The sequence below is a fragment of the Lactuca saligna genome, chromosome 2 (assembly GCF_052625555.1).
Source record: "Lactuca saligna cultivar CGN05327 chromosome 2, ASM5262555v1, whole genome shotgun sequence".
Classification (NCBI taxonomy): domain Eukaryota; kingdom Viridiplantae; phylum Streptophyta; class Magnoliopsida; order Asterales; family Asteraceae; genus Lactuca; species Lactuca saligna.
In genome coordinates, this window is record NC_136418.1 from 30,684,798 (window position 1) to 30,756,886 (window position 72,089).

At 38.2% G+C, this 72,089-nt stretch overlaps 1 protein-coding gene across 2 annotated transcripts; it reads right to left on the minus strand.

Annotated features, from left to right (window-relative positions):
• Positions 1–13,418: 13,418 nt before the first annotated feature.
• On the minus strand, positions 13,419–32,264 carry LOC145030837 (putative cyclic nucleotide-gated ion channel 20, chloroplastic). Of its 2 annotated transcripts, XM_078979263.1 has the most exons (14): positions 31,973–32,264; positions 31,811–31,888; positions 30,731–31,143; positions 29,668–29,859; positions 29,071–29,169; positions 22,678–22,815; positions 22,352–22,594; positions 21,346–21,612; positions 20,724–20,869; positions 20,536–20,613; positions 20,102–20,231; positions 19,433–19,679; positions 19,023–19,185; positions 13,419–13,921 (listed from the first exon to the last, which is right to left on the minus strand). In XM_078979263.1, the coding sequence occupies exons 3-14, from the start codon at positions 31,118–31,120 to the stop codon at positions 13,765–13,767; spliced, it is 2,250 nt and encodes a 749-aa protein (XP_078835389.1). In that variant the 5' UTR covers positions 31,121–31,143; positions 31,811–31,888; positions 31,973–32,264; the 3' UTR covers positions 13,419–13,764. The 2 variants fall into 2 exon arrangements, with proteins under 2 accessions (XP_078835389.1, XP_078835388.1); XM_078979262.1 differs by lacking the exon at positions 31,811–31,888.
• Positions 32,265–72,089: the final 39,825 nt, after the last annotated feature.

Genomic DNA, 72,089 nt, shown 5'->3' on the forward strand with positions numbered 1-72,089 from the left:
CATTTTCTTTTGGTAGAAATATTTGGTATGTTTTAGGCCTGCTGCAACACCACAGTCACTCCCAAGCATATGTTTGTCATGTCTCGAATGAATATAGTTGATCAGGCTATTTTGACCCTAGACATGATTACATAACTACCGAGGTTTAACTACAGTGTTCAACATGCATTTACTTTTGTTTGGTTCTTTTTACGATGCGATTTCTGGTATGTACGTAAACTTGTATACTTGGAGTAAAAATACTTATATTTTAAAGTATACTTTTAGTTCAGAGCACTTCAGCCCCTTAGTGTTTATAGCTCTGATACCAATCTGTCACACCCCCGAACCGTCAGAAAAAACAACGGCAGAAACATCCGGGGGTGGCGACGTCATACGTAGTATCACAACACTCGTATCATAGCAATCAAAGTAAACACAACCATTACATTACAATATGAATATTTACATATGTTGAAAAGATAGTTTGTACATATCATTATATAGCAAAAGATAAAGACGAGACTCCAAAAATGCTTCGTCTTCTCCAAGAGCTAGTACGGTACCTGTCTATCGTTGCGCTAAGAATACAAGCGATTTTGAAAACGTATCAGCATAAAGCTGGTGAGTTCACAAGCATGATTTTGTATTGAAAACTAGTCACTAAATTTGTATAAATAGTTTCTTTCCATTGCAAGTAAGTATCGTTTGTATCGAAAACCATTGTTACCAAGTTCTGAAATATGTACGCATGTTTACCAAGAAAATCCAATATTTTCTAACATGTTTGTTGGTTTTTGAATGAAAGGTACGTTCTGTCTGAAAACCCTGGCTACCACCAGTATGTAACGTATGATCGTTCGGAAAACCCTAGTTACCACCAGTATGTATAGTAGTTTTATTATTTAAAATAAAACTATAGATTTTGTCCCTGGAATACCCTCCAGTAAGTAGATAAGTAGTTTTATTAGTTTAAATAAAACTATAGAAGAAAGAAATCCCATAAACAGCAATTAGTTTATAGTTATTGTGAGTCGTATCTAATTTGACCTGTGACCTCCTTGACGTTCTTCAGGCGTTGTACGATTACAAAGTTTGTCACCCCAGGCGTACCCGCCTAACTGTAGCTAACAGTTTAGGTGTGGGATTGTCGGTCCCGAATAGATCTATTCACAAATTTCACGCTCTCCCTCCAGGAGACTCTGGTTATACTACCGGTGAGGATTTATTGGTACCCCGAGGGGTAAAACGAAGATAGTCTCACAATCCTGTATTAACTAGTTTACGTGTTTGTACGGTTGTTCTCGAGTTCGAAATTGTTTGTAACGGTGTAGAGTATAAATAATTATACATAAAATAATTATTTAGCATGATACTCTAGTTTTGTATTCGTAGCAATGGATAAACTAAATCTGACATAGTTTATATGTTTGACTTTGCATGAAGTTTGAACCTGTATGACTGGAATCCCAAACTATACCTATTATATTTTGAATGGTTGTTATGTACGGGTATGAATTTAAGAACTATGCAATTATGAATTGAACACATCCCTTATGCTGAGCATAATACAAGAGGGATAATTGTATCTAAATGTTTGATAGAAAATCAATGTAATCGCATCAGTTTTTATGTTATGAAAACCTTTATGTTTAGCTTGTATTCCCCCCCCCCTGAAAACATGAAAAACTCATAAAAGTGTAGGGGTATGAACTTACAGTTTAACGTAGGATTCAAGTATACGATCGATATGAGTACCGAGTGTCAACAGATGTTCTGAATGCAAGTGGACCCTATTAATCATATGGTAACACATATATGCATTAGATTAGCGTATTTCATGACTAATCATGACGGGAAACCATCCTAACATCTTGTAAATGTTTGAACTAAGTGTTCTAGGTTCCATACGCAGTGATCCTTGCAAGTTTAAGGCCATATGTGAGCATTAGAGTGGGTGTATGGCCATAAAAGTGAGTGTGCGACCAGGGAGTGTGGTTAGACTTGTGTGTGCGGCTGCACACAGGAGTGTGCAGCCGTACAGAGGGTGTGTGCGTCCATACACTCCTTGTTTGATCCCGAAATGTCAATTCTGAGGTATTTCAAGTTCCCAAACTAAGTCTTAATTCGATTATGGAGGCCATACTCTCACTTTGGAGGGTATTTAAGTGTCTGGTGTGCGGCTGCACTCCTTCAAAGGATGAAGAACATGAAGAACACTATCAGTTTTAGGCTTAGATTCAAGTGTCTTACCACTATAACAAGTTGAATGATGAATTAGTTCACGTTTTTGAATCCTTAATGATGTTCTTAAATGAAGTTCTTAGAGAGAGAAAGTAGAGAGCGAAAGTAGATTGCAGCGAAAAGGGGAAAATAGTGAATGAATGGGGGTCTCCTCCAATATATAGAGTCAGTGAGAGGCTGGAGGGTGTGTGCGGTTGGGTGTGCGGCTGGTTGGCCGCACTCGCGGGTGTGCGGCCGCACACACCTTCCTTGGCGTGATTGGCTCGATTTTGTGATGCTACACACTTTCTAACCCTTCTTTAGACTCATATCTATGATATTCTAAGCCTAAATCACTCATATGGGCCCAAAATTTCGCTAAGAGACGGTAAGTTCGAGATAAATATTGATACATGAATCAATTGCACATGATAAGAGTTTAGGGTTGTCACAACATGTTTAATCATTATTGCTTTAAATGGTAAATAATTATGTAGGTTGGAAACAAATGTTGATGGATAAATCACGGATTTCCTCTAGCATTTAAAGAGACGAAGAAAACTTTGTAACAAAACAAAAATAATTGTAGATAATTAACAATCAAGAAACAAGTAAAATCCACAATATACCGGACCAAACAACTATCTTACAAATCACGAAAATGCCATTAAGTTCCACACACACACACACACACACGCACTAGAGGCTAGAGCTCTTAAAAACTTTACTTATTATGTTTAGACTTTCTATTACCCTTGCGTTTTTCAAGCTTTTCCATTGCAGCTTCAAATTCCTCTTCACTCGGCTCTCCACTTGGTTGCCCTCCACCATATTTACTAACTAGATATGAATACATCGAATCGAAACGCCCTTTTCTCTCACTTTGTTTTTGTGAAATTATAGGATATAGATCATTCGACACTTTCTTCAATCTGTTAATATTTTAATAATAATTAACAGAATGAGAAACACAGTGCAACAAACTTTTAGAATGTAAAAGAATTGTATGACTCACTTCTCCTATGGTGATAACTTTATGTTTGTGAGAATTTTACCTTTGGGTGGTCTTTCTATTTTTGTTTTGTACTTTTAAGTTTCTTTGTTTGTACTTTGTTTCCAGCTTCCCGCTGGTGGTCTTTTCTAACAAAGTCTTTGATGTCCAAAAAAATATCTAGCTACTAGAAGCAGCTATTGGAGTGTATTTTCCATTTCTGTCTTTATTTGTGTTGTAACTGTCAATTGAAAGTTAATACCTAATTATGACAGTTACTTTCTATCTAACCAACACAACATTCACTAATACCCATTCTAAACTAACACGTTGGTTCATACTAATGGATTAAAGTCAATACCATAATTCCTAATAAAGACTCCTAATTAACATGTACTTGACCAAATTACCCTTATCTAGTTTATACCTTTCAATAATTTGAATCATTGACATCTGGTAGTTATAACTCAAAAGTTTTCTAAAATAACTATCCTTATAGGAGTGTGCTTCTAGTACATTTGAATCAAGGGCAAATCAATAATTAACCATATAGACACCTTGCTTGATTTTTATTTTTCATAACAGAGATACAATAAATAAGATGATCATTTAACATATTATGGATTTTAGTCCAGAAAAGAAAAAAAGAATTGCGTCTTGTAGATGAATGTTACATTTGTTGATAAGAGGCATTATCTAAATGTTTAATGCTGCATCACCCAAACTGTTTAAAAATATGTCAAACCAAAATAAAGCTAATTTTAAACAAATTGACCACCCAAGGGTAAAAGGTCACACACATAAATTATGATGTAACGGGTTTGCAGGTGGCTTTATGTTGGACACCTATTTAGCCCATTTTTGATATGCTTTGGTTGACGTCACCTTTATTAGGCTTTTTACAAGAAAGCTAAAGCCAAGTAAAATGGTTAAAAGTATCTCTTACTTTAAATATTATGGACATGAATCCTCAAACATATAATGTTCTTTAAAGATGACAAACAAGTAGCATAATTATGTTCTTGAAACATTTATAGTACTTATACAGCAAGAGCATATAGTATAAAGATATTCAAACAAGCTCATATTCAAAATTTCTAACTTTCAGATATTCAAACATTTATACTACTTTTCAGGGTTTGGTTGCAAGAACAATGGTTCCCATAACCTACGCGTCTTGGCTAGAAGTTAAGGAAGAAGTGAGGGAAGGGTTATGGCAATATGTTTTGGTAAGTCTGTTTCTTCTTGTTATTACTTGTTTTTGTCCCTGTTTCTGTTTTTGTCCCTGTTTAGATCTGTTTTTTAACCAACCCTTTTTTTATGTTTCAGGAAAAGTTTGTAGTTGACCCAAAAATTCGGAAGCAAACTCTCCAATCGATCGAGAAGAAGTGGAGAAACTTCAAGCATTATCTATATGCCAAGTTCATTAAGAACCAAAGTAAAGATCCCAAGGAAAATCTATTCAAACCTCCGAAAGATTATCCATTTATAAAGAAAAAAGACTGGATAGTTTTTGTATCCTATAGAGTTACAAAAAAGCGGGAGGTTGGTTAAACTTCTCTTATATGCATTTATATACCATAGAATTACAAAAAAAATGGAAAGTTAAAAGTTTGTACTTACAATTTTAATGTTTCTAATGCAGGAGAAAACTACAAAAGATAAAAATACTCGTGCACATCATAAATACAAACATTGTTTGAGCAGAAAAGGATATGCCAGACTCATTAATGACATCGTATGATTCCCACTAAGTATTTATTATTTTATTTGTATATATTTATGTTAATTGACTTTGTTATTCTTGATAAGTTAGATGCAAGAAACCGGAAAGACGGAAGAGGAGATTGATAGGCTACTGTTGTGGAAAAAAGCAAGAGAGTTGAAGATAGGAGGATACGAATCAGATGTCAAGATGATAGCTGATAAAATTGTAAGTTTCATTGAATGCCAAATATATATATATATATATATATATATATATATATATATATATATATATATATATATATATATATATATATAACATTTTTCCCATTTTATTTTCTAACATTTGTCCCAATTTTTTTACAGGATGAGCTGCATAAATCTGGAAGCTTTAGAGAGGTTACATATGCAACACATGATGTGCTTACAGAGGCCTTGGGTACTCAGGAACAACGTGGGCGTGTATGAGGGATGGGTAAATTTATAACGCCACAGCAATACTTTTATTTACCCAAGAATGTTAAGTATTACTTGGACATTGAGAACGAGAGGGTGGATAAACGAATCAACAAACTTGAAGATGACTTGGAAAAACTAAAAAGAGGTGTACTTAATGTTTCTGAAGCCCCAAGTTGCCAAGTAGGGGGCATCATTGAAGATGTTGAAAAAGAACCACGAGATGAATCACTTGTAAGTCCTTGAAGACAATTATGAAAAATATATTTAAAGAATTTTTTTTTTTTTTAAAACTAACATACTATATTTTGGTAGGATAATTCATGTCTTCTTGCGGTTAAATTTGCTGCAAATGTAGTCGCTAAAAGAACCATAATAAAGTATAGTGCATTGGGTATTTTGAAAAATATTTTCATTATTACTATTTATATATTTTCATTTTTTAGAAGATTGGATGTTAATTATTTTTTTCGTTTATGTAACTGATCAAAACATCGAAGTTATGATGGAAACAATTTTTCAATGAGAAGCTTTAATACCCATTCCATTTGAAGAGGAGTTCATTGTAAAGGTCAAAGATGCATTGGGACACATACTAAGTTGGCCAAGACACTTAGTTATTCGATGCTCTGACCTGGTAATTTTTACAGATTTAAAACATACAAAGTTTTCACAGATTTGCCCTTGGTTTTCTTATTTTTTCTGATATTTGAGCGAGTTCTTTTTCAGCTTCGGTAAATGATTCCTGTTTCATTCTATATTTTTTATAATTCCTGTGAAGAAACATGCAACACTAGTGAAGAAACACACAACACCGGTGAAGGAAGGTGCAACACCTTTAAAAGAAGAAATAGGAAGTAATAAGAAAGAAAAGGGGACAGGAAAAATGGTTGATCATGAATAAAAAGAACCATGTGATGTGGAAGAGGTGGATGATATGGAAGAAGAGAATGAAATAGAAAAGAAGATTAAAAAGAAGGAGAAAAAAAATGTAACCTTGCAAAGAAGGTGGACTAGAGCATAGATGAAGACAAGGATAAGGATTGAGAAGAGTAGTATTTTGAAAATGACTGCAATGATGGCTGATGGACAAGTTACAAAGGTTGATTCTATAAAAGTGCAGAGTGAGAACGATCTTTTTGGGTACGATAGTTGCACGTACTGAACTTGGGATGATTTTGAAGCAGTTCTTACAATGGCTGAACTGAATGGTGCGGTTATTGTGTCTTATATGATGTAAGTGCAAGAAATTTAAACACACAACACCAGTGAAGAAACACACAACGGTGAAGGAAGGTGCAACACCTTTAAAAGAAGAAATAGGAAGTAATAAGAAAGAAAAGGGGACAGGAAAAACGGTTGAGCATGAACAAAAAGAACAATGTGATGTGGAAGAAGTGGATGATATGGAAGAAGGGAATGAAATAGAAAAGAAGATTAAAAAGAAGGAGAAACAAAATGTGACCTTGCAAAGAAGGTGGACTAGTGCATAGATGAAGACAAGGATAAGGATTGAGAAGAGTAGTATTTTGAAAATGACTGCAATGATGGCTGATGGACAAGTTACAAAGGTTGATTCTATAAAAGTGCAGAGTGAGAACGATCTTTTTTGGGTACGATAGTTACACGTACTTAACTTGGAATGATTTTGAAGCAGTTCGTACAATGGATGAGTTGATTGGTGTTGTTATTGTGTCTTATATGATGTAAGTGCAAGAAATTTAATTTAAATATCATTGTGTCTTAAAACAAAATTTGTTTAATGAATTTAGTGTTTGTATGATAATACGGTATTGTTTAATACGGTATTGTTTAACAAAATGAAGTACGCGTAAAGGGAAATCTAAGAATATTGATGATGCAAGCAAAGGTTTAGCAGATCGGTTGTCTAAAAGAAAAGGCAATGACATCATCTTTACGCCCTACAATCCCGAGTTTGATTTTGACATTTTATTTTGAAAATGACTGCAATTATGTTAATTATTTGACTTAATTTTGTTTGTGGTTTGTTGTAGAAGACATTGGGTATTGGGTGTAGTAGACATGAAATCGGATAATTGCTATTATCTTGATTCCTTGAGTTCTAGCAATTTCAACATGCAGTTGAAGCAAATTGTTGATTTGTAAGTAATATAAATTATCAAAACAGTTGATGTGAATACAAGAAACACCTATTTGTTGATGTTTTTTTATAGGGCAATGGTTCTGTACGCTACACAAAGTGGATCCAACAAAAGGGTTAAATTAAATTGGGTTAATGTTATGGTCAACACTTAATTCCTTATTAAAATTGTAGTTTTAACTTTATTTTTTGGATCAATTGCAACAATCATTTTATATGTAATTGTGTAGTGTCCAGTTCAGCCTGGAGCTACCGAATGTGGCTACTACATGCTAAGGTTCATGAAGGAGATAGTGGAAGAAGGAATTGAAGTGCTGGTCAAAGACAATGTAAGGAAATAACATTCTACTTTCATTACTATAATTTAATAGGAAAGGAATTGAAAAAAGGATCATTTTATGGCATCCTACTCTCACAATTATAATTGAAATATTAGGTTACATGCAAAACTAAAATGTGCTTTCATTCATTTGAAAGTACAATGCCCTATTAAGAAAGAATAATTTACATTTTATGCTTATTTGTTAAATATAGCAACTTACTGTTACAGAATATGTTAATATGCTAATTTTTATTAATAAAAACAACATGCGAATTTTTTCACAGATCGGGGATGGCAAAGTTTAATACACAACTGATGATATCAATGAGATACGTGACGAATGGGCATAGTTTGTTACTGGCTTCATTTATCGATGATTATGGTCTTTTGACAATGTATCCGCAAAACAATGTTATGGTTAACAGTGAAATGGTAGGTACGGTCTTTTGACATGTGTTGTAATGCTAGGTAGTCTTTTAATACACATGTACATGTTTTTGCTAGCTTTTAGAATTACTTAAGGTAACTTGACATGTATGTATGTATGTAAAATTTAGATGAAAATGAATGTTTGCATATAATAAAAGATAAATATATGTATGTAACTTCCCGAAATATCAAGAGTAGAGTTGAAGGGGCTAAAAGAGTGACTCGGCGAGTCCATGGATGGACTCGGCGAGTAGAGTCGCGACTTGGTTGCGTGTTAAGTAGCCGACTCGGCGAGTCAGTGAGATAGACTCGGTGAGTAGGCGCTGAGTGGAGAAAACCCTAATTCTTGGGGTTGAGCCTTATATAAAGATCATTATGTTTTCCTCCCAGCCTCTTTATCACCCCTTGAGCCCCAGAAAAACCCTAAATCGCGGAGACGCACCATTATTGAGTGGATTGGAGCTTGGAGAAGTAATTGTGGAAGGAATTTTGGGAGATTGAAGGCTTGGAGCAAGGGGCTTTACTTGGATTCGAATTACATTGCAGTTGGGACATCTCTTAGAGGTAATATCTCGTTATTGGGCTATTGTTATGTTGTTTCTTCATTTTGGGGTTTGTGGGAATTTGTCTATGGATGTAATGGGAAGTCTAGAGGTTAGATCTGAGGTTGCTACCTCAGATCTGGAAGGGAGAAGAATCAGAGAGCATGAAAGTCCCTGTGTTGGAGTGTTTAGTGAAGCTTATATGTCCCAAACCCTAGCCCAATGTGCAAACGGCCTAGATCTCTTTGGATTCACGTAAAGTTTGCCACTTTACGTGATGGATGAGTAGTAGGAGGCTAGATCTATGTTTTGGAGCAGTTGCATGACCTGGAATGCTTCTGAGTGGATTCAGATCGGTGGTACTCGGCGAGTCACATGAGTGTACTCGACGAGTTTCTTGAAGATAAGCTGGGACTCGGCGGGTTGGAAGAACAACTCGGCGAGTCTGTTCTTGGACTCGGCGAGTCTTGTCGAAGGGTCCCGATATTCTCTGGTTGAGTCGAGAATCGGTGAGTTGAGGGATGACTCGGTGAGTTGTGTGCGAGTGGACTCTGAGTTGTTGGACTCGGCGAGTTAGGTCGCGGATTGAGTGAAGTTCTGATTATGGGAACTCGACGAGTCACAGGGTTGACTCGGTGAGTAGGGTCAGTCAAGGGTTGACTTTGACTGAGGACTTTGATTTTGACCAAGGGTTGGCCGTTGACTTTTAGGGTTTGGTCAGCGATGTGGCCTTTGGGCCAAGAGAGGGGTAAAATAGTCTTTTACCCTTAAGAGGGTGCCATGAGAGGATTGATTTTAGTCTCGAGAGTTATATTCATGAGAGTATTTGCCTTACGTGTTAGGCGGTGGCGAGTTCGAGATTTAATTGTGGGGATATCTGCTTTCTGCTTGCCAGGTGAGTCTTTTCACTATACTTTACCTTGAGTAGGTAACCAGAGTTATGTGATCAGAATATTTGTATGCTATATGTACGTGATGTGTTGTACTGCATTATTTCTATGTGATTTATGTTGTGCATGTTTATAGAGTTGGAACCAGAAGGTTCCCAGAGTTAGAACCTGAGGGTTCACAGAGTTTGGGTGCACGGACCCATAGATTTATAGCCTCGAGTGGCTAATATGTGTTATATGTGGTATTTTGGGGAACTCACTAAGCTTCGTGCTTACAGTGTTTTGTGTGATGTTTTTCAGGTTTCTTTCAGTATCACGGGACGGTACCGGCTTGATTGTACACACCAGAGAAAGAGACATATTTTGGAGGATCCTGGTTTTCTATGCAAGTGAAAATGGAGTTATGTTTTGTAATTCGACTATGAATGAGATTTGAAACAAGTGTTTCTAAGAATAAAATGATTATTTTAAATGAAAAATTTGTCTTGAAATTTACGGTGTTAGAATATATATATATATATATATATATATATATATATATATATATATATATATATATATATATATATATGTATATATATATATATATATATATATATATATATTTGTCTTTTATTATGTGTATTCACATTGTAATGTGTGTCGTAAATGGACGTCGTATAGGGGTATATAACTGGCAGCTGGAATTTATGACATGCAAATGATAGTAGATTTAATGATACGCATTGCGAGTCGTAAAGGCGTGTTGTAACGTTACAAAACACAATTGTGTATTGACTGCCTTTATGACATGGCCTTTCTTTATGCGCATTATGTGTCATAAACACGCACAACGTAAGGTTACGACACGCAAATGCGTGTCGTCTTTATTTATGATAGGGCCTTTCTTGATACGCATTACGCGTCATAACTGTGCGTCGTAAATGCGCATCGTAAATAGACGACGTGCAAATGCGCGTCGTCTTCCATTATGGCAGGGCCTTTCTTGACACGCATTTGCGCGTCGTCTGAGCGTTTTAAGACACACATTGCACATCGTAAAAGGCTCTTTTTCTAGTAGTATTTGATTACTAATAAATATATCAACACTTGTATTTAATTGGAAAATTATTAATTCATGGATATAATAATTTACTAATTCTGAATTTATTATTTGAGGAAATAATATTTATTGGAGAAATAACTACTTATGAAATATATCATGATGTATGATTATTTATAAGTTATATTTATATCTTAACAAACTAGTTCAATTTATATAGAAGGTAGTTTGATATAAAATAAGCTAGTTAAAAATTATATTAAAGATAGTTTTATATAAAATAAGATATTTATATATGACTAGTTATATATATATATATATATATATATATATATATATATATATGTTGGGAATTCTTTATAAAAATGTTTTATTTTTATAAAGGTAACATATATGTATATATAAACTAGTCATGAGACAACTTTTGTCTTCTTTTGTGCCTAGCCTTTTTAAAAAAAGTGAGAGAAGACCAAGTATGGCCTTCTTTTGAATTATTTAATAAATTCTATCATGCTTGTATGAAACATGTCCCTTGCTCCTTTGTCTTTATGGTCTCCCTTTGCCTTTTGGCAATTATATAAGGGAGGGCATGGAAGGTTAGATTAGAGTTCTTGCAACCCATATTTGTAGTCTTTGGAAAGCCAAAATCGAGAGCTCTTTGCTCTCTATAGGCTGCCAAATTTTCGAGATTTAGGCTCTCCCTTCTTTTCTATTCTCTTGCATTTTGATGTTAGACAAAGTCCCTTTGTTGTTTCACCTTTGAATATATATATTTGGTATATATTTCAAAGGCTTATGAACAACAAATTACAAGTGAATACTAGCATGTTTTGATGGTTCTACTCTTGGTGGATACTTCTAGAGAGATCTTGTTTTAGAGTTTCATGTCACACTTCATGAACTTCCAACCTCCCATGAGGATCAAAGTCTTCAAAAGTTGTTATGCTTTCCCTTCTATGGTTGTTTTAATCTCTCTAACTCTTGCAAAATGATACATGGTGGGTAAAATAGTTTCAGTTTTATTCAACAATTTTAAAGCCTCTGTTGTCAATTTTACCGGTTGTGAATTGGATTCCTGGATCTAGCTCTAAGGACGTAGGCCTTGATGTTGGTGATACTAAAAGTTTTCCTAACACGTCTTGGGGGGAGGGGGTAGGGCGTTATCTTCTACAAAAAAGTAGGGAATCGACTAGGTTTTGAGCCTATATACATGCATTCTAATAATGTTACATTTCAATAGAGGGAAAAGCATATCAAGATTTTATGAATTTCATTTGAGATTTGGTATCATCTTAATATCTAATAGTTCTTTAAATTCTTAGCGTCGCTCAAGTTATGTATATTCTTACCAAAAAGCCTTCTAATCTTAGATTTCACTATCATGTTGCACATTGGTATTATCACTCAGTTTGTAAGCATATTAGGGTATTATACAAGAACATTCTACATATTATCTTTCTATAAAGAGTTGGTATGGCATGTAAATTTCAACCAACCTGGTGGGGAACCTAGTTGACCCGCCCCAATTGGGGACGGGTATTCCCCGTAAAAACGAATATCAGGGATCGGGTTGGGGATCCACATTAGGCTAAAACCGAGGATAGGATTGGGGTCGGGTATACTAATCCCTAACCCGTCATGCCCTATTTTGATGACATTATATGTGTATATATATATATATATATATATATATATATATATATATATATATATATATATATATATTGATGTTCAATAGAGAACCATTATTAATAAGGAACCAATGAAGCAATCTTGAGCATTAGAAATCATAATGATCAATGACCAAAGGACTGTGTGTACACTTGTACATTGCACAGACACACCGGATTATACTATAAACCCACCTCTTTACCAAAAAACTCATCTCTTTTTTTGTTTAATTTTTTTAAGACATGTCTTTTATCAAAAAAAAAAATCGAATATAGCGTTGTTCATAATTTGAAGAGAGCAAAACTAACCAGCAAACCACTATAGCCGAGTCTCTGAATATTCCCAAGGGTTTGAAAACCCTCTTTGATAAAAACAATGAAAATGAAGTGGGTTTTTATGAAAAAATTTTCTATTTTTTTATATATCAATATAGATCTCTATGGAAAGAAGACGAAAAGTCATGAACAACAGTATATTATGTTTTATTTATTTATTTATTTATTTTGATAAAAAAACGTGGATTAAAAAAAGAAGAAGTGGGTTTCTTATAATCCGGTGCATCTATGTCAACTCTAAAAGTCTATAACACTTCCTTTTGCCCTTAAGCGCTTTAAATTCTGACGTCTTGGATTGGTTCCTTGTTTTATTGATTAATCATGGTTCTCTATTGATGTGTATTAGACCATTAAATATAGAGTCACTACAACAAATTGCACTCCCAAATCCAAGAGTTCGTCAATCATTACTTCGTTTGATGGTCCGTATACCAAATTGTCACTTCTCGTTTTAATGTTTGTTAAACTTTATGATTAATCTAAACACAATCTGATTATGACCTCTGGTTTTGATAGCTTAAAAAAGTTGATGGGGAAGAGGATGCAGTTTGGCACTCGGGATGGGGATATGGTTGGTCGACCCACCCCATTTCCATCCCTATCTACAACATCAAAATGGAAAAAATAAAACAAAACTACTTTTTTTTCCTTCCATCTCTAAATTTAGTGAAGTTTCACTCTAAAATATGATTTTTAGGTATTTCGAAAAGAAATAAAATCCAAATCGAAACCGAACTTTAGTGAAATGTAAATATATACATTTTGCTTTTGAACATAAGAGCAAACGTGCTTCTATTGTTACAACCTCAGAAAGCACACACTCACAAGTTAATCCTTTACATCAATAACATGTTGCACAATCACAGGGGAACCGTTTACAATAATATGTCACGCTTTAAACATAAAACTACAAGAAAACATGTAAAAACACCTTGTAAACACCCACGTCTTCAGTTCGTAGCTTCCCACAACTCATAAATGTTGGGTTTAGGGTTTACAAAATAGACATTAGTTTAGGCAATAGTATCACCAAATTGTAGGTACATACATGAAAACTAATGAGACGATACCCGTTGCTGCAAAGCAGGCCACTTGGAGGGAAGAGTGGTACGACCATTTGAGGCTTTTGCACGGTTTTTCCGCTTCTTATAGTATCTCCATGCCACCTGGATGGTGGTTGCCGCCTGGACCCGCCAGTATGGAGATTCGTACCTGGAGATGGCAAAAAATGTGTACACCATGTAGTTATAGAAAGCGAAACATAAAGTATGATATGCTATTCTAAATAAATGCACAATTACCATAAAGTACATGTGAAAACTAGTTGTGCATCCTATATGGAAATGCAAACTACTACAATGTGTCCTACATGCTTGTCCTTGCATAAGGATGTGACTCGACAAACTTTCTACGGCTATCTGATGAGATTAGGATGGTGTTAACGGCTTTTACAGAGACTAAAGATCAAGGACAAGTTAGTTTCCCACTTTGTTCCACTTTTTTGGTGTGAATTTTTTTTTTGTTAGTAATTTTTGTCCCATTCACATCGGTCTAAGTCCATGTCCCTGCCCAAACATGAAAACACATAACAAAAAATTGCTATTTCTGCAACAAACTTGTTTTTATGACAAATGTAAAGCAGTCATATTTCATTTTGTGATCGAAATAAGAATGATTTTGCTTGAGCATGTTACACCCAGATACGACCCAGGCAGGAAGATTTGGTCAGGTTTATCAAAGGCGTGGCAGGAATACCTTAGATTAGGATAATTTTGATTATTTGTGCTTAGTCTTTATCTTTTATGTTAGTCTTTATCTTTTTAGGATATGCTCAATATCTGTTAGAGTTGAATTAGGTTTGTTAGCTGGACATTATAAATAGAGTTTTATAGGATCTTGTGGGTATTAGGGAATTAATAAAAACCCGTTTGGTATTTTTGGAGTACTCCTGTGACTCGAATAACAGGCAGGGAACTCAGGTTACCTGAGTTCATATCACTTGGTATCAGAGCAACCAGTTCTCTTGGTATCAGAGCAACCGGTTCTGATGACAGAAAAATTGGAGTGGAAGGGCACCAACGCCAAAAGGCTTGTTGTGCTTGAGGGAGCCATTAATCAGGTGCTCCATGCATCTGAAGCTCACCGTGTGGAAGTGGCAACACAAATGCAGGTGCTCACCAAAGTCGTTTCAGACTTGACTGAAGCAATCGAGGGACCAAGGAAGAAACACAAAAAAAAATTCCCACAATTCCTCTTCTATTTCAGGGAGAGTGAGGATGATGATGACGGGGAGTCTAGCAACTCGGACGACAGTGCTGATAATGACGACTTGAAGTGAGCCAAGAAGAAGAAGAAAAAGCGGGATCCTTTGCTTGAATGCTGAAAATTTAAGATTCCTGTTTTCCGTGGTGCAGATGTTCACGGATGGATTTACATGGTTGAAAAATACTTTGAGGTCAGTTTGGGAAGAAGGATCGGTTGCGGGCAGTAGCAATTTGCTTGGAGGATGCTCCTTTGACGTGGTTTCGCTGGAACGATGCCAAGAAACCTTTCCGTTCTTGGGGAAGGTTCAAACACAAGCTCCTTGAAAGGTTCCAGGGGTCGTGTGAGGGCAGTGTTCAGGAACAATTTTTGGCCATCCAACAAACAAGGACGGTACGAGAGTATGTGGATAGATTCGAAGGATTTGCTGGACAACTACATGACATTTCATAATCAATTCAGGAGAGCACATTTATTAAAGGCTTGAAAGAAGACGTACCAGCAGCAGTTCGGATAGCAGAACCCGATTCTTTGTCTCAGGCGATTCGAATGGCCATCAAAATTGATGAAAACAGGGTTGGAGGGTTGATAAAAGGGACAAACAACATGTCTAGGTTAGGATATGGTGCCTTGGGCAAGTCCAACATGTCGACTGCTATTGTAGTGACAAAGAAACAAGACAACTCGTCGGGGGGATTTAAGAGACTAACTGCCACCGAGCTCTCGGAAAAGCGTGCCAAGGGTCTGTGTTTTAAGTGTGATGAAAAATTCGCACCGGGACACAAATGCCCTAGTAAAATGTTACAAGTTCTTATTGTGGATGAAGACAATGATGAGGAGGACGAGTTGGAGAATGAGGAAGAGGTGCATTTTGATACAGCAGAAGTGTCCCTTAATTCAGTCAGCTGACTCACTCCACCTCGGACAATGAAGGTGAGAGGGAAGATCGGGGACCGGGAGGTCGTTGTTTTGATCAATAGTGGGGCAACCCACAATTTCGTCTCCACAGAGTTGGTTGATGAACTCACCATCATCGTGTCAGATTCTGGTTCAGTGGGAGTTAAGTTGGGTAATGGATTGATAACACGGAGCCATGGGTGCTGCAAAAGATGTCCGTCTTGACTTACCTAAGGTTATGATTGTGGAAGAGTTTTTACCTTTTAAACTATGAGGGTAAGATGTCATATTAGGTGTCAAATGGTTGCAAACGCTGGGTGACATGATGGTCAATTGGTTGGAACTTTGAATGCAATATTGGGAAGGTGATAGGCTGGTCACGATCATAGGTGACCCGTTTTATCAAAAACTATGGTCTCGTATAAGACACTCCAAAAGTTAATGCAACGGGAGGGGGAAGGATATTTCATCCATCTTCAGGTGAGAGGCGTGGTGCCTACTCCTGTTGTGATTCTCGGGCCGGTTATCAAGGTGTTGGAGGCATTTCAAGATGTTTTTGAAACGTCTGGTGGTTTACCCCCCGAACGTTGCATAAATCACGCGATCATTTTAAAGGAGGGTACCCCGACCGTAAGTGTAAGACCTTACCGCTACCCGCAAGTACAAAAGAATGAGATAGAACGACTAGTCCAGGAAATGTTGGATGCCGGAATTATTCAGCTGAGTACTAGTCCTTTTTCTAGTCCCGTGTTGTTGGTTAAAAAAAAGATGGGAGTTGGCGTTTTTGCATGGATTATAGAGCACTTAATAAGGCAACAGTTCTTGACAAGTTTCCTATTCCTATTATAGACGAGCTTTTGGATGAGTTTCATGGGTCGATTATATTTTCAAAATTAGATTTAAAGTTCGGGTACCATCAGATACGAATGAGAGAAGAAGATGTTCATAAAACTGCTTTTAGAACTCATGAGGGGCAATATGAATTTCTCGGTATGGCTTTCGGGTTGACCAACGCCCCTGCCACTTTCCAATCATTAATGAACCAGGTATTCCGGCCTTTCTTACGACGCTTTGTACTCGTTTTCTTCGACAATATTCTCATTTATAGCAAGTTCCAGGACGAACATGTGCATCACTTATTTGCGGTTCTACTAGAGATGCAAGAGCATAAACTTTTTGCAAATAAAAAAAATGCTCGTTTTCTCAAGATCAAATTGAGTATTTAGGGCATCTGGTTTCGGGGGAGGGTGTATCAGCTGATCCCTCGAAAATTGAAGCTATGGTAGAATGGACGGAACCGGAAACGCTTCAGGAATTACGTGGGTTCTTAGGACTGACGGGTTACTACCGCAAGTTTGTCAAGGATTATGGAAAGATTGCAGGTGCGCTCACAGATCAGCTCAAGAAAGATAATTTCCATTGGAACAAGGAAGCTTCACAAGCTTTTCAGCAGTTAAAGACTGCTATGACTCATGTTCCGGTTTTGGTCTTACCGGATTTTACGAAAACGTTTGTGATGGAAACTGATGCTTCGGGGGTTGGTGTGGGTGCAGTACTTATGCAAGATTCTCGTCCAATTGCTTACATTAGTCAGGTTTTGGGTACTTGGGCTCATCTAAAGTCTATGTATGAGCGCGAATTAATGGTCATTGTCTTTGCTATACAAAAATGCCGACCTTACTTTCTCGGGCGAAGGTTCGTGGTTCGTACGGATCAGCGGAGTTTAAAATATTTGCTGGAATAGCGGATCGTGGTTGAAGACCATCAGAAGTGGTTGTCTAAGCTTTTAGGATACAACTTTGATATTGAGTATCGTCCGGGGCGAGAAAACAATGCAGCTGATGCACTGTCAAAGGAGAATGGAGCTAAAATGTTCGTATTGGTGACTGGTTATCAGGTTGATTGGGAAGGTTTATGGCGTGAGGTTGAGAATGACCCTGAGTTAGTGGAACTCCGGCAACGCATCATTTCTGGTCAGCAGATACCAATTGGGTTTTCGGTGGATGACAAGCGACTATTGTTTAATGGTCGTTTGGTGTTAAATCGTAAGTCTTCTTGGATCCCACAGTTATTTCGTGAGTTTCATGGGATTTTGTTGGGAGGCCACTCGGGAGTTCAAAAAACTTATCGCCGAATGGCTCGAGAACTTTTTTGGACGGGAATGAAGGGGGACATATCGCGCATGGTTGCTCAATGTGATGTCTGTCAGCGCCATAAATACTCTACCTTGGCTCCTAGCAGGTTGTTGCAGCCCCTTGAATTACGTAATAAAGTATGGTCAGAGGTTAGTATGGATTTTATTGATGGCTTACCGAAGTCCGATGGGCTTTCTGTTATATTTGTGATCGTTGATAGGTTGAGTAAATATGCTCATTTCGTTCCTTTGAAACACCCGTACACGGCTCTTACAGGGCTTCGGCGTTTTTGAGGGAGGTGGTTCGGTTGCATGGTATTCCAGAATCCATCGTGTCGGATCGCGACAGAGTTGTTTTGTGGCTTCGGCATTTTTGAGGGAGGTGGTTCGGTGTTTAGAAACCTATCTTCGTTGTTTTGTGTCAGATGCTCAAAAAAAATGGGCGAAATGGTTGTCGTGGGTGGAGTTCTGGTACAGTTCTTCTTTTCACACTTCCACCAACACCACTCCATTCCGGATTCTATATGGTCGTGGGTGCACTTTCCAGATTTTCACCTTGAAGACAAGGTGTCTGTTTGGGAAGGGAGTAATGATACGACCCAGGCAGGAAGATTTGGTCAGGTTTATCAAAGGCGTGGCAGGAATACCTTAGATTAGGATAATTTTGATTATTTGTGCTTAGTCTTTATCTTTTATGTTAGTCTTTATCTTTTTAGAATATGTTCAATATCTATTAGAGTTGAATTAGGTTTGTTAGCTGGACATTATAAATAGAGTTTTATAGGATCTTGTGGGTATTAGGGAATTAATAAAAACCCGTTTGGTATTTTTGGAGTACTCCTGTGACTCGAATAACAAGCAGGCAACTCAGGTTACCCGAGTTCATACCACACCCATTGAAATATAGTTGCATGATGCGTGTAGGTTGGAGAAATTCGTAAAATGTGGAACATTTGTGGTAGATATATGCGTTTAACCGGTGCCATAACGAGATTATTGTGTAAGTAAAAGATGCATTACCTTATGGCAAACTTAACACGCTGATTCATTAAGAATGCAGAAAAAAGAGTTGTTACTTCCTCAAGATCTGCAGCCCGTAGAACAAATGCCTCCACATTCGTTATGCATTTCACTGTCCTGTCGCTAAGCAATCTGCCTCCTTGTTTTCTATCGTTCCTTGTATCTGGAAGTAACATTTGATTGTGAAAAGGATTTAAAAGGTTCATGTTCTTAAACTAAAAAGAAATTGAAATAAATAACAACAAACTTCCACTTCATTCCTAAGTTTCCCGCTGGACTTAAGAAAATGTTACTGAAACCAGTCACGTTTTGAAACTTGTTATAGAACCCATTCATGCATGTAACCATTTTACAGATTTTTAATATTATGTTGTTATTATTGCCATTTGTGCATCCCATCTAGTTTATACCTCCATTAACTGATGAATGTTCAAGGGACCATCTGAGAAGTTCTTCACCGCATACATCACCCTCTGACAATGGAACATGATTCTCATCTTCTCCTATGCTCTCCATCTTTCCTCTTACAATAAAAACCATGTTTGTCACAACCCCTCCTTGATATAAAGGTGTGCCTCCTTGGACGTATATCTTTTGCCTTAACCTTTCACATATTGCATCTAGAATTGGTTCATCCATCACTGCTAAAATCCTGACCTGTGATTTAAAAAGTTGTGATTATAGTTTGTAACTGCAATAAACAACGTACTTACATTAATTTGTTTATTATACCATCTTACTTTCACTTCTTTTATATTGCATTATACCACTTTTTTTTTTAAAAAAACTACCCAATTATAGCATCGTCATCGAAATACAAACAATTTTCATTGTAACCGGGTAGAATTTTAGAAGTATAATATCCTAAAATGAAAACGAATATATAATTAAGTTGACGTTTCAGATAATAAGAAAAAAAATGGAAGCACGCTTGTGATAGAAAAAAATGAAAGCAGAATGCTATAATACATAAATAAATGAAGCTACATAGTTATTTCTTGGATTTACCCTTAGTTTAAATGATATGTTATCATATAATAATCACCAAAAAGGAGCATAGAGGGAGGATTGACTCTCACTTTCTTGACAAAACTAAAGAGGTGCCGGCGTACATCTCTTTGCAAGTCTTCAGGCAAATTCTCCATTAGCATCTCCTCATTAACCCCTCGGGTAGCGGCCCAATTATAATGCTCCGACTCTCGAACTTTTCTGCACATCAAAACGTTAAATGGTTTTTCTCTCATGTTTTTATACATTGTCTTTTTTCCTCATTTGAGGCTATGGTTTTTCTCCAATTGTTTAAGTTCTCCACGTATATCCTTATGTTCTTATTTTCCAATTTTTTTCACTTGGCCGGCTGTTGGGAATCTCTGAGACCATTTTCCCAAAAAAAAAATCTTTTGATCACTTGAGGTTGCGGCTAAATTTTAATTTTTATGGAAAAGAGGACAGTGGATTTATGATTAATCACTCTACACAGAGAAATTAAAGTAACGAGGCATGAGATATATACCTTCGTAAGTCTTCTGGCAAATGTCGGTGTCCCATCCAATGCTCAATATCACGTCGTCTAAGTGACATTTCCAGCCGTCTAAGATAATATTAAAAGTCCATGAATTATGCACATGGAAGAACTATTTATATCATAATTCAATGAGTGGTTATAACTACCATATTAATTAACCACATTAAAAGGTTCACCTGCGTCCAAGACCTTGAAGGAAGTTCTGCATGTTCCCAATAAGAAGTGCAAAAAGTAGAAGCCCAAGGGCAATTATACCCATCGTAAAAAGGACTTCCCCAACAAAGTAACTTGGAGATTGATTGCCAGCCAGTGTGCTGATTTGCTTCTCACAATCATCAGCAAATAAAGAATTAGGAGGAATTTTGTGATTACCTTTGACATAAATAATTTCATTTACAAGAAGATAGAAATAGAACTTAACATCAAAAAGTTTGAGGCTAGATACAAAAAATGAGCAACTCACTTTCATTTATTTGTGTATTAATTTATTTGTTTAGATTACATCATTGTTCATTTCATTTTTTTTTTGTTACCTATTAAATCAATCACTAGCTTAAATCCCGTAACTCTAGCAACAACAAAATATCAAATCCCTTATTTTGGCATAACAGCCCTCTCCTTAGTAAAACTAATTTATTAAGATTTATTTACATGCCAGAAAGTTCTTAATTTATTTAGATATTTCCCTAACAGTTACTTATTAACACAAGGTAATATAAGAAACGGAATGAAATACAGAAAGGGCCCTCACAAAGAACAAAAGCGAACAAAGTTTATCCAAAAAAATTGAATATATACCTGAAACCCCCAAAAAAAGGAATATACATATCTTCTGATTATGTTATCCTCGGCAATGAGATCGACAGCTCTCTCGTAAATTCCATACGGGAAATCGGCCTTTTCAGTAAAACAAGAACTCGAAGTTTTATCTTGTTTCCAGTTATTCCATTGTCGATCACGTTCTAAGTATTGAAAATCATCCCCACGCCCGCAATCTATAAACTTTAAACAGTTTGGGAACAATGTAGATTGACGACAAGCTTCTCGAAGGCATTTACTCACCCTCTTGAAAGAATTAAAGGAAAAAACAATTAGTACTAGCCTGCAAACTTTAATACACTATGACATGAATAATCGCATATAAATATTTGGAGACGAAATTATAACTTTGAAGCTGTTTAAAAAATGCGCTTTATGAAAACTTATGGCTATTGTGCAATAGTTTTAGACTAAGTTACAAGTTTCAGCCCTGTCCTTGATCAAAAGTTATATATGGGTATTGTTCAATAGTTTGTCTTTTTGCTTTTTTCATCCCTAATACAATATTTGGAGACACTCGTCCCTATAATGTCACGTTGTTTATAAATGGGTGTTACGTCTATGTAAATGATCATTTTGTTCTCATCTTCTTTTTCTCTTCCTTAAAACTCTATATAACAGACGACATCAAAGTCCTCCAGATTTATGTTTTATTTTGGAATTTTCTTTTGGTTTCATTTTTTGTTTTCTTTTAATTTAGGATTGTTTTGGGGGTTCTGGACGAGTTTCGTTTGATATTAAGGTTTATTACAGAGCAAAATGAAGGAGATAAAGAAAATAAAAATGGTCATTTTCAAGATTTTCACGGCTGAACAGTTAAGTTTAAACTTGTTTTATAGAAAATAACACATTCACTTTGTCTAAGATTAGCATTGTGATTAAAATATATAAACTCTATTTTTTTTATTTTTTTTTTATTAAAAAAATGAATATAAAACATAGATAAAACATGGTCAATAACTCAATATTTCATGATCTCACTCACCTGTAACCCTAACAGATACCAAGATGATCCAACAACATGACCAGCCAAGAAATAGGTCAGAAGATTGATGACAAAGTTGGCCCATGCTGACTCAAATATAAAACCACTTGGAGACTGGCCAGCAAGAAGAGGCAGAAATCGGTATAATCTGGGGATGTATTGACTAAGAACACCTGATCGCAAGAGATTCTTTGCATAAGTAGCTCCTGATGTCGCACTTGGTAAGAAACGTAATACAATTATCTGCGTGCATAGTAAATTAAGTTATGAGGAATTACAACTAATGATAGTAAAAATAAGATATTATGATTGAAAGAAACTCTCACCTGAGGAACTGGTAATACAATAAACAAGTCAAGGAAGAAAAATCCAGAAAGATAATGTAACGCGATTTTTCTAGGTTGATCAACCAAGTCTCCAGCTCCTACAACCCTTGATTCAGGTGAAACAAAAGCTAACCTGAACTGCAAAGACAATATTACTATTACGCTACAATATTCTCCATAATGATTCTTTCATTCAAGCAAAGTAAATATACACAAAAACAATTAGATGGTGGTAGCTATACAAAGTATACAACATGGGCTATATCTAATGGGCTAGACCGGTAGATCGTAGATTTGCATTTTGTAGATGTGGGCATTCAGATGTGGTTTGTGCGGATTTGACGTATATAGACAAATCTTGTAAACCGCAAATGAGAAATCAGGACATCTGGTCTAGTGATCAAAAAGCTCAAAATGAAAAAGCTAACTCAATTAGCTTTTAACAAATTGACTTAAATGAATATGCAAGATGTTTTGAAAGAAACTTCATTTGCATTTTTCAAATGAATATGCAACATCTTTTGAAAGAAACTTCAGTGGCTGCTTTATGGTTAAAGTAGGAGCAACTATTGATGACTAAGATCCAACCATACAAGTTGCATCTAAAGCAACAATTGTTCAATCTCAAGATGATTGAAGGAGTTTCTTTAGCTTAACATATTTCCAAATTAAAAGAGTTGGTCATTAACATGGAGAATATGGATGTTCAGTATGAAGATGAAGACTTGGCCTTATTCTTGTTGTCATCGTTGCCTGAATCCTACAACCATATTCATTATACTATCATCTACAGCTGTGAAACTCTTGTTTTAGATGAAGTTCTATAGATTTGTGTTCAAATGAGAATATGAAGCATATTACTTGTGGTGGCTCAAATGATGTTAAAGTCGAAGGTTTAAATGCTAGAGGAAGAACAGATAGAGGTAAAACCTCTTAATCTTCTTACAAGGCTAGATCCAAGTCTGAAGGCAAAAGAAAGTTTTACAATTACTATCACAAGAAGGAAATTTGATTGATCAATGCTTCAAGTTGAATAATGAAGAGAAATAAAAACAACTGCTAAACAAGCTAGTTCTTATGGTGAAGCCAATGTTGTTGAGGTTGATTGTATTGGAGAACTTACAGTTTATTCGGATGAACTAGATTCTATTGGTGAATGGATACTCAATTCTGTTTGTACTTTTCATATGTGTCATAATAGAAGTTACTTTTATACGTTTGAGATGGTTAACCATGGCTATGTTTTTATGAATAACAATTCTACATGTCCGATCGTTGGATATGGTTCAGTCAGAATCTGTATGTTTGATGGAATTATCCAAATAATAGAGGATGTTAAATAGGTTCCAGGCTTTAGACAAAACTTGTTATATCTTAGGCCCCGTTTGATAGACATCTTTTCATATCCAAACAAATCTTTCTGGCTGAATGGATATGTAAGACTGTTTGATTTGCACAAAAAAAATATATTTTCCGATAAGATGACTTTCCCGGAAAGCTCAGAAACCATATATTTGTGGTTGAATAGACCGGAAAGACAGCTATTCTCCAAACCTCACATTTTTCTTTCTTGGATTATTAATTTCTTTAAATTTAATTTTTATTGGATTATTTATTTTTTACTGGATTTTTAAATACTGACAAATATTATTTTTCATATAAAATATTTATGTATTAATATATATTATTTTATTGTAATATTAATTTCTTTTAAATAATCCTTTTTTTAATTTTCTTTTCATTTTTATTGGATTATATATTAATAAATATTATTTATAATATTTATTATTTATATATTAATAAATATTACTTTATTGAATTATTAATTTGTTTTAGTTAATTTTTTTTACTACATTTTTATTGGATTATTTTTTTTTTTTTTGGACAATACCATCATCCTAATTTATTTTAAAAAATCTCATCCATCCTACCACTATCGAACATAAATCGGGTCAAGAATCACATGTTGGGTTATAAAAAAACTAAAATAACTAGAAAGAATAACATGACATCCACTTGAAAAACAATAAAATAAAAACAATCTAATCGACATTCTATTTGGATTTTAATTGATTTATGTTTAATTACTCTGTATGACAATTTCTATTTATATTTTTAAATGATAATGGTGTAATTTTGATTTTGTATGTTTTTATAACTATTCAGCAACTTTATCCATCGCAGTATAAAACGACAGGGTAATATGGTCATTTTTCATCATTCAACATAGTTAGTCTAATGTACAATCAAACATCATGGTTTCTTTCTCACTCAAAAAACTTTCCAAGACAGTATTTTCCCGGACATCAACCATCAAACGAGACCTTAGTTCCATTGGTAGAAAGGGATATGAGTTTGCTGGTAAAGGTAGAGTTCTCAAGGTATTCAAAGATGATTCTAACAAACTCAGATCCAAACGAAAGACTTCATGCGTCTACTTTCTTGAGGGGAAAGCAATTTCAAGTGATGTTATCGTTTCTAAGTTACTTTCTAATCTAGATAAGTATCATATTTGGCACCTTCAAGTCTACCATACAAGTTTTCAAGGCATGTCTGAACTGATTAGAAGAGGATTACTTTGTAAATAAAAGGTTATTGGTTTAGAGTTCTGTAAAGATTGTGTATATGGAAAGAGAAAGCAAGTGAGATTTACGACTGATGTTCATATAGCAAAAGGACCACTCGACTATGTCCAAGCATATTTGTGGGGACCGACTCGAGTTGCTTCGAAATGTGGAGCTATTTATATGGTCACTATCATTGATGATTTCTCCAGAAAGGCATGGTCTTTCTTCTTGAAACATAAGGGAGATTTTTCTCACTTTTAGAAATTGGAAAGTACAAGTTGAAAAGCAATATGGATTGGTAGTAAAGTATCTTCTAATGGATAATGGACTTTACTTTTTCTCAAAAGAGTTTAATGCCTATTGTTGAAAGGAATGCATCAATCGACATCGCACGGTTGTCCATACAGCTCAACAAAAGAGTGCAGCCGAAAGGATGAATCACACCATTATGGAGAAGGTCTATTTTATGCTTTCCAATTCCAAATTGCCAAATTCCATTTGGGTGGAGGTTGCTTCTACTGCTTTCTATGTAATAAAACGATCACCGCTAAGAGCAATTAAGAAGAAAAATCCATTTGAGTTATGGTATGGGATACTTGTCGATTGTACAAATTTAAAACCTTTTGGATGTCCAGCTTATGCATGAGTTGAAAATGGGAAGTTAGAACTGAGAACAATAAAATGTGTTTTTTGGGGTACAATCCAGGTGTAAAGGGATAGAAGTTACGATGCTCGAATCTAAAGAAAGTTATTATATAAAGATATGTTACTTTTGATGATTCCGCTATAATTGAGCCTGTTGCCAACTCTTCTAGAAGTGCAGATGCATCATCCCAAGCAAGTAAAAAGAAAGCTCAAATGGAGGTGTAGATTCCTACATCACCTTCAACTTCTATTCCAAGTTTAGTAGAAAATCAAGAGTCTTCCTCGTCTGATAAGCCCATTGTTTTTGAAGAGTCAACATCTTCGCCACCACAAGATATTACTCCACGCATTGGAAGAGATAGATCGAGAAGAGATATTGTACCTCCATAGAGCTATGTTGAAGCTAAACTTCTTTCTTATGCTTTTAATTTGATGATGATATTTAGTCTGAAATGGAGCCTATGAATTATGATGAGGCTGTTAAGTCTAAAGACTTAAGTGATTAGATGATTGCAATGCAAAGTGAGATGGAGTCCTCATAAAGAACTGATAATTGAGATTTAGTTTCTATTCCGAAAGGAAAATAACTAGTTAAATTCTAGTGGGTCTACAAGATCAAGGAACTTGTCAACCCAGATGAGAAACCAAGTTACAACGCTAGGTTATTAGATAAAGGCTACAATCAAATTCATGGTACTAAATAAACTTAAATTTATTCCTCAGTTGTCAAACATACTACTGTCTGTGTATTGTTGAGATTGGTTGTTTCTAATGACTATGAGTTAGAGCAACTCGATGTTACTGCAACTTTCTTAAATGGTGTTCTTGAGGAAGATATTATTATACAACAACCTGAGGGTTTTTGTAATTCCTGGTAAGGAGAATTATGTTTATAAATTGAATAAACCTCTTTATGGCCTCAAGAAGTCTCTTAGACAATGGTATAAGAGATATTATTCATTTATGGCTAATCACGAATTCAAGAAGTGTGCCCATGATAGTTGCGTTTATTACAAAAACTGTGATGATGGTTTGAAGATCTACTTCTTCTATGTGAATGACATGTTGATCGTAGTGAAAGATATAAAGGAGATTCAGAAATTAAAAGACCAGTTGAAAATTGGTTTTGAAATGCATGACTTACAAGTTGCCAAAAATATATTAGGTATGAAAATTGTTCATGATAGGAAGTTTAATGTCATGTATCTTTCTCAAAAATTACATTGAGAAAGTCCAAAAACACTTCAATATGCATGAAGCAAAACCTATAAACACACCTTTTGCAGCTTGATTGAAGTTATCTCGTATGAGTCCTAGTACTAAGATTGATATGGATTATATGGCACGCGTTACATAGTCTACTACTGTCAGATCTTTAATGTATTATATGATTTGCACATACGTTGATTTGGTTTATGTTGTTAGCATGATTAGTATTCGTATATATATATATATATATATATATATATATATATATATATATATATATATATATATATATATATATATATATATATATATATATATGGCGAACTCAGGGAAAGAACATTGGAAGCAGTGCAATGGATCTTTCATTAATTACGAGGTACAACTTTGATGTGGCTGCATTTTGGTAAGTCTACCATTGGGGTGCTTGGATATGTTGATTCAGATCACGCTAAAGATCTCACTAAAGATCTGGATAAACGAAGATCTATTACAGGGTTTGTGTTTACTTTGAACGGTTATGCTATTAGTTAGAATGCTCAGTTACAGTCTACAATTGCTTTGTTATCTACCAAGGCAGAGTATATGATGATTACAAAAGAAATTAAGGAAGATACAAAAGCAATTAAGGAAGATATCTGATTGAGGGGTCTATTTATTGAACTCGATGATAGATTGAAGGTTACCATAGTATTCTGTAACAATAAAAGTGCTATCTTCTTTGAGAAAAGATCAAATGTTTCATGACCAAACTAAGCACATTGATATCCCTTTCCATTTTGTGTGGAATATCATTGAAAAAAGGTAATTTTGTCATGGACAAGATTCATACAAATTATAATCTTGCTGATATGTTCACTAAGATCTTCCTATAGCTAAGTTCAAACTATGTTTGGACTTGATGAGAGTTTCTGATCGCAATTGAGCATCAATGGTTTGATGGAGGAGGTATTTTTCTTTTCGGAATCAGTTTTTCAATAAATGGTGATTACAAGTTCTTATGGAGTTTTAGAGTTTGATAAGCTATTGACCTTTTATGTTTTCGGGTGATTTTTAGACAAGTTGAAATTTTGCATGGTCTATTTTGAAGTCAAGATGGAGATTGTGGAAATATGCCTTCCAAAATTGACAATTTCTGCTTAGTTCAAGGGTTATATTGTCTTTCTAGCAATCTAGGTTTAACTTGGTTGCATCAAGTTTAAAAATGACATCGGGTCTAAAATGGGTGTATTAGGTCAAAAAAGGACACCATGTCTAAAATAGGTGTATCAGCTCTAAAATGGACTTGTTCTAGAAATGCAATTGCTTCATTGTTGAAGGTCTATATTTGCCAATTTTGGAAAACCTTTATTCCTTTGTAGCTTAAATTGAATGTTATTTTCTAGAAGAGAGATATTAAACAAAAAATCAAGACTTCTTCTTCTTCCCCATTTTAGATTGACATTTCTAGGGTTTCAACCTTTTTTCATCAAATCACCATTATAGTCCATCGTAATCACATTGATCGAGCTTTGTAAACACTGTAATATTTTAGTGGATTGGTTCTTGGCTTACTCTGCCCATGGTTTTTTCCCGATTTGGGTTTCCCACATAAATTTTTGTGTCTCTCTGATTTACTATTTTGCTTGGTAATTTTCATTGCATTCGATTGATTGTTGTTTGATATATTAGTCCTGTTCCGCTTAAATTAATATTGTTCTTGTGATTTGGATTTGTGGGTTGTTTGATGCATTAGGGTTTTTTCCATATTTGTGCATCTTTATCCTCTTTGTTTATGACGTTGATAGAGTTGCTTAACCCTTGTTAGAAGTTATAATTAATGTAACATTTTCATTTGCTATGTACTAGACTACTAGGTTAGGAACAAAAAATAAAAATGTATTGGTATTCTTTAGGGAGGACATAGGGTAGATGCCATCCATACCAATAAGCCCCATGGCCAAAATGAAGACTAAGAGGTGATTAAGTTGTTTACCTGAACAAGAATATGCATGAAGTATATAAGGTCCGTCACGCTTCTGAAAACCACGATGGTTTTCGTCATTGGCCAATTAATTATTATGCACTTACAGTCCTGCTCCAAAAAAGTAAAACATGTAGAAGGAAATTAGTCACAGTTTAAACAATAACAAAAGATTATCCATGTTAAATGTGTGTTTAAGGTAGAAGCAGGAAAAATGGCTTTGAATTGTGTTTCATAGTTAGGTGAAGAAATAGTTTTATGTTTGGCTCAGACAAATCAAAAACTGACTTTTACTGGCATAGAAGTTGATTTTTTGTCATTCAAATACATCCACCTAATAAATATAAACGGTTATTATTCCTAACAGATCAAATTTTCATTGTAGCAAAAAACTGCCTAATAAGGCCACTTTTGTTACCAAGTACAATAGAGAACAAGTGTGACTCGGACTCGAACTCAAACTAGGACTTGGGATTGGGACCGATGTCAATGGGATAAAAAATACAATTATTTGTCAAATTCAAACGGTGGAAGAAGGTAGGACAAAAACATGCTCTCAATCTCTTGTTTGTGCAAAAAATATGAATCCTTTTATATCAGCAATGTTACCTTCTTGACTGACAGCAGGTAAAAGAATAAGGGGTCTATGAAAATGGCAAATAAGCACGATATGACAATGAACTGGTTCCACTGTTGAACTGCTTTGGCATGTGGATTCATGACCCCGAATGCAAAACTTTTAATTAACAATAATCTGTCTTTTGCCCACAGCTTTGCACCTTCATACCAAACACCATCAAACTGCAAAAAAAATTAAAAAAAAAAAAAAAAAAAAAAAAACATAATAACTGCATGTACAAAGTAAGCAATTCAATTTGAAGGACGCTATAAGTACATAAGAACAATGTTTTACATTTTTCGAGTAATTCAAAATCGTTACTAAAATCATTCAAGTTTCAAAAACCATTATATGATCACTTAACTTTCAAAACTATAATAAAACTATCCAACTTTTTGAAATTCATTATAAAAGCTATGGAACAATGTCAACATTTTACAGGTATGCGATCAACATACATGACCCTGAATAATCAAACTTGAAAAGCATAGTGGTTTTGGTAAATTGATTTTTAAAACCGAATGACCAAATTAGCTAGAAGTGAAAGTATGTTGCTACTTATATTAACATTTAATTTCATTTTACATGCCCTCAATCAATATATATATATATATATATATATATATATATATATATATATATATATATATATATATATATATATATATATATATATATAAACAGGTTAGATAAGATACAACTAAATCCTGCATTTGTTACATGGGACAAGATTGGAGTGGATGGGAGGATGGGACCAGACAAGCTTTCTAAGACCCTATTCATTGATCAGGATATGGAGGGTATTTACGTCTTTTACACAAACTATAGATAAAAAAACAAGTCCCTACCCCACCTTACTCCACCTATCTGGATCCGACAAAAAATTGCAATTTTGTCATCAACATCACTCCTAGTCGACAAACACAGTAAAACTGTTCCGTTCTACGAAACAAGCAGTAAAGGTCAAAATCTTCTCAAAAGTCAAACAACCATCAAGACACAAGATTTTAACAGATCAAAATTTAGATTTTTTTAGAAAGAAAAGAGTAATACACGGTGGCGAAACGCCTCGGATCTTGACATCGACCGTGCTTTGTAAGCAGCTGGGCATGTTGTACAATAAGGATCATCACACATCCCTAATTGTCCAGACTTCATTAAGTGCTCACTTTGATGGTTATAATTTCTAGTGCGTACTCGTTCCACAGGCTCCCTCTCTGGTCTCAGTACATCACGAGTTTTTCTTTCACTGCGCAAGGGACCTGTGAAGCCAACACGATTTGTTGCACCAGGATTCATTTCAATGGAGCTAGAAGGAATGGATATTGAAACAGCAGTTCTGCTCCTGTGTAAATTTCTTCGATTTATATTGTGATCATGGCTATCGGATGACCAATTTGTAGTTGTTAACATTGGTACATCGTCTTTTTCAACAGAGTCCATCTATCAAGCACCAAGTGTAATATCTGCATGAGAGATGTAAATCAGGTATACAATGATCCACTAGATGAACAAGTGCCTAGAAGGAGCTAAATCGATTATGATTAAATTGAGCATACATAAAGTATGTGAGTATGTGTCATAAGGGTTTATTGTGATTTTGTTTTACCCTTTGGTAATAAATTTTATTACAACTAATTGCTTAAAATTAATCATTTGATTCTTAAATAAATACATATTCTTGGCATACTAGATAACAATTAGAAATATTCTAAATGTGTGGATGAAACCAAGAAATCATATGACTAAGCTAAGCTAACTTAAAGTATCTATTATGAGTTTCTTATAAAAGAATTACCTTAAAGTAAGTACCATTTGAACTTACAAAGATAACTGTTAATTTCGAGTCATAATACTGCTTCTTCACAGCATAATTCAACTTCAACAGTAATTTAAAAAAAAAAAAAAAAAAAAAAAAAAAAAAAAAAAAAAAAAAAACTGTAACAGAATCGTTACTTGAAATAGCAATAATCAAGTAATCAAGTAACCAATTTCAAACAACCCTAAAAAACAGTCTCCGAAATAGAATAGCCTCAACAAGGTAATATCAAAACCAAAACACATTCTCAAACAGCAATAACAGTAAATATAATAGATTGATGTTAACATAATGTTATTTGTTTGGTGGTTTACACATTCAATTGTACTCCACCACATTTTAGAAGCAATCAGTCGCCACTCTTCTACATTCTTCAAGTATAAGTGAAGTTACTTCATTATCAAAGTGAAGCGTATTCAGTAATTTCAGTACAAAAAACAAAAATAAATGAGAAGCCAGAGGAAATTTAGACAAACCTTATTACGAAGTGTATTTAAGCTCCAAGAAACCAACAATGAGGAAGGCACAATTAGTTATAAGATTATGTGTTTGAAAAGAAGGATAATAAGGAATATCAAAATGAAAAGGGCGCACAAGGATTTTAACAAAAAATGCATTGATTGAGCGTAGACGAAGACCAAGACCCAGTGAGGCAATGACTAGAAGCAAACGCGACAAAAAGCGGTAGAAAGCAGTGGAACGATTACTCTCCCACATCTTTTCAATCACCATGTACACACACCATATATATTTTTTTTTTCTTTGCGGAATGCATGTATACTTTTGATTATAAAGGAACACGGAGGTCACTATCTCCTTCACCTTTTGATTACATGGTATCTTCTTGCATCCAGAGTCTTTTTAATATGGCCAAATGACAACAAAGTAGATAGGATTACTTTTCGGTTATCTCAACCTCTTTTTTTCCATCAAAATTATTATTATTATTATTATTATTATTATTATTATTATTATTATTATTTGAAACGGCAAATCTAACATACTCTTAATTACTCCTTAAATCCACATATGTCGACAACGGGACTTGAACCTTCAACCTCAAAGAGGGAAGACAACATTGGATACCGCTGGACTAGAATGCACACATAGGTATGTATTTTATTTTTGTTTAGAGTATTTTAGTCCCAATGTATTTATAGTTGCATATCTTATATGCTTAGATATGTCAGTTCACTATAAACATTGATCTGATACCAATCTGCCACATCCTCGGGGTGGGTTGGGTGACTTCATCTTGTAATATCATCACAGTGTATATAATTGAAATAAAACATCATCATCATCACACATACAATATAACAACCGCCATAGTTTACATAAGTGTGTTGGGTTACAAGTTACATTCCAAAATAATAAGTGTATGATGATAACAAAATACAACAAAATCCACGAGTTCTTGATGATCAACTTGCTTAACAATTCCCTGAGAATACAAGTTATTTTGAAAACATCAACATATATAATGTTCGTGAGTTCATAAGCATGTTTGTATGAAAGTTTTGTATCACATTATAAACACCAGAAAATCCGATATTTTCTGTAAAAATGGTTTGAAAGTTTTTTGTATCAAATCTTGTATTAAGCATGCGTGTTTCTGTTTTGAATGGGTATAAGGAGAGTATTCCAGAAAATTCTATATTTTCTGTTGTAAGTAGAAGGTATTGTATAATTGTATGTTTTCCCAGAAAATCCGATATTTTCTGTTATAGATGTAACACTCTAAAAATTTCAACAAATTTAAACTTTTCAAAAACAACCCAGTTTCATAAAGTTATTACAAAAAGGTTTTCAATACAATTATTATCAGAGTCTTCCCAGAACCACATCATAACACATAATAATGAGGAGCGGTACGATCATGCCTTTGCCTTGCAACGGTCTCCTGAAAAACCTAAAAAACATTAAACCACAACTGTAAGCCCGAAAGCATAGTGAGATACCCCCAAAATACCAACTACATACAAACATAACCATATCATATAACCGATACAGAACAACCATGCACTTCGGGTCTACTGTGTGATTGGTCCGCCACACCGACCAACAGTCCACCTGGTCCACCCTCCGAGTCTAGCCATATACAACGAGTCTACAATGTGATTGGTCCGCCCGCACTGGGCCTTCAATCCACCTGGTCCACTCTCTGAGTCTACAGTATGACTGGTCCGCCCGCACTGGGCCTTCAGTCGGCCTGGTCCACTCTCCGAGCCTCGGCACGTCTGGTCCGCCCTCTTGGGGACTGCAGCCTATCCGGACCGCTCGTTGGGCCTTCGGGATAACCGGTCCGCCCTGGGTATGTTGGCCTATAGCACAAAGCAAGACCCGACTCCACCCAACCCCAATCCAACAACCATGTGCACATAAACATTCAATCATATAACAATTCACATTCAAACAAGCCGATCTAGCAGATCAAATAATGTAACATCATCCTAACCAGGATACCAACCTAATCGGTCACTAGCATAGCATCATCCTATATATCAGGATACCGACCTTAACCAGGTCTCTAACATATACCATCCTAACTACCAGGATGCGAACATAGCAAAGCAACAACATAACAACGATACCTGGATTACAATCCGATAAAGGGTCGGCCTTGGTGCCTTAGACCCTGTTGATATAGTGAGGATAACTCACCTGCAACTACTGACTGAAGAGATAAAACCAAGTTGCTCCGATCATTTACACGATCTCCACCACTAGCCAAACACCAAAACACTGAACTCAAAACAAATGCCAACAATTACCAAAATGCCCCTGGAAGTCAACCGGTCAACCCTTGGTCAAAGTCAAAGTCAATGTCAACCTCCTGAGTGACTCTACTCGCCGAGTCAACCCGATGACTCGTCGAGTCGTCATGCTCAGAACTTTCCCAATCCGCGACTTAAGTCGCCGAGTTACCCCGAGACTCGCCGAGTCCCACAACTCTGAGTCCCCTCGCACTCAACTCACTGAGTCCTCCCTTGACCTGGTTATGGTCGGTATCCTGGTATATAGGATGATGCTATGCTAGAGACCGGTTAGGTCAGTATCCTGGTTAGGATGATGTTATGTTATGTGATCTGCTAGATCGGCTTGTTTGAATGTGAATTGTTATATGTTTGAATGTTTATGTGCACATGGTTTTAGATTGGTGTTGGGTTGAGGCGGGTCCTGCTTTGTGCTGTAGGCCAACATACTCAGGGAGGACGGTTATCCCGAAGGCCCAACGAGCGGTCCGGATAGGTTGCAGGCCCCAAGAGGGTGGACCAGACGTGCCGAGGCTCGGAGAGTGGACCAGGCCGACTGAAGGCCCAGTGCGGGCGGACCAGTCATACTGTAGACTCAGAGAGTGTACCAGGTGGATTGAAGGCTCGGTGCGGGCAGACCAATCACATTGTAGACTCGATGTATATGGCTAGACTCGGAGGGTGGACCAGGTGGACTGTTGGCCAGTGCGGTGGACTAGTCACACAGTGCATGGCTGTTCTGTATCGGTTATATGATATGGTTATGTTTGTATGTGGTTGGTATTTTGGGGGTATCTCACTAAGCTTTCGGGCTTACAGTTGTGGTTTAATGTTTTTCACGTTCTTCAGGAGACCGTGGCAAGGCAAAGGCGTGATCGTACCGCTCCTCATGATTATGTTTTATGATGTGGTTCTGGGAAGACTCTAATAATAATTGTATTGAAACTGGGTTGTTTTTGAAAAGTTTAAATTGGTTGAAATTTTTAGAGTGTTACAAGTTGGTATCAGAGCAGGTGTCATCTGAGCAGGCTCGTATGAGCTGTTATCTGAGTGTGCTGAGGAGAGACATTCGGGAGTTCGTGGCGAACTCGACTTACCAGACATTTGCTGAGCTCCAGGAAAATACTCGGAAGAGGGAGATTGAGTTGGAGACTCAGGCCAGGGAGGAGGCCGAGTCACAGAGGGCGGATTGGCGACCGACTCAGTCTCAGCCAGCATCCAAGTGGGCTAGACTCGCTGATTCGAGATCTGGGGGCGCGAAGGGCGGCACTTGTGGGAAGTGCGGTAAGAGTCATGAGGGGTCGTGTAGGGCTGGAGTGTGCTACAAGTGTGGGAAAGAGGGGCATATCGCGAGGGATTGCCCCAAGGGATTTTCAGTTTGCTTTCATTGCAACCAAATTGGCCATCGGAAGGTTGAGTGCCCTTAGCTACTTCAGGGATCAGCACAGGGATCTGGGCTTGCTGCTAGGGCTACCGAGGTTCGACCGGTGAAGGCCAAGGCCCCGAAGACTCATGGGAGAGTATCTCAGTTGACTGCGGAGGAGGTCCGCGCGGCGCCCTATGTTGTAGCTGGTATGTATTTTCTTTTCATCTATTATTTGAGTTGGGTTTTTATGCTTATATGATGATGTGCATAGGTACTTTTCTTGTGAGTTCTGTGCCTGCTTTGGTATTATTTGACTCTAGTGCGAGTCGGTCGTTCGTTTCAGTAGCTTTTAGTCAGCACATTAGTCTCCGTCGAGAGGCGTTGGATCGACCTCTGCGAGTTTCTATAGCTGATGAGCGAGCAGTGTATGCTTCAAATGTGATTTTAGGATGTGCCCTTGAGATCTTCAGTGTGGAGTTTCCGATAGATTTGGTTCTGATCGCGATGGGGGACGTGTGTGTTATAGTGGGTATGGATTGGTTGAGCCGATATGGAGCTGTGATAGACTGCGAGCGTCAATTGGTGATGATTCGAGACCCTAGTGGGGGAGTTCTTACATTGTACGGCGAGGGTACACGTGCTGGGTCAGCATTTTGTTCGGCCGCCAGAGCGAGACAAAGTCTACAACAGGAGTGTAGGGGATTTATGGCATATGTAATGGATGTGCGGGTTGATTCAGAGGGACCGAGGTCAGTTGATGAGGTCCCAATAGTGCGTGAGTTTCCAGATGTGTTTCCAGAGGAGTTGTTAGGTGTGCCTCCGAAAAGGCAAATGGAGTTCGGTATTGAATTGGTTCTGGAAGCTGCACCTATCGCCTTGTGCCTCCCAAGATGCAGGAGTTATCCTCGCAACTCCAGGAGCTGCTGGGGAAGGGGTTTATTCGGCCGAGCAGTTCACCATGGGGGCGCCTATTGTTTTTGTCAAGAAGAAGGATGGTTCACACCGGATGTGCATTGATTACCAGTAGTTGAACAAGCTAACGGTCAAGAACCGTTACCCGTTGCCGAGGATCGAAGATTTGTTTGATCAGTTGCAGGGAGCATCTTGGTTCTCCAAGATCGATTTGAGTTCTGGGTACCGTCAGGTGAGGATGCGGGAGGAGGACGTCCAGAAGGCAGCATTCTGGACTCGTTATGGGCATTACGAGTTCGTGGTGATGCCTTTCGGACTCACGAACGCACCGATGGTGTTCATGGATCTCATGAACAGGGTATGCAGACCGATGTTGGATCGCTCAGTGATCGTGTTCATTGACGACATATTGGTGTATTCGAGATCCAGAGAGCAGCATGAGGAGAATTTGAGGGAGATCCTCGGAGTTCTGAGAGCGGAGAGGCTTTATGCCAAGTTCTCCAAATGTGAGTTCTGGCTACGAGAGGTTCAATTTTTGGGGCATCTCGTTAACCAGGATGGGATATTGGTTGATTCGGCCAAGATTGAGGCGATTATGAGGTGGGAGGTGTCGAGATCACCCACCGAGATCAGGAGCTTTCTGGGTTTGGCCGGCTATTATCGGAGATTTATTAAGGATTTCTCCAAGATTGTCGTGCCACTCACTAAGTTGACCCGGAAGGGTGCTGTCACAACTAGAAATTTTGTGTCTTGTAATCACTACACTCAAGTAAAATGTAGAATCAAAAACTTAAGAGCATGTATGATGCTTACTCTATGACAACAAAAATTTCAATCCAATACACCATACAAGTACTACAAATAGTCAACAAGCAATTGGAAACCCTAGAAGTTCTTGTTTAGGTCCATTTTGGACTAGGACTTCCTTATTGGACTCAATGGACCAATAAGCTTCCAATTTGACTATCATGGGATTAGAACCTTTAAATGGGCTCTAATTGGACCCAATTCCATTTAATTCAATATTTTGGGCCATATTGGGCCTAAAATGAGATAGATTAATTATATGAACCATTTTGGACCATAATTAACCTAATCTAACCTAATGGGTCAAAAAAATCATATTTATATTTTTTTACGCCAAAAATCATCCAACCTAGCTATAACATGGGCTTAAGGGCAAAAAGCCCAAAAATCTTCTCTTTCCCTCCCATTCTCAGCCCAAGCACAAGGGAAGGAAGAGTTGACTTTGTATGTGCCACCTCACAATTATTCAAAGGACTTCCATGCAAGAGGACACATACTTCCATGCACCATCCTTTCACACTTCTCTCTTTTCTCCTTTCTTCTTGATTCGCGGCCGAGTTCAAGCACACACACATACACATTTCACTCACTTTTCTCTCAAGGAAACTCTCTCATAACTCATCCATATTTCAAGATCTAAGAAGGAATCAAGGGGATTTTTACACAAAAATCATCATCTAAGGTAAGAAATCTCTTAGATCCTTAAACTAGCTACTTCATTTCATCCAAAAATCTCCTCTTAATTCATTCAAACTCATGATCTAGCACCTAAGAAGCATTCAAGTTCGAAATCTTCCAAGGAAGGTTGCTAAGGCCGAATTTCTTTTCATTTTCTTCCAAAAACTGAAACCACACCCAAAGGTGAGCTTCATACCCCCTATTTTTCGGTTTTTATAAGTTGTTTTTTTTTTTTTTTTTTTGGGGGGGGGGGGGGGGGAATACAAGCAAATGTGTAGATCTATGAGTATATGTATGCTTTGTATGATTTCTATGTTTATTTACATGTTCTTATGTGATTATGGTGTTGAATCTAGTCATAAAGTCCTTAAAACTGAGATTTGCATTAGGATGTATGAAACAAGTATAAAACATATTATTACACACAAATCATTTCTAGAAAAATAACCAAGTTGGTTAATATGAACTCCTTGGGCTAAAAATCTCCTTTTTGGACTCAAAATGTTAAAAATATAAGGTTAAAGGGCCCAAAATGACAAAATACAAATTCTGATGGATGAAATGAGTCAAAACAGTTTCAACACTGTATTTTTCTAGACATATTCTCTTTTGAAGGATTAAATGTGAAATTTTAAGTATAATGGGCCAAAAATGCACTTTTCGGCCCAATAAAGCCCAAATTGCAAGATTTTCAAATTAGAGGGGCTGAAACTGTATTTTTCTTTAAAACAGGGGACTACTAGTGCTCCAAGTCCATTTCAAGGGTTAAAAATGCTTTTCATATTTAAAAGGGACCAAAGATGCAAAAAATTTCTATTTTGGGCCAAAAGTGTAAAAACTACGAAAATGAAGGTTTCAGCCGAGAAAATTTCATTTTTAGGGACTAAAACTGATTTTCAAATAACTTTGAGCTGAAAAATACCTTTTCTACAAGTTTTGATACTAAAGTGTTAAGAAAAATGGTTTAAGGACTAAAATAGAAATTCTTTTATACAAAGGGTCAAAAGTGTAAATTTATACAAAAGAAAGGGGCTGCAAAAATGTAAAATTCTAATATTTTAAACAATAAATCCGACATGATGAAATACTAGTACCTCGACTATCGGCGAAATATAATACACCTTCAACACCAAAAATCATTATCAAACGAATTGATTCGGTCTCGAATCAATAACGAATCCGAAATTACTAACACGATGATACTTCAATACACACGCAGAAACATCGGGAATTCAATACACACGCGGAAATTTTGGGGAGTCAATACACACGTGGGAATACAACAGATGTCGATACACCGTCTTTGGGCCCGAAAGCTTCAAATCGTGCTTGTTGGGCCTAGCTAGCCCAACGACATGATCTTTAGGCCCGAAGCAAACTCGCTTACATGTAGTTGGGTCTTATATGACCTAATTCTGTGTAAAAGGACTTTTACAGGCTTTGTGCTGTTAGACCCCAAGGGTCCTCTGGTGCTGCTAGTAAAGTCGAGAATTCACCAAATACGAGTCGGGCTAAGGGCCCTTCGCATTCACAATAGCCTTGAACGACTTATGGAAATATCGGGGGCTTCGCACCCTCTTTTCCTCCTCGGTTGTGGGGCTATGAGAAGTCCGGGTGATTGGATTAAGTGAATAGTGCGAACGACGCCTAAGGGATCGTTTGTATAGTTGTAAACTAGTCATTTTCATTAATGTGTGTTTATAACAATTCACAATCTATAATTAATCCAATGTCACCAGGACTCAACAAATACACACGTCGCAACGAAATAACAAAATATAAAACATTTGATGCAAAGTATTAGGAAAACATCGGGTTTTCCTAGGGTTTTTAATCAATACACCTACGAGTTACATACCGAGTTTTACAAATTGTACTTTTACATCTATAGAAACAAACAAGCATACTTATGGATCTTCACCCTTTTTATACTATGCCCTTTTCAGAAAATATCGGATTTTCTGGTGATTTTCAAAACAATACAATCCACTATATTTCAAACATTACTTATGAACTCACCAACATTTCATATGTTGACGTTTTTCAAAATACTTGTATTCTCAGGTAACAGGTAATTCGAAAAAGGAAAAATTTACTCAGTAACGTCTTGCTGTTGTTTTAATTAGTATCAAACAATTTACTTTTGGGTATGTAATATTATGGATCAATGTACTCGATGTAAACGCTACCAGTTGTAATATTTCAATGCATGGTAATGTATGATGTTATGTTTCATGTATATTCATTGTGATGGTATTCAATTGAGTCACAATAGCCCTCGGGCGTTTCTGCCGTCTGGTTCGGGGGTGTGACAGGTGTTGGAATAATGTCTAAGGCTGCAACTATATTAGGCAAGTATTTGACCCGGTTGTGCATAGTCCTTTTGGGTTGCCTTCACCATAGCAACTTGATACAATGATTTATTAAGAGAGAGTAAATATTATTAATATATTAGGAGAATAATATAAAGAATAATATATTGTTATTTGATTAATATAAGTCATAGAATTAATTAGAATTAATTTGGTGACTTAAAGAGGTTAATTAAATAAAGGGGTATAAACTGTCAATTGTTTGATAGTTAAGCTTTAGACTATAAATCCTTATAGATATATAGTGGACGGATTCTAGAAGCTAGGATAGCTTCAAAATCGTCCATGACATATATATGGAAAGGATTTGGATAGCCTTAAGCGAAGATTATCCAATTAGGGTTTAGATTGTAACCCTTAAGGAGTCTACAAGTATAAATACACCCCATGGCTAAGGGAAATTGGCATCTCACCTAAAGTAAGAGAACCCTGGCCGATTTCCTCCCCTCTCCTCTCTCCTAAATCATCTTCCTTGGTATTGGTGTTTGTAAGCCATTAGAGGAGTGACAATTGTGACTCTAGAAGTTCCAAGACTACAAGATCAACATGGAATTCAAAGGTATGGTTCTAGATCTGTTTCAATGTTGTTATTTAACCTAATTAGCCATTAGAAGTCTTGGATTCAAAGCATGTTTAATTAGAAAGCCTAGACCCAAGCATTAGGGTTTTACATGCGCACATAGGAAAGTTCTTATGGCTAAAACCCATCAGTGGTATCAGAGCCTGGTTTGGTTTTCTTTAAATTGTTGCTTGATTAACTGAAACAAACCTGCAAAATTCATTTTTTTTTTGGTTTCTGAGTCATGGACTCAGCGAGTTCCGAAGTGGACTCGGCGAGTAGGCCTGACTCGACGAGTCCCTTTGTGCACTCGGCGAGTCCAGGCGTCAGGAATGGCCAGATTCAGGATTTTTTGATAATTATCTTATGGAAACTTACCTTAATCATAATAGATCAACCTAAATCCAATTTTTTGATATATATGACTATTATCTTGATCTAGTTAAAGGTATTTATCAACTAATAAAATATTTAATTTCCTTATATGATAATTAATTAATTATTTTAACTATTTTGGTAATTATCTTTCAAAGAAATCTTGAATAAAATCAAATATAGATAATTAGGATATTAAATGTTAATTGGAATTATTTGTTATTTGATCCTCTATGTTTTAAATTTTTAAAACTTGCCCTCAAGTTTTGAAATTTATATTTGTGATTAAAAGTTTTAATTTAGACAACTTAAATTTCAAACCCTAGATTTTAAAAGGTTTAAAATACAACCCTATACTAATATGATATTACTAGAATAATATATATATATATATATATATATATATATATATATATATATATATATATATGTATAACTAAATGCTAGTCTTACCGTTAGTAGGCCTCATTCACGAAGCCGATCTATAAGGTGGGTATAAGATTGCGGCCTATCAAATTGCGCTTAATGGGTGTACACTCACACCCACCGCTTGCTTGATTGGTGGAGGGTCGTTAGTCGATCGGGTAGGATAGGGCAACCTCATCCTCTCATTAAAAGTATAATAAGTAATACAAAGTAACTACACATTTTTAAAATTTCCCAATCTTAGTTACTTCAGGAAAAGTGAATTGATGCAATCCCATGAAATTACACTTTGCACCCTTGCTGAGAAGTTAGTGGAGCGTGTGTGGTTTACCGGCACACTAATTGGTTCTAAGGAAAGGTGGCAAAGGGTGATTCATTGTTTATCATAGTTCGATGGAGCGTGTGTGGTTTACCGGCACATCGAATAGGTGATCGTTACAATGAAGGCACCATATGAATTTGCATGGTAATTCACACCCGCTTTGTGATCCTCGGTATCGCAGTCACAAACAAGAGGAGCATATCGAGATTTAAACATGCCATTGAATAGTTTCAATGAATCTCATCCGAACCTAGGAATTCTCAATACACTTAGGACTAATAGTTAAGTTTTTGTGATGGAGAATTAGTGAATCGTCATTCACTTACCTTCAATTTATTTGCATGTTAGATTACGGCATCCCTTTTCTAGCATGTAAATGTTATTGTTGGATCCTAGCCCTAATTTTTCTTATTGGGTGATAATTAGGGATTCTTGTTCTAATCTATCTTTGTCCTTTTCTTTTGTAGATGTCGAACGCAAACAGCGCTGCTGCTAGTTCTTTCACGTTGATGAGCCTTTGCCAAAAGGTCACCTTCGATGGAATGAACTTTAGCGAATGGATAAGATACATTCGCACCATTGCTGGCTATGAGGATAAGGAGTATGTCCTTGATGAGAAGCTCGAGAAAATCAACCCTGAAATCGCTACTCCGGCCGAAATCACCGCTTTTGAGACTCATGAGCGAGATGCAACGAAGGTACATTGCATCATGATTGCCACCATGAACTCCGAATTCCAAAAGTCCTACGAAGACATGTACCCATACGAGATGCTCCAAGACTTATTGGAGAGATACCACCAAAACGCGAGACAAGAGCGTTATGAGATTTTCACCAACATGAGTTCTGCTAAGATGGGTCATGGAGAATCTCTTACCGTGCACCTGCAAAAGATGCAAAGGTATGTCGACCGCCTTCGCAAGTTAAATGTTGACTTTGGGGAAGACTTGGCGATCGACATGGTGCTTCACTCTTTGCCTCCGATGTACAACCAATTTAGGATGACCTACCACATGAACAAAGAAGAGGTCACCCTAAGCAAACTCCAAGGTCTTTTGAGGGTCGCTAAGAGCAACTTCAAAGACAAGTGTGTTGCACAAACTCCCAATCCATCCGCTGCTCCTGTCTTGGCTATTGGTCAAGGAAAGGGAAAGAAGAGGAAGGCTTCATCGAAGAACTATTGCAAGGTCAAAGCTCGATATGGTGCCTCTTATAGTGGGACCAAAGTTGATCCCGCTAAGCCCTGTCCTAACCCGAAGGAGGCAGAGTGCCACCACTGCCACAAGATAGGACATTAGAAGAGAAGCTGCCCAGAGTACCTGCAAGCAATCAAAGAAGGAAAGATCAAGCCATCTTTCGCAGGTATATACACAATTAAATCTAACAATTCTAATCATGCTATTTCTTGGGGTCTTGATACCGGTTGTGGTTATCACATTTGTTCTAATGTGCAGGGACTAAGAAGAAGTAGGGATGTGGAGCAAGGAAGGATCAATCTAATCATGGGGAACAGAAGATCGTCGCCTGTGACCAAGATTGGAGTGTATTCTTTAGTGCTTAGGAATAATTTGTGTTTAGATTTGAGCAATTGTTTCTATTCGCCATAAATGGCTAGAAACATCATTTCATTTCATGGTTTATATAGACAAGGATTTAGATTTTCTTTTAATAATGAGAATGGATCTATTTTGGCTTATCTGAATGGTGTCTTTTACTTTGAAGCTATACCATGTAATGGAATATATGAAACTGTTATGATTGTTGATAAATTAGGAAATGATATTTTGAATATAGATTCTTCCACTAGTATGGATAAAGCATCCTTGTGGCATTGTCGTCTTGGACATGTCAACAAGAAACGCATAGCCCAACTCCAAAAGGATGGAGTGTTGAAGTCATTCGACCTTAGGGAAGATGACACATGCGAGTCTTGTTTACTTGGAAAGATGACTAAATCACCCTTCACGAGTACATGTGAAAGGGGTGAGGGTCTATTGGACCTAATACATACCGATGTATGTGGACCGTTTAGATCAACCACGAAGGATGGGAACCGCTTCTACGTAACTTTTACCGATGATTATAGTAGATATGGGAATATCTATTTGATCATGCAAAAGTCAGAAACCTTTGAAAAGTTCAAAGAGTTGAAGAATGAAGTGGAGAATCAATTGGGCAGGAAAATCAAGATGCTTTGATCCGATCGAGGAGGAGAGTACCTAAGTCTTGAATTCCATGATTATCTCAAGGAGTGTGGAATAGTTTCGCAATTAACGCCTCCTAGGACACCACAGCTGAATGGTGTGGTAGAAAGGCGTAATCGAACCTTATTGGATATGGTTCGCTCTATGATGAGTCGTGCTTCACTACCTATCTCTTTTTGGGGGTATGCCTTAGAGACTGCCGCCCATATCCTTAACCGAGTCCCTACTAAGAAGCTTCCCAAAACACCTCATGAGATGTGGACAGGGAAAGCTCCCTCGTTGGCACATATCATGGTTTCGGGTTGCGAGGCTTTCGTAAGACGAGACACTCACGACAAGCTTGAACCTTGAAGTGAGCGATGTATTTTCATCGGCTACCCGCAGACATCCTTTGGATGTCTCTTCTATAGACCGAAGGACGATCTTGTCTTCGTTGCGAGGAGAGGAGTTTTCCGAGAGCGAGAACTCATAAGCCAAGGAGACAGTGGGAGGAAAATCGAACTTGAAGAAATTCAAGAGTCGATAGATGAAGGAACCTCTACCGCTAGCACTCAACCCGAGGAGGAAACTCCGGTTGAACCGATTGATGAGTCCTTACCTCTTAGACATTCCGATAGAGTTAGAGTTCATCCCCAGTTTTATGGTTTTCATATTACTACCAAAGGGGACACATATATTAGTGATGGTACACTAGTAAATCTTGATGAACCTAATAACTATAAGGAAGCCATGGCAGGCCCGGAGTCTGCAAAATGGAAAGAGCAATGGATAGCGAGATCCAATCCATGTATGATAACCAAGTTTGGAATTTGGTTGATTATGTGCCCGGACGTAAGAACGTTGGGTGAAAATGGATCTTCAAGAAGAAGACCGACGTGGATGGAAACGTGCACACATATAAAGCGCGATTGGTTGCGAAGGGCTTTACTCAAACTCCTGGAGTTGACTATGATGAGACCTTCTCACCAGTTGCGAAGATTAAATCGATTAGAGTGATGCTAGCAATTGCCGCATTTCATTATTATGAGATTTGGAAAATGGATGTCAAGATCGCTTTCCTTAACGGAAAGTTGGCTGAGGATGTTTACATGACTCAGCCAGAGGGGTTTGTGGATCCGAAGCATTCGAATAGAGTGTGTAAGCTTGAGAATTCCATTTATGGACTTAAGCAAGCGTCTCACAGATGGAATCTTTGCTTCGATGAGAAAGTCAAAGAGTTTGGATTTGTACGAAGCGAAGACGAATCTTGTGTATATGTCAAAGCTAGTGGGAGTATAGTAAGCTTCCTCGTTCTATATGTCGATGACATATTACTCATAGGAAACGATATCCCGACTCTGCAGGAGGTTAAGTCCTGGCTCGAGAAGTGCTTCGTTATGAAGGGCCTCGGAGAGGCTTCTTACATTTTGGGAATAAGGATAGTAAGAGAAAGAAGTAAGAGACTAATTGGACTTAGTCAGAATACTTACTTAGAGAAGGTACTAAAACGTTTTAGTATGGAAAACTCAAAGAAGGGAGAATTACCGATACAAAGTAATGCCAAGTTGAGTAAGACTCAAAGTCCGAGTACCGAAGCCGAAATAGCAGAAATGAGCCGAGTACCATACACTTCCGTAGTTGGCTCAATCATGTATGTTATGACTTGTACTCGCCCTGATGTAGCCTTCGCTTTGAGCACGGTTAGCAGATATCAAGGGAATCCTGGCAGAGCACATTGGATTGCAGTGAAGAACATCCTTAAGTACCTTCGGAGGACGAAGGAATGGTTCTTAATCCTCGGAGGGAGTGATGACTTGAAGGTGCGAGGGTATAGTGACGCCAGTTTTCAGACAGACAGGGACAACTAGCGTTCGCAGTCGGGCTGGGTCTTTACCCTAAATGGAGGAGCAGTAACATGGAAGAGTTCCAAACAGGAGACCGTAGCTGATTCAACGTGCGAATCAAAGTACATTGCAGCGAGCGAAGCGTCGAAGGAGGCAATATGGCTAAAGAAATTCATCGGTGATCTTGGAGTTGTACCTGCCATAAAGGAGCCCATGGAGATTTTCTGTGATAACGAAGGAGCGGTTGCCTTGACCAAGGAACCGAGGGATCATGGTAGATCAAGACATATCGATAGAAAATATTACTTCATTAGACATCGTGTAAAAGAAGGACAACTCGTAGTGAAGAGGATATCATCAGAAGATAACCCAGCAGATCCGCTTATGAAGGGACTGAGTAGGGTTAAGCACTTGCAGCATGCTAGGAGTATTGGACTGAAGGATGATATTAGCATAGATTAGATAGTATTAGAAACGTGTAATAGATAAATGTAATTAACATTTGATGATTAAATAAAGTAGTTTTATTTATGAGTAATGTTACTATCTTATGTTAATTGTTTAACTATTGTTTCACTTTGCATGTTTTGACTTCTAGAATAATTGAGTTTATTAGGAATAATCGAATTGTTCAAATTTTCCACAATCGTTCATATGTTGGGAGTAGATATGAATGAAGATTGTCATGAATTGGTGTGTAGATTGTCTAAATAGTGTTAGACATAGCAAAGGGTTGCTGCAACGTTCATGAGTGCTTATGAACTAGTTTTGAGCATTGGAAAAAACCCGCGCTTGCTGGAATCACCTTATTGAATATGATATAAAAGGGTGATCGCAAGATGATGATATCATATAGTCTAAAAACCTAGATATATGGTTTGTTATTTGTTAATTGATTGTACATTGATAAGGCGAAAACGCATCTGTAACTCGGTGTTATAAAACGCATTGTTGTGTATAGTTGGTTAATGAATAAGTAAATGCATATAAGTCGAAGTTTATCTGTAACTTTTATCTAAGAAGGTAAAAGCGATATCTTGGCCGCTCGATGATTTGATTTGACTTATGTGGAGGGCCCGATCAGAACTGAATTGATGTGTTGGATTAAGTTCTTTGTAAAATAAATCAGAGATCGAGAAACCTAAATGCTTGACTAACCATTCCTTAGGATTGTCAGCATGATATCTAACAGAGGATTGTACGATCCCTTATCTAAATGACAAGATTGATTAGATCAGAGTTTGACAGCGTTTTTGAAGAGCTACGATTGCAAACCGAATTGTACTTGTGCATATAGTTACTAGACTTATCCAAGTGGGAGACTGTTGGAATAGTGTCTAAGGCTGCAACTATATTAGGCAAGTATTTGACCCAGTTGTGCATGGTCCTTTTGTGTTGCCTTCACCATAGCAACTTGATAGGATGATTTATTAACAAAGAGTAAATATTATTAATATATTATGAGAATAATATAAAGAATAATATATTGTTATTTGATTAATATAAGTCATAGAATTAATTAGAATTAATTTGGTGACTTAAAGAGGTTAATTAAATAAAGGGGTATAAACTATCAATTGTTTGATAGTTAAGCTTTAGACTATAAATCCTTATAGATATATAGTGGACGGATTCTAGAAGCTAGGATAGCTTCAAAATCGTCCATGACTTATATATGGAAAGGATTTGGATAGCCTTAAGAGAAGATTATCCAATTAGGGTTTAGATTGTAACCCTTAAGGAGTCTACAAGTATAAATAGACCCCATGGCTAAGGGAAATCGGCATCTCACCTAAAGTAAGAGAACCCTGGCCGATTTCCTCCCCTCTCCTCTCTCCTAAATCATCTTCCTTGCTATTGGTGTTTGTAAGCCATTAGAGGAGTGACAATTGTGACTCTAGAAGTTCCAAGACTACAAGATCAACAAGGAATTCAAAGGTATGGTTCTAGATCTGTTTCAATGTTGTTATTTAACCTAATTAGCCATTAGAAGTCTTGGATTCAAAGCATGTTTAATTAGAAAGCCTAGATCCAAGCATTAGGGTTTTGCATGCGCACATAGGAAAGTTCTTATGGCTAAAACCCATCAACAAGTTGGTATCAGAGCTATGTTTATAGTGAACTAGCATATCTAACCATACATTGATATGAAACTATAAACCAAAAGAGGGACTAACACAACTCTGAACAAAACAAGTAAAATACAACAATAAAATACTTTTGCTTGCATTAGGAATAAGGAACATAACGCCGAACCAAACAAGATAATGCTAGTATCTCGGTTAATTCAGGACTGTTCTTAGTGGTACCAAGGAGTGGATGTAGCCTGATCAACTACATTCTCTCCAAAGTATAAATAACACAAGTTCCGATGAGATCGTGATAGCTAGGGAACCTAAAACTATAGCCCTTTATCACCAAAAAGAGAACGCCTGCTTAGTCTATACAATAGTTGTAGCATCCTAGGAATAATGTTAGCATATTTACATACTCACACAGACAGCATGGCTGGTTTTTATCACCCCGGAGACCCTTATTTCCCTAATCAGGGGAATAACGGATGGTTAGAGGGAGAGCCTGAGGAAGACCCCGAAGAGGAATCTGACGGGGAACCGGAGGCAGGAGTCGAGGGCGAGCCTGCCGAACCAGAAGAAGACGAAGGGAACTTCGAGGAGGAACCCAATGACAGTGAAGGGGGTGATTCGGACACGGAGTCCGAAGTCATCAACCCCCTTACCCGATCAGGGTGCCTGCTTACCGTGTGGGCCCCATTGGTGCTACCCCTCCCTGGGGTATTGATCTTTGGAGATGGAGCAGACAGCAGGGATAGCGACCCCTGTCCAGCATGTCGCGTGAGTTCTTTGAGCTGAGGGACAGAGGACCAGCCGACCGAGCCCTACCGGTCATGGTGAGATGATTACGGAACACTGGCAATCTTGCTCAGGGCATTGCTGATCAGGTATGCCAGTTTTGGACTAGGGTCGAGCGTGCGGAACACGAGACACGTGACGTCCTTCGTGAGTTCCATATGAGGCAGGTAAGGTGGGAGTCTCGACTCCAGGACACAGAACGACTGGTGGCTTGTCTTCAGGGAGCATCCACATCCTCGGCACCACCTCCGGACGCAGCTTATCATGAAAGATGCCTCGCCGACCTACTTGCGGAAACCCTGGACCAACCCCACCCGAAGTTGACCCCGCTGCATTCCAGTCGGCCGTGTCTGCTGCGGTCACCGCAGCTATGGCACAAATTCACCAAGGGAACAACGGAGGAGGCAACGGGCAAGGGGCCGGGAGTTCGAACAACGGGATGAATCAAGGACCCACCAAAACATGTACCTACAAGGACTTCACAAACGCCAAACCATGAACTTTTAACGGCACTGGAGGAGTGATCACTCTGAAGCCATGGATTGAGAAGGTGGAATCGGTATTCGAGATATGCTATTGTCATGAGGAGATGAAAGTGAAGTTCGCAGCCTGCACTTTTTTTGATCAAGCACTCACTTGGTGGAATGGACACGTGGAAGCCATGACACTCCCTGTAGCCAAATCCATGCCGTGGTCGGAAATGAAAGAAATGTTGATGGTTGAATACTACCCACGAGGTGAGATTCAAAAAATGGAGCAAGAGCTGTGGAACCTCACTGTGTAGAATACGAATATCGATGCCTACATATCGAGATTTGGTGAACTATCTCTGTTATGCCCGGGTATGATCACCTCGGAAGGAAAGAAGATTGAGCGATTCATCTGGGGACTAACATCACCAATCCAAGGAAATGTGATAGCTGCAAACCCCGAAACATTCGACAGTGCAAAAAGATTGGCGAAAAAGCTGTATGACCATAACAACAAAAAGGGTGAGAAGCCAGTGGAGAATGAAGGTAAGAAGGAAGGTGATGGCAAGAAGGGGAAGAATAACAAGAGGAAGGGGCGTCAGGGCCCCGAGACCTCTGAGAAGCAGCAGACAGTGGCAGTTAATGCTGCCACCGCACTGGTTCCAGCCACACCACATGCTCCAGCCTCAGCTGCTTCAAATGCTCCCAGTCCTTATTCCGGTAATCTTCCCAAGTGCACCAAGTGCGGTTTCCATCACAATGTAGAGTGCAAGGAGTTGCAGTGCACCAATTGTAATCGAAGGGGACACACGACGAGGTACTGCAGGACCTACCCTCCCCAGAACCAACAACAAGGAAACAACAACAAGAACAACAATCGCAACAACAACAACATCACCACCAGCGGCAAGAATGCAGGGCCTAGCCACACCTGCTATGGGTGTGGGAGGACTGGGCGTTTCGACCGAGATTGCCCTAACAACAACAATCCCGGAAATGGAGGAACAGGAAGGATGCTGACCATGGGTCAGGGAGAGGCGATTCAGGACCCCGCTGTTGTTACCGGTACGTTTCTCCTAAGCCACACTTATGCATGCATCCTATTTGACACCGGAGCAGACCGAAGTTTCGTGAGCAATAGTTTTAAGCATTTATTAAAACAACAACCCCAGAATCTCAATGAAACCTTTACGGTGGAAACGGCCAATGGGAAAACTGAATCCACCGGGGAAATCTACATCGGATGTACCCTAACCCTAAACCAACATGTCGTTCGAATAGATTTAATACCTGTGTCCATTAGGAGTTTCGACATGATTATTGGCATGGACTGGTTAAGCCCCCACCATACTGAAATTATGTGTCACAAGAAGGCCGTTCGCCTTCACCTTCCCAATCACGAAACCCTAGTAATTTACGGAGACAAACCTAGCATGAACCTTAGCCTCATCTCGTGCATCCAGGCACGGAAAAATCTACGAAAGAACAATTTGGCGGTCCTGGCTCACATAGTGGATAAAACCAAGGAAGAGGTTAACGTTCAAGACATTCCCATAGCATGTGAGTTCCCAGACGTGTTTCCTGAAGATCTTCCTGGAGTACCCCCAAAGAGACAAGTGGAGTTCCGAATTGACCTCGTTCCAGGAGCAACTCCTCTCGCTAGATCACCCTACCGGCTAGCCCCTGCTGAAACGCAGGAATTGTCCAGCCAACTCAGTGAACTCTTGGACAAGGGATTCATCCGACCTGGTTACTCGCCATGGGGAGCTCTAGTTCTCTTTGTCAAAAATAAGGACAGATCTTTTAGAATGTGCATCGATTACAGAGAGTTAAATAAACTCACTGTTAAAAATCGCTACCCACTCCCACGAATCGACGATCTATTCGACCAGCTCCAAGGAGCTAGTTATTTTTCTAAGATAGATCTACGGTTCGGATACCACCAACTCAAAGTCCGGGAAGAGGATATTCCAAAAACCGCTTTCCGAACCCGTTACGGACATTATGAATTTGTCGTAATGCCCTTCGGTCTAACAAATGCCCCTACCACATTTATGGATCTAATGAACCGGATCTGTCGACCATTCCTCGACAACTTTGTCATTGTCTTCATCGATGACATTCTCGTCTATTCCCGAAGCAAAGAAGAGCATGGCCAACTGATGGGTTTTGAGCATTCTAACACTTCCTAAGTGTACATGCAACCCTAATAACCTTGGATCTATGTTTGTCTAATTATCATGCAAAGTTGAATTCCAAGGTTATATTCCTATCTAGCATACGTGGGGAACAATTTTAACTTAAAGTATAGATAGAATAACTTACCTTGTTGTTGTTTGTGTTCCTTGAAACCTTGTGAGCCTAGCACCCCAAGTGTGATGCCTCAAATGCTTCACACAACACCAAATGCTCTTGGAAGAACTTATGAGAGAACACACACTTCTCAAAATCGGCCAAGCCCACTTGTTTCTTAGTGTAGCCGATTTTGGTGGAGAATATGTTTCTTATATAGTGTTGACACATCTAGGGTTAAACCCTAATGTGTCATGACTCTTCATTTCCATGACCCATGGGTTTGTAACTCCTATGGAGCATCCTATGGGTGGAACCCAACTTGATAATCCATGGAGCCTCTTAGCCCACTATACAAGATATGGATGATTTACATAATCAACCCATATATTTAATTAGTTCTCTTTTGATCACATAATTAATTCTAAATTAATTCTTGATCAAACTAATCAAATAATATTATTAATATATTAGAACTTATAGTATATTAATAATCTCCAAGTGTTATTTCTCTCATTTAGTCTATCCAATTGCATGGTGCCATGCAACCCAAATGGACCATGCCGGGTCAGGTCAAGTACATACCAGAAATAGTTATGGACTTAGACACCTTATCCAACAGTCTCCCACTTGGATAAGTCTAATAGCTATTACTGCAAGTATGACTTCAGGAACCGATCGGCAATCGTAGCTCTTTACAAGGTTTCTCAGAACTGAGAAGATGATGGTACGCCATTTAAGATAAGTGATCATATAATCCTCTGTTCTAGATATCAGTCGAACAAATACACGGAACAACGTCTTACTTATTGTCCAACAGTTTGTTTCCCGATTTCCGATTTGTTTGACAAAGAACTTCATTGAACACATGAATTTAGTTCTGACCGGGCCCGGTACATAGGTCAAAACAAAATCATCGAGGGGCCCAAATATCAGCTTCTAATCCAAGAAGGAACAGATAAACTTCGACTCATATGTTTGTTCTACCACTCATTGAATTACACAAAAGAGCGCGATTTATAACATCGAGTTACCAATGCGTTTTTCGTACAATCAATGCATAACCAACTTGTAATTAACAAATCATATCTCTAGGTTTGAAGACTTATACGATATTACCGTCTCACGATCACTCAAGATAGAATTCCATGAAGTGATTCCAGTGAGCGTGGGTTGAGTCCAATGCTCAGAACTTATGAGCACTCATGATTGCTGTAGTCTTGTCCAAGACCTCTACAACCAAACATGACAGTCTTGATTCATACCTACTTCCGACATATGACCGACTGTGGAGGTTTGAATAATATGTTATACCAAACAAAAATTATTCTGGAAGTCAAAACATGCAAAAGAAATATAGTAAACGATCGACAAGAGATCGCAACACTTTACTCATAAATAAAACACTTTTATTCATCATCAAATGTCAATTACACTTTACAAATTTCGAGGTTATCTAACTACTAAATCTAATATCATCCTTCAACCCTATGCTCCGAGCATGCTGGAGATGCTTAACCCGAGTCAGTCCCTTCGTGAGGGGATCTGCCAGATTCTCATCTGATGATACCCTCTTTGCCACGTGGAGTCCTTCTTCGATCCGATGTCTGATGAAATGGTATTTTATGTCGATGTGTCTGGATCTCCCGTGATCCCTTGGTTCCTTGGCTAAGGCAACAACACTTTCACTATCACAGAAAATTTCCATTGGCTCTTTAATAGCTGGTACAACTCCAAGGTCTCCAATGAAGTTCCTCAGCCATAACGCCTCCTTTGCCGCCTAGCTAGCTGCAATATACTCTGATTCACAAGTAGAATCTGCCACTGTCTCTTGCTTGGAACTCTTCCAAGAAATTGCTCCTTCATTTAGGGTAAAGACCCAGCCCGACTGAGAGCGGAAGTTATCCCTATCAGTCTGGAAGCTAGCATCACTATACCCTACAACTCTCAAGTCATCACTCCCACCGAGGGTAAGGACCCAGTCCTTAGTCCTTCGTAGGTACTTGAGAATATTCTTTACCGCAGTCCAATGTGCCTTGCCAGGGTTCCCCTGAAACCTGCTAACCATGCTCAGGGCAAAACCTACATCAGGTCGAGTACACGTCATAGCATACATGATTGATCCTACAGCCGAAGCATAAGGTACTCAACTCATTTGTGCTATCTCAGCCTCAGTGCTAGGGCTTTGTGTCTTACTCAGTTTGGCGTTACTCTAGATGGGCAACTCTCCTTTCTTGGAGTCTTGCATGCTGAATCTCTTCAGCACCTTATCCAAGTAGGTACTTTGACTAAGTCCAGTTAGTCTTTTACTCTGATCTCTCAAGATCCTTATCCCTAAAATATAGGCAGCTTCACCAAGGTCCTTCATAGCGAAACACTTTCCAAGCCAGGACTTTACTTCCTACAGGGTTGGAATGTCGTTTCCTATGAGTAGTATGTCATCCACATACAATACCAAAAAGCTAACTATACTCCCACTAGCCTTGACATACACACAAGATTCATCTTCACTCCTAGAAAAGCCAAATTCCTTGACCTTTTCATCAAAGCAAAGATTCCATCTGCGAGGTGCTTGCTTTAACCCATAAATGGATTTCTCAAGCTTACACACTCTATTGGGGTACTTGTTGCTGACAAAACCCTCTGGCTGACTCATGTAAACATCTTCAGCCAACTTTCCATTAAGGAAAGTGGTTTTGACATCCATTTGCCAAATTTCATAGTCATGAAATGCGGCTATGGCTAACAGAACCCGAATAGACTTAATCTTGGCTACCGGAGAAAAGGTCTCATCATAATCCACTCCAGGAATTTGAGAGAAGCCCTTTGCAACCAGTCTAGCCTTATAAGTGTGCACTTTACCATCCATGTCGGTCTTCTTCTTGAAGACCCATTTTCACCCTACAGTCTTACGACCTGGTACATTCTCAACCAAGTTCCAAACTTGATTGTCATACATGGATTGTATCTCGCTATCCATAGTCTCTTTCCATTTAGCAGACTCGGGGCCTGCCATGGCTTCCTCGTAGCTGTTAGGGTCATCTTGACTTACTAGTGTCCCATCACTAATAAGTGTCTCACCTTCTGCAGTAATATGGAATCCATAGTAATGCTCAGGTGCACTCCTAACTCTCGTGGAACGCCTCAGAGTTACAGATTCGTCAATTGGCTCAACAGGAGTTTCCTCCTCAAGTTGAGGGCTAGATTTTGAAGTTCCATCACCACTTGACTCTTGAATTTCTTCAAGATCAATTTGCCTCCCACTGTCTCCTTGGCTTATAAACTCTCTTTCTCGAAAGACTCCTCTTCATGCTACAAAGACCACATTGTCACTAGGTCTGTAGAAGAGGTAACCAAAGGATTGCAGTGGGTAGCCGATGAAAATACACCTCTCGCTTCGGGGTTCGAGCTTATCATGAGTCTCGCGTCTCACGAAAGCCTCGCAACCCCAAATCTTGATGTGGTCTATTTTAGGTACTTTACCAGTCCGCATCTCGTGAGGAGTTTTGGCAACTTTCTTTGTAGGGACTAGATTAAGGATATGGGCGGCAGTCTCTAAGGTATACCCCCAGAATGAGATTGGTAGCGAAGCTCGACTCATCATGGAACGAACCATGTCCAACAAGGTTCAATTATGCCTCTCAGCCACACCATTCAACTGTTGTGTCCTGGGAGGTGTCAATTGTGAGAGAATCCCACATTCCCTTAGATAGTCGAGGAACTCTGAACTAAGATACTCACCACCCCGATCGGATCGAAGCATCTTAATGTTCCTGCCCAATTGATTCTCGACTTCCTGTTTAAATTCCTTAAACTTCTTGAAAGTCTCTGACTTATGCTTGATTAAGTAGACATAACCATATCTACTGTAATCATCAGTAAAAGTCAAATAATAACGATTAGCATCCCTTGTGGCATGTTTGAATGGCCCACACATATCCGTGTGTATAAGGTCCAACAAACCTTCACCCCTTTCACACGAGCCTGTGAAGGGTGACTTTGTCATTTTTCCAAGTAAGCATGATTCGCAACTATCATCTGACTTTAGGTCAAATGACTCCAAGACTCCATCCTTTTGGAGTTGGCCTATGCGTTTCTTGCTTATATGTCCAAGACGACAATGCCATAATGATGCTTTATCCAAGTTATTATTATTAGTAGAATCAATACACAAAACATTATTTCCTAAGTTATCTACAACAGACACAGCTTCATACACACCATCACAAGGTAATGCTTTAAAATAAAGAACATTATTAAAGAAAGCATCAATAGAACCAACTTCATTATTAAACGAAAAGGTAAACCCTTGTTTGTACAAAGCATGAAAGGAAATAATATTTCTTGCCATTCCTGGCGAGTAACAACACTTATTCAAATCTAAACTAAACCCACTACTTAGCGATAAAGTATAAACTCCAATCTTGGTGACAGGTGAAGCTTTCCTATTCCCCATGATCAAGTTTATTCTTCCTTGCTCCACATTCTCACTTCTTCTTAGTCCCTGCAAGTCACAACAAATATGAATACCACAACCGGTATAAAGGACCCAAGATTTAGAATGGGGTGAGTTATTAGAAATGATAGTGTAAATACCTGCATGGTTGGGTTTGACTTTCCCATCCTTCACATCCTGCTGGTACTTTGGGCAGTTCCGCTTCCAATGAGCTTTTTCATGGCAATAGAAGCATTCAGCCTCTTTTGGGTCAGAAGAAGGAGTAATGAAACCTTTCTTGGTTCCACTTGAAGAAGAGCCATCAAGGGTCCGAGCCTTGGTACCCTTCGAAGATCTCTTTCTCTTCCTCCCTCGACTTTTCCCGATTGCCAAAACCGGAGTTGAGTTTGGAGTAGGAGTGATAGCAACCGACTTCCCCTTAAGACCTGTTTCTACGGTCTTGAGAAGTCCCTGAAGTTTGCTGAGGGTGATCTCTTCCTTGTTCATGTGATATGTCATGCGGAATTGATCATAGCACGATGGTAAGGAGTGCAAAATGATATCTATTGCAAGCTCCTCAGGGAAGTTCACATTAAGCTTCAGCAAACGACCCACATACCTTTGCATTTTCTGCATGTGGCTCGTGACGGAATCTCCGTCCTTCATCATGGTTGTTATCATGGAGCAGATGATTTCGTACCTCTCTTGTCGTGCACTTTGATGGTATCTTTCCATCAAATCTTGGTGCATTTCATAAGGGTAGAAATCCTCATAGGACTTTTGGAGTTCTGCTGTCATTGTGGCCAACATGATGCAAGCCACCTTGGTTGCATCTCTTTCATGAGTATGAAAGTCAGCGATCTCCTGGGGAGTTGTAGTGGACTCATCAATTTTCTTAAGCTCCTTGTCAAGGACATATTCTTTGTCATCGTAGCAGGTAATCATCCTGATGTTTCTGATCCATTCATTGAAGTTGGATCCATCAAAGGTGACTTTCCCACACAGACTCATAAGAGTAAAGGAGCCATTAGGATTCGAGCCAGAAGCATTATTTGAAGACATCTGAAAGAGGAGAACAAGTTTAGTATAGATTTAAGAGAGTCCTTAATAAAACACCCAAATGTAATATTAAGGCTAGGATCCAATCACAATATAATATAACTTAGAAGAGGTATGCCGTAATCTAAGCTATACCATATTTGAAAGGTAGGTGAATGACGATTCACCAATTTCCACCACGAAAACCGAAATATTAGATATTAGGTTTTATTGGTTTTTAGAAATTCCTAGATTCTTTGAGATTCAATGAACTTTTCAAAGGCATGTTTCAATCTCGAGGGTGCCCTCCAAGTTTTGTGACTGGGATACCGAGGATCACAAAACGAGGTGTGAAGTAACCATGCAAATCACTTGGTACCCTTAAAGTTTATCACTCAATCGATGTGCCGGTAAACCACACACGCTCCACCGATACTATAATAAAACTTAATTCACCCTTTACCTACCTTGTTAAGTCCAAGTTAGTGTGCCGGTTAACCACACACGCTCCACCAACGACTTAGACAAAGTCTAAAGTGTAATTTCATGGATTAGCACCTTATTCACATTTTCCTAAAGTAACTAAGATTGGGAATTTAATAAAACATTTAGTTACTTTATTATATTCATCATACTTTGAATGAGAATTTATAAGTCCTTGTCTTACCCGTTCGGCTAACGACCCTCCACCAGTCAAGCAAGCGGTGGGTGAGAGTAGACACCCATTAAGTCACCATTTTATAGGCAACAACCTTATACCCACCTTATAGACCGGCTTCGTGAATGAGGTGTACTAGCGGTAAGACGACTTTGTTCTTATACATATATATATAATTATTAAATCATCATAATATAAGTATAAGGGTTGAATTTTAACTTTTAAAATTCTAGGGGTTGGAACTAAAGTTTTAACTTAACTTTATTTGTTCCAAAACTTGAGGGCAAGTTTTGTAACTTTCAAAACTTTTCATTTCTTGTAACTTATGAGTTTAATAGAGTAATAAAATGAAGACTCTTCATTTTTCTAACTCTTGTGTTCTTTTAATGGTTTTAATTCAAGTGTGACTCTTGGTTTTCCATAACTTGAGGACAAGTTATGGACTCCATTAAAACACATTATGATCAAGAATTAATCTACCACATAGGTTACAAATAATTCCTATGATCATCTAAAACATCATAAGGACAAGAACATGAATATGAACACATTCATAAATCTAAATTACACTTAAAACTTTGTAATTTTGATAACTAGTTGTTGTAAATGAATTAGCAAAGACATTACACCACCCAAAACAAGTTTTTCAAGTACCAAAAAGTTTAGGGTAATGTTTCTAATTCATTTCCAGCAACTAAAGTCGAAATTCTGCAACCAGTCGACCCTACTCGCCGAGTGCATGAACTTACTCGCCGAGTTGGTTGAAGATACACGTGAACTCGACGAGTCCCTCTTATGGACTCGACGAGTCCATTCGTAGATAGCAGGATTTTCGACTTTTTTTTTTCAACTTTTAAGCACAAATAAAAAGCAAACAAGCCTAGGCTCTGTTAGCACTGATGGGTTTTGAGCATTCTAACACTTCCCAAGTGTACATGCAACCCTAATAACCTTGGATCTATATTTGTCTAATTATCATGCAAAGTTGAATTCCAAGGTTATATTCCTATCTAGCATACATGGGGAACCATTTTAACTTAAAGTATAGATAGAATAACTTACCTTGTTGTTGTTTGTGTTCCTTGAAACCTTGTGAGCCTAGCACCCCAAGTGTGATGCCTCAAATGCTTCACACAACACCAAATGCTCTTGGAAGAACTTATGAGAGAACACACACTTCTCAAAATCGGCCAAGCCCTCTTGTTTCTTAGTGTAGCTGATTTTGGTGGAGAATATGTTTCTTATATAGTGTTGGCACATCTAGGGTTAAACCCTAATGTGTCATGACTCTTCATTTCCATGAACCATGGGTTTGTAACTCCCATGGAGCATCCATGGAGCATCCTATGGGTGGAACCCAACTTGATAATCCATGGAGCCTCTTAGCCCACTATACAAGATATGGATGATTTACATAATCAACCCATATATTTAATTAGTTATCTTTTGATCACATAATTAATTCTAAATTAATTCTTGATCAAACTAATCAAATAATATTATTAATATATTAGAACTTATAATATATTAATAATCTCCAAGTGTTATTTCTCTCATTTAGTCTATCCAATTGCATGGTGCCATGCAACCCAAATGGACCATGCCGGGTCGGGTCAAGTACATACCAGAAATAGTTATGGACTTAGACACCTTATCCAACACCAACATCTCCGACAAATCCTAGAAACTCTGCGATCGGAAAAGCTATATGCAAAACTCTCCAAGTGTGAGTTCTGGCTCCGGAGTGTGAACTTCCTAGGTCATGTAGTTAGCCAAGATGGAATTCATGTGGATCCCTCTAAGGTGAAAGCTGTTCAAGGATGGGCAGTCCCGATAACACCTACGGAAATCCGTCAATTCTTGGGTCTAGCAGGCTACTATAGGAGATTCATTCAAAACTTCTCTAAGATCGCCAAGCCACTTACCTCGCTTACACAAAAGGGCGTACCATTCAAATGGACGGACAAACAAGAAGTCACATTCTGAACCCCGAAACAAGCTCTCTGTAGTGCCCCAGTACTATCACTACCGGAGGGAACGGAAGACTTCGTGGTCTATTGTGACGCGTCAAATCAGGGCTTAGGTTGCGTTCTCATGCAGCGTGGAAGGGTGATAGCTTACGCATCCCGCCAACTAAAGACGCACGATGTGAATTATACGACCCATGACCTAGAATTGGGAGCCATGGTCTTTGCCCTGAAAATTTGGAGGCATTACCTTTACGGTACGAAGTGCACCATCTTCACGGACCACAAGAGTCTCCAGCACATCTTGAACCATAAAGAGTTGAACATGAGGCAATAAAGCTGGGTTGAATTATTAAACGATTACGAGTGTGAGATCAAGTACCACCCAGGCAAGGCCAACGTGGTAGCTGACGCATTAAGTCGGAAGGAGTACTCTAATCGTCATATGAAAACTCTCTCAATAACCATTCAATCTCACCTAGCCACTCAAGTTGCAGTAGCCCAGTCAGAGGCCATGAAGATGGAAAATAGAGCAAGCGAAGCATTGCGCAGAATGGAGAAGAACCTAGAGGCAAAGGAGAATGGAGTATGCTATTTCATGAACCGTATTTGGGTCCCTAAACTCGGAGGATTTAGGGAGGTAGTTATGAAGGAATCCCACAAGACGAGATACTCCATTCATCCCGGCTCAGACAAGATGTATTTGGATATTAAACAACACTATTGGTGGCCTAACATGAAGGCGGAAATTGCCATCTATGTTAGTAAGTGCCTTACGTGTGCCAAGGTAAAGGTGGAGTACCAGAAGCCCTTAGTGTTATTACAACAACCGGTAATCCCTGAGTGGAAATGGGAGGGGATTTCTATGGATTTCGTGACCAAGCTACCCAAGACGTCGGATGGACTAGACACCATATGGGTAATAGTCGACCGACTGACGAAATTTTCCCATTTCCTGCCAATAAAAGAATCCTACAAGATGGACAGATTGACATGTTTATACATTTGAGAAATTGTGAGACTCCACGGAGTACCAGTGTCTATTATCTCGGATAGGGACAGTAGGTTCACTTCACGTTTTTGGCAATCACTCCAGAAAGTACTGGGAACTCATCTCGACATGAGCACCGCCTATCATCCACAAACGGATGGTGAAAGTGAACGAACCATTCAAATGCTCAAAGACATGCTCCGCGCATGTGTGATCGGCTTTGGGAAGTCTTGGGATACCTACTTACCCTTAGTCGAATTCTCGTATAACAACAGTTTCGAGCATCAAGGTCGCTCCTTTCGAAGCACTATACGGGCGTAAGTGTAGATCACCGTTATGTTAGGCTGAGGTGGGTGATACCCAACTAGAAAAAGCACATACATCGGACAAGGCGCTAACAGGACCGGAGATCATTCGTGAAACCACGGAAAAGATCGCTCAAATCAGAGCTCAATTACAAGCATCGCGTGACCGACAAAAGAGCTACGCCAATAAACGGCGAAAGCCCTTAGAATTTCAGGTCGGGGATCGAGTACTGTTAAAAGTCTCACCCTGGAAAGGAGTTATTCGTTTCGGAAAACGGGGAAAACTGAACCCACGATACATTGGACCTTTCGAGATCGTCGCCCGAATAGGTCCAGTGGTGTATAAACTGCAACTACCCGCAGAGCTAAACAGTGTACACCCCATGTTCCATGTGTCTAATCTAAAGAAGTGTCCATCGGATGAAACACTTGTCATTCCCCTTGACGAGATCAAAATCAACGAGAATCTCGTGTTCGTTGAAGAACCGGTTAAAATCATGGACAGGGAGGTGAAGCGTACTAAGCAAAGTCGCATCCCGATCGTGAAAGTACGGTGGAACGCGAAGCGTGGGCCAGAATTCACGTGGGAACGCGAAGACCAAATGAAGCAAAAGTACCCTCACCTATTCTAGCATTCTTAAATCTAGCTTTCAAATAGAATTTCGGGACGAAATTCCCTCTAACGGGGGGATGATGTCACAACTAGAAATTTTGTGTCTTGTAATCACTACACTCAAGTAAAATGTAGAATCAAAAACTTAAGAGCATGTATGATGCTTACTCTATGACAACAAAAATTTCAATCCAATACACCATACAAGTACTACAAATAGTCAACAAGCAATTGGAAACCCTAGAAGTTCTTATTTAGGTCCATTTTGGACTAGGACTTCCTTATTGGACTCAATGGACCAATAAGCTTCCAATTTGACTATCATGGGATTAGAACCTTTAAATGGGCTCTAATTGGACCCAATTCCATTTAATTCAATATTTTGGGCCATATTAGGCCTAGAATGAGATAGATTTATTATATGAACCATTTTGGACCATAATTAACCTAATCTAACCTAATGGGTCATAAAAATCATATTTATATTTTTTTAGGCCAAAAATCATCCAACCTAGCTATAACATGGGCTTAAGGGCAAAAAGCCCAAAAATCTTCTCTTTCCCTCCCATTCTCGGCCCAAGCCCAAGGGAAGGAAGAGTTGACTTTGTATGTGCCACCTCACAATTATTCAAAGGACTTCCAAGCAAGAGGACTCATACTTCCATGCACCATCCTTTCACACTTCTCTCTTCTCTCCTTTTTTTTGATTCTCGGCCGAGTTCAAGCACACACACATACACATTTCACTCACTTTTCTCTCAAGGAAACTCTCTCATAACTCATCCATATTTTGAGATCTAAGAAGTAATCAAGGGGATTTTTACACAAAAATCATCATCTAAGGTAAGAAATCTCTTAGATCCTTAAACTAGCTACTTCATTTCATCCAAAAATCACCTCTTAATTCATTCAAACTCATGATCTAGCACCTAAGAAGCATTCAAGTTCGAAATCTTCCAAGGAAGGTTGCTAAGGCCGAATTTCTTTTCATTTTCTTCCAAAAACTGAAACCACACCCAAAGGTGAGCTTCATACCCCCTATTTTTCGGTTTTTATAAGTTTTTTTTTTTTTTTTTTTTTTGGGGGGGGGGGGGGAATACAAGCAAATGTGTAGATCTATGAGTATATGTATGCTTTGTATGATTTCTATGTTTATTTACATGTTCTTATGTGATTATGGTGTTGAATCTAGTCATAAAGTCCTTAAAACTGAGATTTGCATTAGGATGTATGAAACAAGTATAAAACATATTATTACACACAAATCATTTCTAGAAAAATAACCAAGTTGGTTAATATGAACTCCTTGGGCTAAAAATCCTATTTTTGGACTCAAAATGTTAAAAATATAAGGTTAAAGGGCCCAAAATGACAAAATACAAATTCTGATGCATGAAATGAGTCAAAACAGTTTCAACAATGTATTTTTCTAGAAATATTCTCTTTTGAAGGATAAAATGTGAAATTTTAAGTATAATGGGCCAAAAATGCACTTTTCGCCCCAATAAAGCCCAAATTGTGAGATTTTCAAATTAGAGGGGCTGAAACTGTATTTTTCTGTAAAACAGGGGACTACTAGTGCTCCAAGTCCATTTCAAGGGTTAAAAATGCTTTTCATATTTAAAAGGGACCAAAGATGCAAAATTTTTCTATTTTGGGCCAAAAGTGTAAAAACTGCGAAAATGAAGGTTTCAGCCGAGAAAATTTCATTTTTAGGGACTAAAACTGTTTTTCAAATAAATTTGAGCTGAAAAATACCTTTTCTACAAGTTTTGATACTAAAGTGTCAAGAAAAACGGTTTAGGACTAAAATAGAAATGCTTTTATACAAAGGGTTAAAAGTGTAAATTGATCCAAAAGAAAGGGGCTGCAAAAATGTAAAATTTTAATATTTTAAACAATAAATCCGACATGATGAAATACTAGTACCTCGACTATCGGAGAAATATAATACACCTTCAACACCAAAAATTATTATCAAACGAATTGATTCGGCCTCGAATCAATAACGAATCCGAAATTACTAACACGACGATACTTCAATACACACGTGGAAACCTGGGGAATTCAATACGCACGCGGAAATTTCGGGGAGTCAATACACACGTGGGAATACACCAGACGTCGATACACCGTCTTTGGGCCCGAAATCTTCAAATCGTGCTTGTTGGGCCTAGCTAGCCCAATGACATGATCTTTAGGCCCGAAGGAAACTCGCTTACATGTAGTTGGGTCTTATATGACCTAATTCCGTGTAAAAGGACTTTTACAGGCTTTGTGCTGTTAGACCCCAAGGGTCCTCCAGTGCTGCTAGTAAAGTCGAGAATTCACCAAATGCGAGTCGGGCTAAGGGCCCTTTGCATTCACGATAGCCTTGAACGACTTATGGAAATATCGGGGGCTTCGCACCCTCTTTTCCTCCTCGGTTATGGGGCTATGAGAAGTCCACTACTTAGCGATAAAGTATAAACTCCAATCTTGGTGACAGGTGAAGCTTTCCTATTCCCCATGATCAAGTTTATTCTTCCTTGCTCCACATTCTCACTTCTTCTTAGTCCCTGCAAGTCACAACAAATATGAATACCACAACCGGTATCAAGGACCCAAGATTTAGAATGGGGTGAGTTATTAGAAATGATAGTGTAAATACCTGCATGGTTGGGTTTGACTTTCCCATCCTTCACATCCTGCTGGTACTTTGGGCAGTTCCGCTTCCAATGAGCTTTTTCATGGCAATAGAAGCATTCAGCCTCTTTTGGGTCAGAAGAAGGAGTAATGAAACCTTTCTTGGTTCCACTTGAAGAAGAGCCATCAAGGGTCCGAGCCTTGGTACCCTTCGAAGATCTCTTTCTCTTCCTCCCTCGACTTTTCCCGATTGCCAAAACCGGAGTTGAGTTTGGAGTAGGAGTGATAGCAACCGACTTCCCCTTAAGACCTGTTTCTACGGTCTTGAGAAGTCCCTGAAGTTTGCTGAGGGTGATCTCTTCCTTGTTCATGTGATATGTCATGCGGAATTGATCATAGCACGATGGTAAGGAGTGCAAAATGATATCTATTGCAAGCTCCTCAGGGAAGTTCACATTAAGCTTCAGCAAACGACCCACATACCTTTGCATTTTCTGCATGTGGCTCGTGACGGAATCTCCGTCCTTCATCATGGTTGTTATCATGGAGCAGATGATTTCGTACCTCTCTTGTCGTGCACTTTGATGGTATCTTTCCATCAAATCTTGGTGCATTTCATAAGGGTAGAAATCCTCATAGGACTTTTGGAGTTCTGCTGTCATTGTGGCCAACATGATGCAAGCCACCTTGGTTGCATCTCTTTCATGAGTATGAAAGTCAGCGATCTCCTGGGGAGTTGCAGTGGACTCATCAATTTTCTTAAGCTCCTTGTCAAGGACATATTCTTTGTCATCGTAGCAGGTAATCATCCTGATGTTTCTGATCCATTCATTGAAGTTGGATCCATCAAAGGTGACTTTCCCACACAGACTCATAAGAGTAAAGGAGCCATTAGGATTCGAGCCAGAAGCATTATTTGAAGACATCTGAAAGAGGAGAACAAGTTTAGTATAGATTTAAGAGAGTCCTTAATAAAACACCCAAATGTAATATTAAGGCTAGGATCCAATCACAATATAATATAACTTAGAAGAGGTATGCCGTAATCTAAGCTATACCATATTTGAAAGGTAGGTGAATGACGATTCACCAATTTCCACCACGAAAACCGAAATATTAGATATTAGGTTTTATTGGTTTTTAGAAATTCCTAGATTCTTTGAGATTCAATGAACTTTTCAAAGGCATGTTTCAATATCGAGGGTGCCCTCCAAGTTTTGTGACTGGGATACCGAGGATCACAAAACGAGGTGTGAAGTAACCATGCAAATCACTTGGTACCCTTAAAGTTTATCACTCAATCGATGTGCCGGTAAACCACACACGCTCCACCGATACTATAATAAAACTTAATTCACCCTTTACCTACCTTGTTAAGTCCAAGTTAGTGTGCCGGTTAACCACACACGCTCCACCAACGACTTAGACAAAGTCTAAAGTGTAATTTCATGGATTAGCACCTTATTCACATTTTCCTAAAGTAACTAAGATTGGGAATTTAATAAAACATTTAGTTACTTTATTATATTCATCATACTTTGAATGAGAATTTATAAGTCCTTGTCTTACCCGTTCGGCTAACGACCCTCCACCAGTCAAGCAAGCGGTGGGTGAGAGTAGACACCCATTAAGTCACCATTTTATAGGCAACAACCTTATACCCACCTTATAGACCGGCTTCGTGAATGAGGTGTACTAGCGGTAAGACGACTTTGTTCTTATACATATATATATAATTATTAAATCATCATAATATAAGTATAAGGGTTGAATTTTAACTTTTAAAATTCTAGGGGTTGGAACTAAAGTTTTAACTTAACTTTATTTGTTCCAAAACTTGAGGGCAAGTTTTGTAACTTTCAAAACTTTTCATTTCTTGTAACTTATGAGTTTAATAGAGTAATAAAATGAAGACTCTTCATTTTTCTAACTCTTGTGTTCTTTTAATGGTTTTAATTCAAGTGTGACTCTTGGTTTTCCATAACTTGAGGACAAGTTATGGACTCCATTAAAACACATTATGATCAAGAATTAATCTACCACATAGGTTACAAATAATTCCTATGATCATCTAAAACATCATAAGGACAAGAACATGAATATGAACACATTCATAAATCTAAATTACACTTAAAACTTTGTAATTTTGATAACTAGTTGTTGTAAATGAATTAGCAAAGACATTACACCACCCAAAACAAGTTTTTCAAGTACCAAAAAGTTTAGGGTAATGTTTCTAATTCATTTCCAGCAACTAAAGTCGAAATTCTGCAACCAGTCGACCCTACTCGCCGAGTGCATGAACTTACTCGCCGAGTTGGTTGAAGATACACGTGAACTCGACGAGTCCCTCTTATGGACTCGACGAGTCCATTCGTAGATAGCAGGATTTTCGACTTTTTTTTTTCAACTTTTAAGCACAAATAAAAAGCAAACAAGCCTAGGCTCTGTTAGCACTGATGGGTTTTGAGCATTCTAACACTTCCCAAGTGTACATGCAACCCTAATAACCTTGGATCTATATTTGTCTAATTATCATGCAAAGTTGAATTCCAAGGTTATATTCCTATCTAGCATACATGGGGAACCATTTTAACTTAAAGTATAGATAGAATAACTTACCTTGTTGTTGTTTGTGTTCCTTGAAACCTTGTGAGCCTAGCACCCCAAGTGTGATGCCTCAAATGCTTCACACAACACCAAATGCTCTTGGAAGAACTTATGAGAGAACACACACTTCTCAAAATCGGCCAAGCCCTCTTGTTTCTTAGTGTAGCTGATTTTGGTGGAGAATATGTTTCTTATATAGTGTTGGCACATCTAGGGTTAAACCCTAATGTGTCACGACTCTTCATTTCCATGAACCATGGGTTTGTAACTCCCATGGAGCATCCATGGAGCATCCTATGGGTGGAACCCAACTTGATAATCCATGGAGCCTCTTAGCCCACTATACAAGATATGGATGATTTACATAATCAACCCATATATTTAATTAGTTATCTTTTGATCACATAATTAATTCTAAATTAATTCTTGATCAAACTAATCAAATAATATTATTAATATATTAGAACTTATAATATATTAATAATCTCCAAGTGTTATTTCTCTCATTTAGTCTATCCAATTGCATGGTGCCATGCAACCCAAATGGACCATGCCGGGTCGGGTCAAGTACATACCAGAAATAGTTATGGACTTAGACACCTTATCCAACACCAACATCTCCGACAAATCCTAGAAACTCTGCGATCGGAAAAGCTATATGCAAAACTCTCCAAGTGTGAGTTCTGGCTCCGGAGTGTGAACTTCCTAGGTCATGTAGTTAGCCAAGATGGAATTCATGTGGATCCCTCTAAGGTGAAAGCTGTTCAAGGATGGGCAGTCCCGATAACACCTACGGAAATCCGTCAATTCTTGGGTCTAGCAGGCTACTATAGGAGATTCATTCAAAACTTCTCTAAGATCGCCAAGCCACTTACCTCGCTTACACAAAAGGGCGTACCATTCAAATGGACGGACAAACAAGAAGTCGCATTCCGAACCCCGAAACAAGCTCTCTGTAGTGCCCCAGTACTATCACTACCGGAGGGAACGGAAGACTTCGTGGTCTATTGTGACGCGTCAAATCAGGGCTTAGGTTGCGTTCTCATGCAGCGTGGAAGGGTGATAGCTTACGCATCCCGCCAACTAAAGACGCACGATGTGAATTATACGACCCATGACCTAGAATTGGGAGCCATGGTCTTTGCCCTGAAAATTTGGAGGCATTACCTTTACGGTACGAAGTGCACCATCTTCACGGACCACAAGAGTCTCCAGCACATCTTGAACCATAAAGAGTTGAACATGAGGCAATAAAGCTGGGTTGAATTATTAAACGATTACGAGTGTGAGATCAAGTACCACCCAGGCAAGGCCAACGTGGTAGCTGACGCATTAAGTCGGAAGGAGTACTCTAATCGTCATATGAAAACTCTCTCAATAACCATTCAATCTCACCTAGCCACTCAAGTTGCAGTAGCCCAGTCAGAGGCCATGAAGATGGAAAATAGAGCAAGCGAAGCATTGCGCAGAATGGAGAAGAACCTAGAGGCAAAGGAGAATGGAGTATGCTATTTCATGAACCGTATTTGGGTCCCTAAACTCGGAGGATTTAGGGAGGTAGTTATGAAGGAATCCCACAAGACGAGATACTCCATTCATCCCGGCTCAGACAAGATGTATTTGGATATTAAACAACACTATTGGTGGCCTAACATGAAGGCGGAAATTGCCATCTATGTTAGTAAGTGCCTTACGTGTGCCAAGGTAAAGGTGGAGTACCAGAAGCCCTTAGTGTTATTACAACAACCGGTAATCCCTGAGTGGAAATGGGAGGGGATTTCTATGGATTTCGTGACCAAGCTACCCAAGACGTCGGATGGACTAGACACCATATGGGTAATAGTCGACCGACTGACGAAATTTTCCCATTTCCTGCCAATAAAAGAATCCTACAAGATGGACAGATTGACATGTTTATACATTTGAGAAATTGTGAGACTCCACGGAGTACCAGTGTCTATTATCTCGGATAGGGACAGTAGGTTCACTTCACGTTTTTGGCAATCACTCCAGAAAGTACTGGGAACTCATCTCGACATGAGCACCGCCTATCATCCACAAACGGATGGTGAAAGTGAACGAACCATTCAAATGCTCAAAGACATGCTCCGCGCATGTGTGATCGGCTTTGGGAAGTCTTGGGATACCTACTTACCCTTAGTCGAATTCTCGTATAACAACAGTTTCGAGCATCAAGGTCGCTCCTTTCGAAGCACTATACGGGCGTAAGTGTAGATCACCGTTATGTTAGGCTGAGGTGGGTGATACCCAACTAGAAAAAGCACATACATCGGACAAGGCGCTAACAGGACCGGAGATCATTCGTGAAACCACGGAAAAGATCGCTCAAATCAGAGCTCAATTACAAGCATCGCGTGACCGACAAAAGAGCTACGCCAATAAACGGCGAAAGCCCTTAGAATTTCAGGTCGGGGATCGAGTACTGTTAAAAGTCTCACCCTGGAAAGGAGTTATTCGTTTCGGAAAACGGGGAAAACTGAACCCACGATACATTGGACCTTTCGAGATCGTCGCCCGAATAGGTCCAGTGGTGTATAAACTGCAACTACCCGCAGAGCTAAACAGTGTACACCCCATGTTCCATGTGTCTAATCTAAAGAAGTGTCCATCGGATGAAACACTTGTCATTCCCCTTGACGAGATCAAAATCAACGAGAATCTCGTGTTCGTTGAAGAACCGGTTAAAATCATGGACAGGGAGGTGAAGCGTACTAAGCAAAGTCGCATCCCGATCGTGAAAGTACGGTGGAACGCGAAGCGTGGGCCAGAATTCACGTGGGAACGCGAAGACCAAATGAAGCAAAAGTACCCTCACCTATTCTAGCATTCTTAAATCTAGCTTTCAAATAGAATTTCGGGACGAAATTCCCTCTAACGGGGGGATGATGTCACAACTAGAAATTTTGTGTCTTGTAATCACTACACTCAAGTAAAATGTAGAATCAAAAACTTAAGAGCATGTATGATGCTTACTCTATGACAACAAAAATTTCAATCCAATACACCATACAAGTACTACAAATAGTCAACAAGCAATTGGAAACCCTAGAAGTTCTTATTTAGGTCCATTTTGGACTAGGACTTCCTTATTGGACTCAATGGACCAATAAGCTTCCAATTTGACTATCATGGGATTAGAACCTTTAAATGGGCTCTAATTGGACCCAATTCCATTTAATTCAATATTTTGGGCCATATTAGGCCTAGAATGAGATAGATTTATTATATGAACCATTTTGGACCATAATTAACCTAATCTAACCTAATGGGTCATAAAAATCATATTTATATTTTTTTTAGGCCAAAAATCATCCAACCTAGCTATAACATGGGCTTAAGGGCAAAAAGCCCAAAAATCTTCTCTTTCCCTCCCATTCTCGGCCCAAGCCCAAGGGAAGGAAGAGTTGACTTTGTATGTGCCACCTCACAATTATTCAAAGGACTTCCAAGCAAGAGGACTCATACTTCCATGCACCATCCTTTCACACTTCTCTCTTCTCTCCTTTTTTTTGATTCTCGGCCGAGTTCAAGCACACACACATACACATTTCACTCACTTTTCTCTCAAGGAAACTCTCTCATAACTCATCCATATTTTGAGATCTAAGAAGTAATCAAGGGGATTTTTACACAAAAATCATCATCTAAGGTAAGAAATCTCTTAGATCCTTAAACTAGCTACTTCATTTCATCCAAAAATCACCTCTTAATTCATTCAAACTCATGATCTAGCACCTAAGAAGCATTCAAGTTCGAAATCTTCCAAGGAAGGTTGCTAAGGCCGAATTTCTTTTCATTTTCTTCCAAAAACTGAAACCACACCCAAAGGTGAGCTTCATACCCCCTATTTTTCGGTTTTTATAAGTTTTTTTTTTTTTTTTTTTTTTTTTTTTTTTTTTTGGGGGGGGGGGGGGGGGGGGAATACAAGCAAATGTGTAGATCTATGAGTATATGTATGCTTTGTATGATTTCTATGTTTATTTACATGTTCTTATGTGATTATGGTGTTGAATCTAGTCATAAAGTCCTTAAAACTGAGATTTGCATTAGGATGTATGAAACAAGTATAAAACATATTATTACACACAAATCATTTCTAGAAAAATAACCAAGTTGGTTAATATGAACTCCTTGGGCTAAAAATCCTATTTTTGGACTCAAAATGTTAAAAATATAAGGTTAAAGGGCCCAAAATGACAAAATACAAATTCTGATGCATGAAATGAGTCAAAACAGTTTCAACAATGTATTTTTCTAGAAATATTCTCTTTTGAAGGATAAAATGTGAAATTTTAAGTATAATGGGCCAAAAATGCACTTTTCGCCCCAATAAAGCCCAAATTGTGAGATTTTCAAATTAGAGGGGCTGAAACTGTATTTTTCTGTAAAACAGGGGACTACTAGTGCTCCAAGTCCATTTCAAGGGTTAAAAATGCTTTTCATATTTAAAAGGGACCAAAGATGCAAAAATTTTCTATTTTGGGCCAAAAGTGTAAAAACTGCGAAAATGAAGGTTTCAGCCGAGAAAATTTCATTTTTAGGGACTAAAACTGTTTTTCAAATAAATTTGAGCTGAAAAATACCTTTTCTACAAGTTTTGATACTAAAGTGTCAAGAAAAACGGTTTAGGACTAAAATAGAAATGCTTTTATACAAAGGGTTAAAAGTGTAAATTGATCCAAAAGAAAGGGGCTGCAAAAATGTAAAATTTTAATATTTTAAACAATAAATCCGACATGATGAAATACTAGTACCTCGACTATCGGAGAAATATAATACACCTTCAACACCAAAAATTATTATCAAACGAATTGATTCGGCCTCGAATCAATAACGAATCCGAAATTACTAACACGACGATACTTCAATACACACGCGGAAACCTGGGGAATTCAATACGCACGCGGAAATTTCGGGAAGTCAATACACACGTGGGAATACACCAGACGTCGATACACCATCTTTGGGCCCGAAATCTTCAAATCGTGCTTGTTGGGCCTAGCTAGCCCAATGACATGATCTTTAGGCCCGAAGGAAACTCGCTTACATGTAGTTGGGTCTTATATGACCTAATTCCGTGTAAAAGGACTTTTACAGG

Coding starts and splice junctions, on each gene's coding strand:
- LOC145030837 (XM_078979262.1), bottom strand. CDS start 31,120: ATGGACTCTGTTGAAAAAGACGATGTACCAATGTTAACAACTACAAAT. Junction 21,613..22,351: donor GGTATCTGTTAGGGTTACAG/GTGAGTGAGATC, acceptor AATTCTTTCAAG/AGGGTGAGTAAATGCCTTCG. Junction 20,870..21,345: donor CCTTTTTTTGGGGGTTTCAG/GTATATATTCAA, acceptor GATTGTGAGAAG/CAAATCAGCACACTGGCTGG.